Here is a 53,887-nt window from a genome sequence, read left to right as displayed (position 1 = left end):
TCCTATAGCCTGAGAATATAGGACTTCTTTTCCAGATGTCTTGATGAAGACACTGTAGTGTGGAAGTTGTTCTCTCTGCCTTTGCTATGATGGAAAAAAAAGGGATAGCAGCTAGCATCTGCAAATATTATGACATACGATTTTAACTAAAGTCCCTTTAATTGTAAAATCACATTTTTACTTCCTGTCTGCTAAACTTCTAGCCTGACAAGCCAGACTATATCATTAAAATGTAAAGTCTGGCAACGATTGGTAGACCTCGGCTCAATCCAGGGGCGGGATGAAGGCTGTCTTTCAAACTGCCTCTGCACGCAATAGGGTAGCGCTTGAGCACTACGACTAATCAGAGCAAAGAGCAGGATGACGTTAGCCTGACAAGCCAATTAAAATGTATGTCGTCATCGCGTTAAGCCCGCCCAACGACTCTCTAAACAGATAGAGCGCTGTCATTGGTGAACACAAATGGTGTTCGAGACTCAAAAAGTTCCTATGGCTCGTTTCTAGACCGACCTACGGAGCAAATATATTTGCTGCCGCTAGGGTGCGTCTAGATTTAAAACTTCTGGAATTAATTCTTATCTATTTTCATGTGAAAATAGATAAGAATCAATGGACCGGCTTAGGGTTGTGCCGATTGGCGATCCAATCGTCTATCGGCGATGTTTTGTTTTCTTGCCGATTTTACACGCACACATACTCGCTACTTTTTTTTATTGATCCAATGCGCAATCTGTTTGTTTTGTTTTAATGAAGCCGCTTCTCTGGCTGCTTCCAACAGATACTCTGTCAAATGACAGTGTTTCACCAATCAAATGCAGCCACTGGTGACGTCCAATCAGACGGAGCCAGGTAGTCATATGACCGCACACAAAATCTCTGTGGTAAACAGGGTGGCCACAACACGTTTAGCTGGTGTTGTGGCTGTGACTAGGCTGCCGACGCCAGCCCTGTGATGTCACAGCCTGTCTGACGAGGTGTTCACTGATATGCCACAAATAAATTACGTCCGCCACGAATAGATTTTTCGGCTTTCGGCAACGCAATAGCGTTCCGTTTATTGATTATAGCGCTCTTTCTCCATTATTAGCCCTCACACACACACACACACACACACAGAAGCGCGCATGCATGACAGCATGACAGCAGTGCACGGTAAAAGCGAAACTCATACGCCGCCGCCGCCGCCTTCTTATCTATTTTCATGTGAAAATAGATAAGAATTAGCTGGTCCATTTCCACCAAATAGCCCTCTCAGCTAATGCAATGAAAGTGGGTGGTGGTAGTGATTACTTGCCAATAGCTTCAGTAATTAGGAGCTTATATGTCCTCTGGGCAGTGCAGGGCAGGCCGGAAGTGACTCAGTATCGGAAAACAACGGGCTCGGGCTAGCTGGTTAGCCTACTAACTTAAATAGTAAACAAGTGTTAACATTATTGCTTTTCCTGGAGACAGCTCCAGGCTTACAAGGAATTAGCTTTGATGCTAAACCCACAATATCTCTTACAGACTGGTCAATAAACAGCTGTTAATGCTAACATTGGCTCTGTAGCAATAGCAAGAACTTATATAGCTCCCTTTTTGAAAGAAAGACCATCAACACATGCTGTAGATCTCGTAAGCCTGCTATGGACACACCAGGGACAGAGAGATCTCCTCTGGAAGTTTGGAGTCGATTTACACATGCCGCTGCTGACGTGGGAATTTAGAGGAAATGCAGGCTTGCTTCCAAACCCTCAGTCTTCATGGTCAAATCGCTGATGCACAGTTACATACACACACAAAGCTCATAGGCATCTTTTTACCCAAACATAGATTTGTCAGTCGCAGTCCATAAAACAGTTTCCCAGCAGCGTTGTGTCGTGTCAAGGTGATCTTTGGGAAAACCTCAGGCACAGCTATGCTTTTTTTACGAGAGTATCAGCCCACGGCCGGACATTATGTTCCATGATTTGCATGAGGTAGGCTTCACACAGATGTTAACACAGATGTTAACCAGCTCTATTGATTCCTTTGCTGATCATTCCTTGTTGTCTTTGGAGACATGTTAGCCGGACGCCCACTCCTAGGAGGAGTAAAGCCACAGAGCTTAACCTTTGAATTTGTAGACAGTCTATCTGATTGTGCAGTGCTGACTCAGTTTTAGATCTCTCCTGAGATATTTTTGCTGCGAAACATGGCTCACGTCTACAGGTGCTTCCTGTGATTAGCAAACTAAAAATGTTGAAGTGCCTTTTCCCCCCCTCGTTTTTCTTCTTTCTTTATCTTTGTGTATGAGTGTGTGTCTGCGCCTGTAATGCAGCATCATGTTTAGCGGCTCGCCATAAAGTGGCATTACACCGCTGATGAGTTTCAGAGACATCTGTCAGACACTCTCAGCAGGGGCTGAGGTGTTGATATTTAATGGTGTCACAACACACTGCATGATGAATGGAAAGGCCCTGTCTGTATTTTACTGTAGATACTATATACTCATTTGGTGGTGGTGGAGAATATCAACTTATTAACTTAGTCAGGGCAAGTGTTTTTAATTCTTATTGAATGTAAGATTTCTGAAAACGTTAGACTTTTGCTTTATTTTAAGGTACAAGTCAGTGACACAGGGGCAGCAAACAGACATGCCACTTCTGCAGAGCGCTGTTTCAGCCCTTTGTGAAGCTACTGTGTACACAGTCTCACACCCAGCATAACAGTTCAGTTGTTAGTCAAGATTACATCCAAATTTAATGCAAATACTGCAAAACCTCCTGGCAGTAGGCAAAAGGAAATTAAGGTTTATGTTGCATTATTGTATTGTATTTTTCCATTGCTAAGCAAATATTTAGAGTTGGGTGCATCATGTTAAACAGGTGGTGGAGCCAGCTTTTTACTCTTCACTGCTGCTCAATAACAAGTACAGGTAATACTTATAGTCAAATACTTCATGCCCTGTTTGTTTCACCTAGGCCAAGCATATTTTGACTTTGTATGCAAATATATAATGCACATAAAACCAGGTGGATGATTGAGTGTGTTAAATGGCAGAGCTGCACAGTTGACTCGTAATACACCCTATATTCTAGTTTGCATGCAGTCTGTTAACTTAAACATGCTGTTGAGAAACTTCAACATTGAAACCCTTGAGTCTTTTGACTAATCTACACACTGTGGATTTATGTACTGAATTCAGAAGGATATGCTGATGAGGTTCATAAATAAAGTTTTAAGTATACATATTCTGTACAAGGAAATCCCATTTAAAGCTAAAAATCTGCTGGCATCTCTGACGGGGCCAAAGAACGTAAAAGCCTGAATTCTTTGTGGTTGTAGACATGTACTGTAGATGGCTCCATTGGCTTGCCAATAAAAGCCTAGAGGAATCCTGTGGTATATTACACACATTATATGCATCTGAAGACAAGCATAGTCACCTGCTAAAAGCATCAGAGGGAGAATAAGCAAATAAAGACAAGACGTAGCCAGCCACTCAGGGCCTCTTAGCCTTTCATTATGGACTTAAAGCAGGTCATCTGACTGTCCAAAATAGTGTTTACAGTTGCTTCACTGTCCAGTCACAACTCGCAGTCGAGCATGAATCTCTGCTGGAGGAGCTCTTTGAAAACAGATTTGCTCTGTAGCATGTCAGTAACAAGAGTGAGGATAGGAAATGAAAGATAGAAAAGGTCAGAGGTTTTAAAGAGAAGAATATATTCATGAGTTCAGTAGAATAATAAAGGTTAAATCTTTCCATCTTATTAAATGTCAGCATTGCATGGCACACACAACCTTATTTCTATATCAACACATGGAGTCAGTCCTGGGTGTATGCTGTGGGAAGACAAAAACACTCATGCATGTCCAAGAGTTGCTATTATAAGCTTTAATGGTGCAGACACTGTGTGTGTGTGTGTGGGGGGGGGAGAGACAGAGAGTTTCTTAATCCCACTCAACTTTTAACATTTCCTACTTTGTATGGGCAGGTTGCTTGAGCGCCAGAAATAGACATAGACCTGGCAAGTATGGAGAGAAAGTGAGGCTCTGAGACAATTACACGAGGTAGAGCCCAGGCTGTTTTCCACTCAGATGAAGATGCTGATTTTCACTCCTTTTCCTTCTGTAAGTTACAAGCATACAGCGTATGGCCTCTCTGCATTTGAGGATGAAAGGGTGATCAGCGGCCTCAAAATAAGTTTTAAAAACACACAATCAAAGATTTGCGTGGCAGCTAGTGGCTTACCCTTGCTCCACTGTCTCTGTGTATGTGCCTGTTGTAACATCGGTCATTGCACTGGTGCAATGCAGTCTAAAAGGAAAGGAAAACTTGACCTGTAGTGGAAAGGGGGTCAGCTGTATTACTGGATAATTTTGGTGAAGAAATGGTGTTATCCTCTGAGAAATCCAATTTCATTAATTCCCTGAGATGTCTAAAATCTCACTTCTTTTTAATCTGCGCTGACCACAGTGGTGGACCAGACGACAGCCTGCCATCCACAGAGCTACGCTGCTGGGCTGGCTAAATATAGTTTATCTCCCCAAAGCTGAATCTTCCATACTGCAAGTAATGCATCCCCCTACTACTGCAAGCAAACACACACACACGTACATACAGACACCCTCATCCATTTCCTTCAAAACCTCCGTAATTAAATCTCTGTCATCGTTAATACGCTTCATCCTCTTAGCGATCTCTCCACAGCAGATAGACAAATTAGGGCCTTGATCATAAGTCCAGCGCATGTGAGGCCGAACCGTCCGGCGGGGAGCTGAGGCCTGGGAGACAGCTGTGCAGCTTTTGCTGACACATCTTTAAAAATTCATGGCCCAGAAAACAGGCCATGCAGACGGGGCTGTGGCGAGCAGAGGGCTTCACCGATGCCATAATTACCATTCTGTGGGAGCAGAAACATTCATAACCTCTAAACAAACTCCATGGGCAGTAAAATTTCTGCACACCCTCACAAGGGGGGAAAGCACAGGAGGTGGCATGAGAAGCTAAGAAAAACAGAAAAGTGGACTGAGTAAGTCGAGAGAAAAGTGAATCACTTTTTTTTCATTTTATGCTCAGCTGGCCTACGTTTGATTTTTTGTTGATATGTAACGATGAAACAAGATGTTTATCGTCTCAGACTGAGCACATGTTACCAAACACTCCCACACCAGAGCAACCTTCAAGAAAACCACAGAAATGCAAGCTTTTTTTTTTTTTTTTTTTACTTTTCCTTCTTTTATTAGACACCAGTGTTTGCGTTGTACAAGGATATGGTTGTATTATCCATTTTTTTCATATTATCCCTCACAGTTTATTCCAGGTGGCACATACAATTGGTTGACCTGTATTTCTCATGTATTTTTTAACATGCTCAGGCAGGATCGTTCACATTGGATGATTTGAATGAGCAGAGGAGGTGACGGTTGGGTTGGCACAAACAGCAGTGCCTACAACAAGTTTATTTTTTCTCCCTCATCTTTTTGTAACAAAATCCAGCCAAATGAAGCATATTTACATCGGTTATTCAAAATAACCCAGCTTGGCATAACATCACATATTGAAACATGTTGGAAATTTGTGCTAGACAGTCTTTAGAAATGACTGTTTGCACTTGTTTTAACATACGTTGTTGCCAAATTGTGTCAGTAATTGATCCGATCTATTTATGTAGAGTTTAACATGGTATGTCTCCTCAATTGTTTTACCATTTGTTTAGGATTTGATTCCAGTTTTCTTTTAAGCTACTCAAATCTGTGAAAATTGCCCCCAGTGGTAGCAGTGAGAAGCAATGATTCAGCCTGTGGACAGTGAGATGAATGACCTGGAAAATGACACCGTTTACCATGATAGGCTTGTTTCTTCTAGATGGCAACTTATCGCACATAGGGCAGAAGAGAAGTCAAAGCCTCTAAGATTCAGTAGTTTTATCAGATTGAGGAAAATACCAAAAATGTATTTGCATTTACCATTTGGATACCTGCTTCGTGTTTGGGTTAGTAATGTTATTTTGCGATACGCAGCATAAGCACAGGCTCACAAATCCATCTCTTCATCTGAGACTCTGCTGGGTTGAAACCTGCACTAAACATCAGCATGAACAACCAAGAAGAAACAGCAGAAGACGACGTGATGAGATGGGACACGTCGGCAGAACTAATGAAACTGTGGCAGGTTTCTTCCTGTAAGCTGTGTAGCTCATCATATGGCTGGTATGAAGGGGGGGGGGGATCAAACATGTGACCTTACTATATGACTGTAGTACTTTTATCTATAGGGGCACCCTGCAGCCATACATACTTTGGCTTGATGAATGTGACCAGTTGTCCTTAGACAGGACAGGAAATGGACCACAATACCGTCATTGTGTGTTTGCTGTGGTCTATTTTTGCTCCGTTTCATTACACTCTTTTTCCCCCCATGGACCTCACGCCAAAAATGGCAGCAGTAAAGGGATAGTTGTGTGTTTTTTGGGCAAAGAAATATATATTAATTCACTTTTTTCCCTCTTGAGTTAAATGACAATGGTATTGTTTTTTTCTCATTTGATTATTAGCAATAAAACAAATAAGCACAAGCATGATCTTGACACTGTAGAGCACATTAAGTTTGTCAGCCTGCATCCACATGGATCCTGTGAGTGGAATGTAAAAACTGATAATATGCTGCCCTTGTTGCTGATGGTAACAATATTGCTCTTACATGTTCTTCCATGCTAAATCAATAACACAATAAAACCTGATGTATCAAATTATGGTTTTAAACTCACAAGATGCACAATGATGCGTGAACGTGAACTGAGCAGGTCGAGGCAGCAAGAGCACAGTGGCGAAGGCTCGTGTTTTTTTTTGTGTGAAGTTGTGAAGTAGCTTTGAAAAAATGTACTTTCTGAGAATGACTGGAGATCGGAAAAAAATTAATTATGCTAAAAGTTTAACATTTACATCACAGATTCATCTCGATAAGAAATCTGAGCTCTGCAGTGGCTCCTCTATCAGTCAGATAGGATGGAATGAGGGCATGAAGCCAAACAGAATGGAAATAGGTAAAAATCTGTGTACCAAAAAGCACATACATATTTAAAAATCATCATGCTTACTTTGAATTTCACACCAAGTCACAACTCATTCATTCACAATACTGGGCAGGAGAGGAAAACAATATATATACTATATATATAAAGGTGCAAATAAGAAAACATCACAATAACAAAAACAAATTGGTCTAAGTATTGAGCACTTTCAGTTCCCAGTCTCAAGCCACATGTGCATTTGGACTGGAAATGATTCAGTTTAGTTTCACTTCAATAGCTTGGTCCAGCTGTAGCATGTAGCTCACTTTAAGTTAACTTTACGCAAAGTCTGGGGGTTCATTAATGTGTCACATTATCCTGTGACTGAGCCAGAAAAATCAAAACCCATATCAGAGCATGGTCAGCTTTAGAAATGTCCCTCATTTGAATTTCTTTTTTTTCTTTTTTTTTTTACACACCTGAAGGCACTGGACCTTATTCAGAGACAGGGAGTGGGTTGAAAGCATAAAGCACTAACCTATCGATGTGTTCCTCACCATGAGTCTGAGGAGCATGTGGTACGCTCCATGCACTTTCCATGCACAGGCATCCTTTGCTGCGATTCTAACGATATGGCACGGTCACATTTATTATGTTTTAAATAACATTTCTTTTTACGAAAAAAAAACAAAACAAAAAATCAAGTACATTGTTGTCCATCTGCAAGGCTTGCAAGTACCAAAAACAAAACAAAACAAACATCTGTCATGGTGGCTTCATGAGCGAGTGTTTTTTTTTTGTTTCACTTGTGCACAAAAAAAAAAAAATCACAATTTATTAAAAAAAAAAAGAGAGCACAGGACAGAGGCTCAGTTCATCCTATACTCCGATGCAAAAAAAAGCCCCAACACATTGATCAATCTAATCTACACGGTGTCTAAGAAACAAAGTCACCCATTAAAATGCCACTTAATGACACTGAGTCCTCAAGTCTGTTTCTGTCACTGCCCCTCTTTATATCAGTGTCTCGCCATCTGAGAGCCCAAGGACAGTGTGAGAACATGTATCAAAGAGACCACTGTTCCCTTGGCTTGGCACTTGGCAAGTATAACACAGTTACCAAGAGGCGACTTCTAGCAGCCCCTCTAAAGAAGCGGGTTAGGCTTTTTTTCTTCTTTTTTTTTTAAAATCTAAGAAACCTGCCTGTGATTGGATCAGACCAAACAGTCAATCAGTGTTGATACCAAATGAGGTGAGGTACCTATGTGTGTTGCGATGTTCTCATCTTTTTCCTTTTTTTTTTTGCAGCAAATGTTCATATCTTATGATATATGTAGCTAATGCTTCCTCTCTTCTCTTCGTGGCCACTGACAAAAGAATTCACATTAATCCTGAAAATCACAAACAATACAATTTTGCGCGCTTGTTTTTTTTCTTCCCTTTTCGGCAAAGGGTTAAAATGCAGCTCGGCTGAACATTCGAGGGGGGAAATGGGGTTTAAGACTGGGTTTCTAATGGCTCCTGCTTTGAACCAAAGCTCAGTCTGGCACCAGAGAATGCCAATCAAGCGCTCGGCTGAAGAAAAGCACAGAAAAATCCCTTTCATACACACGCCAGCCAGCTCTCACTCTCTCCCCGTGCCACTGCTTTTTTTTTGTTTTTTTTTCTCTTTCTTCCATTAAATCTCAGCCCTATTCAAGACACTAGGTACTAGACACCATTATCTCTCCCTTGTTCCTCGCATTTCGCCAGTCTTTCAGTGCGTTTTATTATTCCCCCCGGCCTTCCACTCCTTCTGTCTCTGTTTAACAAAGACACAGAGGGGGGTTTGGTCCAGCTGCCCCATATGTCAGTCAGATACAGTAGTCGGTATACAAAAAAACCCCACCCCATCCCCCACACAACCAACCACACACACTTTCACCTTTATTAGTCCCAGCTGAGGCTTCCCATAAAAAAGACACTTCCATGCACACACTGCTTCAGAAGCCAAGGGGTGGAGATATGGCAGGGTTTAGGAATGCATGATTATTTTACATTTTGTCTGCGCATGAGTTTGGTTTTGTGTGTGTGTGTGCCTGCATGTGCCAATGTCTACCCTGTCCCTGATGCTGCTGGTCTGGGTGGAGGACATTCTTATGATAATAAGGGATTAGCAGGAGTGTCTATGGACAGAGATGCAGTGCCGAGGTTTTCTCAGAGGAAGTATGTGCAGCCATTTATGTCAGGACAACAACCCCTCCTGCTTAGTCCCGACCAAAACATCTTCATTTGCTTCCCGTAACCCGCTAAACTTTAACTGACCGTTGTGACATCGCCCCCACAAAAGCGCTCTAACTCCCTCCGTCCTGTGGGGGGCAGTGTCCCACCCTCATGCGCAGCGTGCCACTTTTGTGCAGGTGCCAAAGCTGGACAAACTCCTCGGGCATGGCGTGGAACCACTTGTACGGCAGGATGTTGTCGTAGTAATGGTGGCTGACCGGCTGCTCGTCCAGGCCGACGGAGAACGGCCAGAAGCCGTAAGCCGTCACCTCCTCGCACAGCCCAAGGGCCAAGCTGACCAGGAAGAGCCCCGTGGAAAGGCGTCTGGCGTGCACGCTCCGGGCTTTCCAGAATTTGCCCACGGTGCGCAGGAATTCGGGGTTAGCGAACAGCATGGTGAGGTTGGAGGAGGAGTCTGCCAGGGCGTAGTACGCCCGCAGCGATGGGTCGGTGCCAGGCTTCATGGAGAACGCCGGCATGTAGATGTAGCTGGAGCCGTAGACCTTCATACTCTCCACGAAGGCTTTCCTCGACCACAAAAGGTTCTGAAACCTGAGAAACAAAGACGGAGATGGAGAGAGTGAGTTCTTCCACATGATGTTGTAATGCAACTGTTGGCATTACAGATCTGAGTCATTCATGATCTCAAGTCGTCGAGTCGTCTGCTCCCTCTTCCTTTTTTTGGTTTCCTATAGAGGAAATGAGTTTCCTGTTTATTTAGTAATACTTTTCCAGTTTACAATTTAAAGCCAGCAGAGAGGATGAGGGGAAATCTGTTTTCCTCATTTACCTCTTTGTTTGTTCTGTCTGAACTTGCTCCAGTTTCTTTCCTTCCTTGTACCCCCCACCTCCCGTCTATGTGCCATCTTGTTGCGCTTTACTAATCACTTTGAATTGTATTGTTGAAAGCTGCAATACAAATACTTGCCTTGCCTGTTGCATATGTCATTGTGAAAAGCTTGAACTGAACTCCCAAAAATCAATACTCCACAGTATCATCGCTCTGATTCCCCTCTGTAAACCATTACCTTTTTTTCCCCCATCCATCTGTGCTACAATATGCTCTTTGTAATTAGATTGATATCATTTGATTCAGTGGGATGTTATCAGTCCGGTCTGGTTACCTTTTCTCGATAATGCTGGGGTTGGCTGTGACCAGATGTGTTCTGGTTCCTACATCCTCCACATATTCCTTTGAGAGTGGTGGGAGGTTGCACCTAAAGGAACAAAACACACACAATATAACACACAATGTTGATTTATGTAAGTTGTTCAAACACAGGCACACACAGTATAAACAATTAAAGGATTTATTTAAGTCATTAAAGCTAATTAGATTTGATTATGGTAGTGAACAGAGGCAAACAAAGAGCTTCTGCTCATCCAGAATCGTCAACACATTTTCATTTATTTATAACTACGGTAACGTGTAGTGATGTCACTGTGTAATTTACAGCATGCGTTGCTGTGATGAACACATTTTTACATCATGCAACTTTCTTCTTGACTTTCTTTTTCTGCCACACACAAGTACACAAAGTGGCACAGCTTCACTCATAACACAAATTCGAACGGACAGCGACATCACATTTAAAATTCACATTTCGTGTGCGAGATAATGTGTTTATATGGAGGATATTAGGATAATTATGGCTTAATTGCTTTCCCAGCAGCTTGATCTGTAGTTTATGACTTCTGTCACATCAGAGCTGTTTACCATCTGCAGACACAGGAAGTGGGCATCAGAAAAGGACTCACACATTCTTGCCACAGTATTTCCTCCTTTTGGGTTTATCACATCTGGTTTTTGATAAGCTCTTGCTTCAGTTAATGTTCAACGGTCACAGTAACCATTTTTCTAGGTCCCACCTTGATGTTGACCAGTCACTGTTTGACTTTTACTTCGCTGTGAAAGAGTTGATGGGGCCTGAAATAGCTTAAACTGTAATTGGCCGCGTTTCCCAGATTTGTTAAGAAGACTTCTTAGCGCTGGGGGGGGAGCTCAGATCTTCTATTGGAGCGCTCTTTATGAACGACTGTGAAAGTAGAACGTGTTTCCCAAGAGTCGCTCCTTAGCTTAAGAAGATCTTTCACTAAGAAGGAAATGTAAGATCGAGCTGCTGACCCACTCTTTCGAGTCTTCTTAGCGGGACTTTTTAGCACTTTTTCTAGGACATAATCAATATCACACTATAGAGCAAGATATTTAAACAGTGCACCATCGTATGTTTTTTTAAAAACATATTAAATATGTGCCGAAAATACAAATAAAAATAAAAAATTAAATATAAGAACAAGAAATAATCAGTAAAATATGAGGAATAACATTTGCTTTCTGACACATCAGGGCACACAAATAAAATGATATCATCAATGACTATCATTATCACTATTTTTTACGCCACCACATCCATCGTCCCATATCTGCATGAACATCAAAAAACACAACCGTTCTTAAATCAAACCCTCTAGTGTTCGCTTGTTTGAATTCGTGTTTTTACGCAGTGGGCAGCTTCTTGGTGTGGTGTGGGGGCATCGCAAGTGAAGGGTCAGTGTCACGGTAGTGTGGTGCCGTGACATGGATCCTCCCTGTTGCCATTTTATACTGTGCACTAAAAAAAGGACTGTCACGCAATTAACACTCCACTTGCCTAAATATATATGTAGCCCTTATATACATATGTATAGCACTTGATCATTCAGTGATGATGAGAAAATGAAAAACGTGTTGACCACCAAATAATAATTTTCTATTGGGTGGATTTGAACCCAGACGCACAGCAATGCTTCAAACTTGCAGTGGGGATACTCTATCAAGTGAGCTATTTGCTACCATGTGTTTTCATCCTTGCATAGAGTTGTCTGGACTGTAAAACAGCCAGCCCCGTGCCACTCATTTTTTATTTTTATTTTCACTATACACATCATTCATAATCACATGGTCACGCTCAGACCGTCTTGGCGCATCTTTACGCGGCTGTTGCCGTGTCATCTACGGCCACAGTCCGTCACTGCCCGTGACCAACGCGGCAACTCAACAGCGGAGAAGTTTCTTAATCAGGCCCGCCGGACACCTGTGTTAACCCCCTATGTTTGGACAAGTGGAAATCCCGTTATTTTCAAGGTTTATTCATCGCCCGTCTGGTGCAGCTGCGCTTGTCACTGTGTGTGATTTATGCGCGTAATAGGTGGCGTGTTGATATAATAATCGATTTGCCTGCGCGATCGAATTGATTTCCAGTTTCAGTACTGTGGTGGTGGACAGCTCCCGTTAGGAGCTTCTTAAGAAGCTTCTTTGGTCGCTGATCTTAAGAAGGACAGTTAAGAACGCATCTGGGAAACACCCGTATCTTAGCGCTCCTTCTTAGCCGAACCCTTCTTAAGAGCCTTCTTAAGTCCTTAAGAAAGATCGAATCTGGGAAACGCGGCCATTGTTGGTCAGGAATTGAAATAAATGATATTAAGATATTTTCCAAGTTCTACTTAGCAAAATGTGTAGAGGCTGGTAAAATGATCTTGTTTAGACTGTGAATTCCAGACTAAATATAATATATATGACTCATCAGCGTCCTTCTCAAAGCTTATACGCTCCAATGACATGCTAAGAGTTTCTTAAGCTTTTCTCCAAAGAAATAATTATTGTCATTCTAGCAGTTGGAGGGGTGCAATGGCCCTGTGGGATTGATGTTCATATTTTGGACACATTTTCAAGTGTTTAGGGTTCTGATTATATTTGGTTTTTTATACGACAGGTCACTACCATCATACTAGAAATGAAGCAGAGATATGTGTGGTTAAAAAATGGGAATGCTTTCCTAGGCAGGTCAGTGATCATACTCGGAGGAAAGGAGTGGGAAATCTTGGATATAATAAAGAGTGAGAGAATTTAATATGAGGGGTTATGTTGCACAAACTCAGGCACTCCTAAAGCATCAAGCGCACCCAGAGAAGCCTTGGAGCTGGACACTACTTTTGATTGCCTCATGTTTCGCAAGCTTGATGCTCATCCTCGGGGGCAGAATCTACCATTTCACCTTGCTCCCCCTCCTTTCGTCATGGGGCGGGGTAAACTGACAATTATGAAAGTACGGGGGATGTTTCCACAGGCCTGAAGTATAAATGTTTGTCGATTGAACTGTAACTCGACAGATGTCAGTTTGATAAAGCGTTTGCTATTGTGTTGCAGCAAGTAAAACGCTGTGAGTCATCATCAGTTCACACAGTCTGCTGCACATGTCTCACAGCTGGGAATTACAGTGTTTCAAGGAGGTCATATCAGGGCAGGGCAATTAACCGAAAAGCTATCAACGACCCCCCCCCCCCCCCCCCCCCCCCACACACACACAACTACACAGCACTATATACTACATACTGGCAGCCCCTACGTAGGATTTTCATATGTACCACACCCACCAAAGATATCAGGTTAATGAAACAATCTTCAATCTGAATTCCTGCAGTGTCATAATTATCTTATCAGACGTTAACCAGCTTATTGGCTGTGCAGTAGCTTTCATCCCACCCTAAACTGAATCTTACCATTTGTTAGATGGAGATCTAATGGTATCAACATGAATTGTTTAGCCTATAATTTGCATGTGAGCCATGGCAATTGTAAACCAACAAGCTCTTCAATCCTAAACTGCTAGATATGAGGAGTTGTGATGTACATTAGTGTCACTAGGTGAGTAGCAGTTAATCAAACTGTTGATAGCAGAAGGTTAGGCCTATCATTAGTATGAATGCTTAAAAGCAGAAGTAAGTGGTCCGAGTCGTTTTCGCTAATGCTGCGTTTCCAGGCAGGCTTTTGATAATCGTTAATTACAGCTTCAAGTCACAACTTACGACTTTGTTAGCGTATGCAGGCAACCCACTCGTGTTTTCTCCGACCTATTTTACGGTGAAAGTCACTATAACGGCCACTCGTAACTTCCGACCTGTGAACTCTGTACCAGATCGAAACTGGTAACCACTTCACGGTCGGAAAAAATACGAGTTTCCTTGAACGCACCATAACAGTCCTCGTCCCTACGTTGCCACATTCACGGCGTCCCTTGGCTACGCACACACAGGCCTGGCATGCCGTTCTCTCTCCTTCATTGGATAAAAACTGTAGGATACGATAAATGTTTTCTTCTTCGGCTCAGATGCAGAGCAGAGTGGACTGAGAGACCGTGTTTCAGTCCAAACACTCTATGTAAGTGATTGCTGTCGGAAGATATAACTATTTTAAGGACTTATATTAACACAAATATTTCAGCCTTACTTCTGCTTTTAAGATCTGCATATTTGACTTTAAATGTTTAATGAACTTATCTCTTTATTAATTTGTCTTTATTTTTAGTTAGCATATACCTTAAACACTTCTAAGCTGGAAAGCTATGGTTTATATAAGAGCAGCTGGCATGCTGGTGCGTAATCTGTATGTTTTGCATTCAATTTACGTATGATCTCGATTAGTCGACTAATCGAAAAAAATAGTCCGGTGACTAGTTCGACTCATCATTAAAATAATTGTTTGTGGCGCAGCCCTAGCTGTTATCAGTGACTTTCACCGGTTATAACAGGTCGGAAATAAAACAACGAGTGGGTTGCCATGGAACGCTTATACAATAAGTCGTTAAGTTGTGACTTGAAGCTGGTAATTTACGTTCTTTTTTCTAAAAAAACCTGCCCTGGTTCGCTTTAAGCATATTAGCGGGGGAAAAACGAACCGGATTCACTCACTTCTGCTTTACGGATGTGTTTACCTTGGCTTGGCCCTAAGGGCTCCAGTTGTTAACATCGTTTGGTGAAAATGGATGAAGGGTGTCTAAAGTTAACCATTCATGCATGTCCAACTTTGCCCTGTTGGTGGCGCTCTGGAGCTTGTGTTGCCTTACACAGAAATATCTACCATTGAAACACACCACTTGAAACCAAGTATATGGGTGATATCCTGTTAAATTATTACAATTATTGGAGTATTATCTACATATATCAGGTCCCTCAAAATGGAAGGCTAACCTGATAATGTTAATAACCTCCCGCTAATGTAATTCTTATTACATTCATTTGGTTTAAGAGTGTATTTACAATTATTAGGAAATGTACTTTATATTAACATTATTGCGGAAGTTATTTTACATTATCAGGTTTGTATTTACAATTTTTTCAATCCACTCAAGTGAAAATTTTTATTACATTATTGGGGTTATTACATTATCAGGGATTTATTACATTATCGGGTTCTACATATATGCTGAATAGTTAAAGTTCAAGAAACTGAAGAATTATTATTTTTATTTTTTAAAAACATAATGGATTTCTGCCATCTTTGATTTGATCAAAAACCTTTAAAAGGCCTCTCTTGTCACAAATTTTGTCTAATCTTCTTGAAACGTCGCCCAGATGATAGTCAGACCATGACACACAAAAGACATTAAGGATGCGTTTACCTCGGCTTGGCCCGAGGGCTCCAGTGATACATTGTTTGTGAAAAACGGATGAACGGGTCACAGTTAACCATTCATGCATGTCCAACTTTGACCTGTTGGTGGCGCTCTGGAGCTTGTGTTGCTTACACATTAATATAACCTTGAACACACCACTTGAAACCAAGTAATGGGTGATCTCCTGTTAAATTATTACATTATTGGAGTATTATTACATTATCAGGTCCCTTGAAATGGAAGGCTAACCTGATAATGTAATAACCTCCCGTTAATGTAATACTTATTACATTATTGGTTAAGAGTGTATTACATTCTTGGGAAATGCACTTCATTACATTATTGGGAAGTTATTACATTGTCAGGTTTTATTACATTTTCAATCCACTCAAGTGAAATTTTTAATTACATTATTGGGTTATTACATTATCGGGGATTTATTACATTATTATTTATTAATACATTATTTTACAAGCATACTTTCAGCTACAGACTTAATTCAACCTTTAAAATGTTGACAAAACCTTCAGGTATATCTTCAACAGTTTTTGATTTATGAAGGTTTAAAAACTCATTATAGTTTTTGACTAATTGACACGTTTATAATGGGTGTTAATTGCATGGAATCTAAGCTGTGAAAATCCCCATGGCAACATCTGGGCAGGCTAACAGGTGTAAATCAGATCATTGGGGACATACATTTAGTTTGTGGTGTTCAGCACCTGCTTTACTGGCACAGACCTCAGTTCACACGCATCTTCTCCAGGAAGTGCTTTTTCTGTTGCCTTCTAGCTGTGCCAGTTTTTCATACTTTTATTTAAAGAAGAAAGCAGGTGTGTTTTAAACATATGCATTGGAGTTCAGACTTGCTGAAATGCGATGAGAGCAGTAAAATAATGGCTTTATCACATGGAAAGGCAGGTAGCCTTTGTATTTTTGCTTTGCTTCTAGTGGTTTAAGAGTCTCTACAGGCAAAGACAGATGTAGAGATGATGTAGGCTTTTGTTCCACAATTCTGGATCAGAGGTTTTTGCGAACATCTGTTACGCAGCCGACCTGACGTACAGTTAGATGCCATGCATTTTTCTTTACACTCAAAGTCTGATCTGAACTTTACTGTAGATCTTTCCCCCCCCCCCGACCCTCGGACCTCCACCCCCAGCTATCCATGGTGCTGAACCGGTGAAGTTGTTTACACTGTGCGCCTGTCTGTGAAACGTGCGCAGCTCAGGGTCTGGGCAGATCTGTCCCACTTGCTTTCTCCCCCACTCCGTTATGATCTACCGTCCCACAGAGTAGAAGAAATACCGGTAGGCTACACTTTTTTTCCCTTCCACGCTCCGCTCAGCGTGGCTGAATCCGGCTTGTATGCGGCTTGAGCTCAGCCCACACGGGCGCGAGTCTGCTGCAGCCCCCGCTCCTGCTGACAACAGACTGGGGGAGAAAAAAAGACATTTCTCTGCTCTGATGCTTTGGTTGAGCTTAGGCCATGAAGAAAGAAGTTTGTTAAGTTTAGTAAAAAGACCAGGTAGAGGCTAGACAGCGCTAGAAGCATGCTGGAAAAAACAACAACATTGTAGTTACTGCACTTTGCCGTAGCATTACCTGTGTATTTATTTAAGGAAACCTGGCAGCAGAGCGCAGTAACTGCTTTTTAGGGGTCAAATATAAAATATGTGGTAATATATTTTATTGCATAAATATTACTTAATGAAAACCTGTCAAATCTGTGTATTTTCACTAATCTACCTACAACACATTTGGAAGGCTAATCAAAAAACTTTAAAGCGATTTTTCTCAGTTTCACTGTTCGCGTAGTTACTGCGGTCTAGCTTAGCAGGGCAGTATGGGCAGGCTAACAGGTGTAAATCAGATCATTGGGGACATACATTTAGTTTGTGGTGTTCAGCACCTGCTTTACTGGCACAGACCTCAGTTCACACGCATCTTCTCCAGGAAGTGCTTTTTCTGTTGCCTTCTAGCTGTGCCAGTTTTTCATACTTTTATTTAAAGAAGAAAGCAGGTGTGTTTTAAACATATGCATTGGAGTTCAGACTTGCTGAAATGCGATGAGAGCAGTAAAATAATGGCTTTATCACATGGAAAGGCAGGTAGCCTTTGTATTTTTGCTTTGCTTCTAGTGGTTTAAGAGTCTCTACAGGCAAAGACAGATGTAGAGATGATGTAGGCTTTTGTTCCACAATTCTGGATCAGAGGTTTTTGCGAACATCTGTTACGCAGCCGACCTGACGTACAGTTAGATGCCATGCATTTTTCTTTACACTCAAAGTCTGATCTGAACTTTACTGTAGATCTTTTTTCCTCAACACTTTGGGGACAGTTCCTCTGTACCAATACACATGCATCTCTTTGATTACAAATGGGAAGCAACTTTATCTGAAATCCATGCCAATCCTTCCTCTACCAAAATCCCACATGTCATCTAAGTATTTTTAATGCCACAACAGATGGTTTTATTCTGCTTTATGCCTCATCTTATCATCTTAGTCTTTTCCTATTTTGCTTGCTCATTCCTAGCAACCTCGTTTCTCTCTTGTCCTCGCTGTGGCCCATTTTCCTGTCTGTCTCTCACTCTCTCTCTCTATCTTGGCTACAGTTGACACCAGCTCTCATTATCACTGATGGCTGATGGTGTGTGGCTGCTCTCATGGGCACGACTGATTCACAGTCGGAGGAGCAGTGGAGCAGTCATATTCATACCGACACTTCCAGCCACAGAGACAAAGAGTTGTTTGTTTCTCACCGCATGATGAAGTCAGCCTGGTCAATGTGTCGTCCACATTTGCTGTGTCGGAGGATGCCACCGTTGCCCACCACCGCACACTTCTTCAAGGGCAGCTGCAGAGGATTGTCCTGGGTAGAAGAAATAATGCACATGGTCCTTAACACATGAAGCCAGTCACAAACATGCAGAAAAACAAATATCTGTTCGATCTAAAGTTGAGGCAGGTGCATGAGTCACTCAGGGCAAAGCTCAGGACGTACTCATTACTTTTAGCCATTACATTGAACAATTCAACTATTTATCCTTTACTTTTAGTTCAATATTTAATAGCTAATAGTTTGAAATGTTCCTTTCATTTAGCTATTACAGCTCTATATCACATACTTTTTGCAAGCTATTTCATCTTTCACCACTTTTAATAGCTAATAATAATAATATTTGAACTGCTTATGCCTTTCTTTTAGCTATTATAAACATGTATCCATTAATTTAATTGTTCAGATTTATCTTTGTTTAGGTGCAACATGTTGCATGGCTAAATATGTGGTTATCGTATTTTTCAATGATTTCATAATCTTCCATGTATCCTGTAGTGTATGGACTATATTAGTCCATACACTACAGGATACTACACTACACTACATATCCCATTATAACTGGAGAAACCTCCTGGTTGTGAATTACTGCTTTATCATCGTCTAAATTAAATCAGTGTATAGGCCACATTAACTCTGTTACAGGGGACACTGAAATACCACACTTCATGAGGCAAGGGCCAAAAATGTCCCTGCTCTTTGCCTTGGCTGCATTTAAGTCAGTGGCATGGATTAAGCAAGCCGGCGGAAACAATTGTGCTCATTATTCCCCTCAGAGTGTACACACTTTGGAGTACACACAAAACCACACACTTCTCTTTGCCTCAGGGTCCCCTTTGGACCATGACAGGGGGGTAAGACTGAGGACAATAGCCTGTTAACAGGACATCAAGCAGGAGACGGTCACCAGCTGGGCTTCAATTTCTTGGATAAGGACTCTACCACAGTAGCACAAAGTCCAGCTGTTCCTGTAATTCCTGATAATAAACAGTTTTTTTTAACAATATGTTGACAGATTTTAAAAATGGGTTTCTTCACTATGGGTTTGGTTCTTTCAGTGTCATGAGATTCAATAGTGATCAACAGTATTTTGCTGTAATTCACAGATTCAGACGCTGACGTCTGATTTTCACGATGCTGAAATTAGATTCTTTTATTTAAAGCCTAACCTTTATCCCAGACGTATCTGTTGAGTTCACTGTCATGGGACAATAGAAAGGAGAAGCACATGAAGGGAACATCAGAAAAAGGAAAGATAATAGGACTCTAGTGCGCAGTCCAGTAAGCTGTGTGTATGGATGCTCTGTTTGAGCTGTTGAACTAACCAGCAATTAACCGTCAAAGCCCTAATTGGCACATTCCCTGGCAGATGCCCAGATACTGTAGCTACTGCCAGCTTAGTGTAATGTGGCTGGTTGTCTGTGTTCAGACCTGCAATCACAGCACTGGTGGTTGGAGAGGACAGGGTATTTATGTCTGTGAGTCTGAACAGCGTCCATCCCACCTAAATACCGGTTACCTTCCTTCTGGGAAACACAGAGCTGGCCACAGTATAGGCTTGTACAGTAAGGGCAAATGTGCTACTAAAAATAGGTCCTGCGAACGTTAGATAGAGAGTCACTAAAGCACAAAGTTGTTTTACAGTGCAGCGACATGCCACCACAACCTTGGGCGAAGTGACGCACTGGAGTCAGAGACGAGGAGAAATAACGACCAGCAACATCCATGTAACACAGAGCCGTGATGGATGGAACAGAAACACATCCAATACAGTGAGATAATTACTGAACCTGTGTGAGAACCAGGAACATTTGTCACAAAACCAATCACTCACATGAGGCAAAAGAGTTCTTGAAATAAAACAGATAACCTTAAAGGGAAACTCCGTTTTTTTGACACCTGGACCTTATTTGATGATAACACTGGCCATTCCTGACAAAATGTAGGTGAAATGAGCGAGTTACGCGGCAGATAATGTCCTATGTAGAAGCTCCATTGCTGTGGCCCCCGTTGGATCTAAATAACGTCCAAAGGTCTCCAAGCTGCACTACAAGTGTCTGTGTGAGTATATGAGCATAATTACACCTATAAATAAGGTCCAGGTGTCAAAAAAACGGAGTTCCCCTTTTACAGTAGACCCTTATCACTCAACTCAACTCAACTCAAAGTTTATTTCTATAGCACATTTAAAAACAACCTTGGTTGCCCAAAGTGCTGCACAACATACAGGTGCTAGCAGTATAAATAAAACAACAAAATCATCAAACATAGATTAACAGAGAAATAGGGCCGTAAAAACAGTTACTAAGATAAGATAAAACAATTAAAAGCTATACTAAACATTAAACATAAAAAGTCAGGGTGTCAGGGTGTCAAGGTGAGTTAAAAGCCAGAGAGAAGAGATAAGTCTTTAAAAGTGATTTAAAAATCACACCCCTGTTATCTAGCCAGCAAACAAAGAGAGTAGGCTAGGCTAATATATCTTTTTTTTTTTTTGGACTCCGGGTCCATAGCAAGACGTAACGCAACAACAGACACGCAGCACAGACAATAAAAGAGAATAGAGCTAAAACATAGAGATAGAGATTTACATCATTGATATCATAAATAGAATTACTATAAAGTTAAAAAAAAGAGACAACTGTACCAGTGTCTCCAGAACAGAGATTGATACCTGATGGAACTACAGTTGATGTGGATCAAACTTTTAATTATATGGTTTTCTGAGGCATCAAGCCGACACAGAAATCTATACATCAGGTTTCTGAGTACAGCGTTAAAGGTGTTGTAATGACATGCTCCTGTTGGGTTTTAAAATGTATGGGTGGGGGACGTAACCTCAACTGTGCATACAGTGCTTAAAATCACTTTTTAATTGATTACATTCTCTCGTTATGAAAAAAATAAAATATCATAAAATAGTGTGGTGATGTCTTGAAATTGTGAAACTGAAACCAAAAGCGAGTATTTGCCAGTGATGCTTAAAAAAACATCTCAAAAGATAAATCACCAGAACAGATATGAGATTACTTTGCTCAGTCGACCGATCAAGGACTGTGGCAGATCTATTTGGGATTAATCAATCTTCTAAACGTCGAACAGAAATGCTTAGTCAGCAGTAAAATAAAGTGGATCTTCTTGGCACACATACACATACACATACACATACACATACACATACACACACCCACTCAAATGAAAGCCACTGCTCTACATTCACACACAGGCCCCCGTCTTGCTCAGCCACTCTCACTTCATATCCTCATCTCTTTATTTATTCAGCCTCTCCTCCCCCATCCGTCATGAATGAACATGCACGGCTCACGCCTGCAAATTAGGGTCAGATATTCATCACGTTTACCGACCCCGGCGCATTAGGCCGCACAACAATAGGAATCCAATCTCGATTATTGGCGAGGTGCGACGCCCCTGGATACAAAAACCACGGCAACGAGCGCCTGCACACCTTGAGTTTCCCATTTTTGTCCCGTTTCCAGGCAAAAACACATATAAACACCCTCATCCAGATGCACGCACACACACAGACACACATAGCGCACAGGCATGGAACCATGTAAAAATAGCCCAGCAGCCCTTTATCTGGGTACAGACACACACATACATACACAGATGCACAACTACACACTCTACGTCCATTTTTGCACTCTGCTGTGGTCTCTGTGTGGAAAGGAAACGGGGAACAACTTGAGAAGGAGAAACTTGAAGCACATCCTCCTCCATTGTTTACTTAGATTAGAAAGGAAACACAACAGGACAAATCCGCGGAGCAGGAGCCTAATCTGATGTAAAAATAAGTACATCTGCATGAAACATAAATATCTTATCATGTTTCCAGCATCTTTAAGTTGTTGCTCTTGCTGCTCCTCCTCATCTTCATGCTGACTCCCCCTCACACTCAAAACACTACGGCAGTAATCCTCTCTGCCTTTGAGAGTGTCTATCCTCCCTCCCTCCCTCCCTCCCGCCACCCGTCCGCCTCCATTATGGATCAACAAGGATCCCTGCTAAAACCCACAATACCCACTACCAGTGTCGTATTGCGCTGAGTGGTAGAAAAATCGTATTCCTGCATCTGGTCTTAGTTACTTTTTCAAGAGGACAGCTGCTTCCCTGAAAGTCGTGTTGTCGGGAGGACTGCGCGGAAATCCATTGCTGTCTGTCCAGGGGGAAAACACATCCTCGCATCTCAACGTAGAATAAAAAACACCCATAATCTTTGTAGCTGTAGCTGAAAAAAAAAAACAGTATCGGCACTCTTGTTTTCCTACCTGCACAAACAGCGGGTAGGTCTCGTTGTTGACGGTGTGCGAGTGGTAGAACTCGCCGTCGTACCACAGGACCTTCCCCATTGGCGAGTTCTCCTTGGTTACCGCAAACATCCTCTGTGGATCGCAGCAGTCGGTCAACAACTTCCTGTGCAGAGAAGATGTGGGAAAATTGGAGGGAAATAAATAAGTTTCAGGGACATTTTAACACAAATTAGATTCTACAGGTCATCTGGGATGCTAGTCTGGACTCTAATGACCACTTAATGAATTGCCTGGAGACAGATGTGTATTAATAAATAGCTGGACAAAGAACCACTGTGTGAGTCAGCTACTGTACATTTTGGCATTTATGCCTGGATTTTAATGAAAATGTGAAACTGGCAAATGAAACGAGTTGAGCCATTGACTGTCTTCATCTCTCAGTGTTAATTCCTCATCCCTCCCCATCTCATGTCATTCCCCTGCAGGCCCTGCCCGCCCGCCCGCCCGCCCGCTCTTGCAAGTGTCACCTTCTCTGATTATCCTAATCGGTATCGCCTCGGGAGAACCGTCTGCACATATTCTCTTAGGGTTAATCTTTAAATAAGACTGCCACTGCCAAGCTTTAACATGCTCTGTTGATACAGTCATGGTGATCAGGCGTCTGTGCCATACCTGCTTGTGTTTACGGCTGCACGGCCTGTGGTATTACTGAGATTTATCACTGATTTCCTACAAAGTTTTGACAGATTTTTCTAATGTTTCATTACAATTATTTTCAAAAGTGGTTGCTTGGTTAGAAAAAACACAAACAAACAGGAATATATTCACTTTTTCGTTGCATCTTCTAATTTATTGGCCCTTTCTCAGCTCGCCCTCCCCCAGACACCTACTTAAGGACAGCAGGAGGCCTCGTTTTGGGAAACACTGCCTTTAAATCAATAGAGAGAAATGTGAAGCCCTGAGACCAACCTGTACAAGTCGATGCCGGTCTGGTTCTTCTGCCATGCCTCCCCCTGCCTCAGCACCTCCTCCACTATTTCTTTATCTCGTGGGAGTCTGTACCCGGGGTAAACGTAGAACCAGCAGAGCACCAGCACGCACAAAGCGGCCCACACAGACAGCTTGCCCCGGTAGCATCGCACCAACATCTTTCCCCCTCTTTCTCTTCTCCCTCTCCGTCAGCACGGCTTCAAAACCAAAACCCCCGGCGCATGCACATCGAAGCCGGTGCGGTGAAAAGTAGGCTCGGTTCAAAGCTGCTCTCTCCGTCCTCTGCAAACCCCCGTCTCATTCCGCAGACGGGGTGTAGGGAGGGAGTGAATGAATGGGGGCTGCGAGGTAGTCTGTTAACCGGTCGGTTGGCTCAAGAAAGCCGGTTTTCTGTAGTCGTCGGTGGTGTTGGTGGTTTGATGGAGAGGCGCGGGGGTGTTTATCCCCGCAGCGGCGTCTCACACTCGGTTGCGGGTTTGTGGTGCAGTGTGTGGGGCTCTGCAGGATTCCAGCGCTCCGCTCTCCGCGCATCACCACCATCATTACTACAGCCTGCGGATTGGGAGGAATCGTGCGGGCCCCCTCCCCGCCCGGCGCCCCGCTGCATCCTTTATTAGTCCGAAAGGGTTTCCCGTGCGTGTCTATATTGTGTGTCTACCCTGTGCGCCCGGTCCGGGTCCACTCTGCTCCCTCTTTTTGTCCGGTACACCCCCCTCCCCTCGGGCCTCCGCCGTCCTGGTCCCGCTGCTGCTGCTGCTGCTGCAGGCTCTGAGCCGCAAGTGAACCGGGCCAGTCCAATTCAACCTCCCTCCACCTCTCCCTCTTTCTCCTGTCAACACCCCCTCCGCCGAGACAAAGTGCTTCTTGTGCTGCTGTGAGGGGAACGTCCAGTGGGCTAAAATAGCACGGGTGAGAGCGGAAGTTGTCTTTCAAAATAAGCAGCACGCACTCGGAGCAGTAAGTAGCTCAGGGCTTATCAGTGCTGCCAAGCTTGGCAATTAAATAATTTTCCAGAGATTAAAATATTGACGTGTAAATGTTAAACCCAGGCCACTAAATGCTCTGTATAACATGAACAGTGCTCATTCGTAAACTGATGATCCTTCGAGTTTGAAATAAAGTTGCATTTATCTATTCATTACAGAATAGCTGTAAAATTATGTTCTAATCTATAAAAGAAAGGTGGTTTGTTTCAACATGAATTAAAAGCTTACTGTATGTATGTGTATGTTTTTTTAAGGGAACACAGTGGTTAGGTTCATGCTTTGGCCACATTTGACTTATAATTGGTCAATTAATTAATTGGTTAATCAACAGACAATTTGTCTTGGTAATCAAATAATGATCATCATATCATCATATAATATCATTTTTAAAGCAGAAAGAAAGAAAAACAAGGAACACATTTGTCATTTGTCTCCTCAGATTTAAGAATGATGCTTTTCTTTGTCACCAGTAATAATTAGTTCTTTAAATTTTGCATCTTGATTGGACAAAAATTCCCCAAATCAAATAATTAGTCGTAAAGAGGCGCTGTTGTTGATATTATTTGATGTAAAACAAAGAATTGAAGCATTTGCATAAACATTTTAGATGCTTCCTGTTTTTAACCTTCTTGTGACTCCTGCCACACTTTTCACTGAAATGTAGACCACAAGTTTGTGGGTTGAGAGATTTGTCTGCAACACAGCATCATGCTTCAGTGGGTGGCAGAAGTTGAAAATAGCATAATGCATACTTATGTAAATATGCCTGGTTTTGGTTAGGGTTAGGGGTTTGACATTTTTTGGTGTAACATGATTGTGTAAAGTAGAGGACACACCAATGCATCTGATGGCTTGTCTCTTATGTGCAACAGTATAGTTGGATTAACAAGTCCAAAGCCTTAATTATGATCGTTTTCTCTGTCTACTTTCACATATGTGAATATTTCCTCTCAAGTCTTAATTGGATGTTCATTTCCAATTAACTAGATAAAATCACGTTATTCTTGTGTAAATTATATTTTGAAAGTTTCACTTCCTTTTTGCTTGTATTCTTGCAGAGTTGACACTGGCTGTCTCCTGTCTCCCCCTTGGCCTCCCGCTGTGATCGGTGATGTGAGGAGCTGCTGCCCCCTGGTGGACCTTGTTTGGAAGGTAACAAAAGGTTTTAAAATGACTGAGGTGCTGCAGCCACCGTCAGTCACAGAACCACACCCCAGCTCCACACTGCCACCTCCACATGACACCTTATTATATTGGAATATCAATATATTTTCTATGTTGTTCTGATTTCCCAGCGTAGTTGTAACCACAGTAGCTCTGATCATGTGGACAAAATCAGTGTTTAGATTTTATTGAGGCTGATTTATTTCCAGTAAAAACATGTAGATGGATGCAAACATTTGGCAGTTTAATAACTTGGCTGCCTGCCTTTCTTTCTCAATGTGTCTGTGAGAGGTTTAGTGGCGTGGCTCTCATCTAGGGGCTAGATGTCTTCAGCTGGATAGAAATCACAGCAACTTAAATAGTTCTACATAATTCTGCATACACTATACAGTGTATCGTTAAAGAGGAACTATGCAGGATTTTTGTCTTAACTATGCTACATTTTACCCTTAATTAAACAGCTTTGGAGTAATTGTGATGGTTTAATAATGGCAACTTGTTACGAGGGAGAATGGAGGCTCTCTGCCTTCCACGTAGCATCTCTTGGCTGAAAAGCAACTTTGCAAGATCAGAGCCGCCGACCCGGTGTCCCAGCTTTCATCTCTACGGCACCATGACACAAACACCCCCCGTAATCCATAATCTCTTGTTTATGACAGATAAGACTATACAAATATACACGTCTTAACATTTTATATGATATGTAACGTTATCTACTGCTCTGTTGATTGATTTCTAGCCAGCTTCATTGTAAATAAATGCACATGGCCAAGAGGAGGGTTAGCAACACAGAGGAAAACTGACCGGACTTGCATAGTTCCCCTTTTAGTCCAAAAATACAGTATACTGTATAAATATAACAACAAAATAGCAGTGATTATCATCATGGACACTTGGTGTCATGCATTAATGGAGATGTAGATGCCATACTAGGCCTGTGTGTGTGTCCGTCCTCACATGCATGTAAAACAGAAACTGCAAAACGGGAAGAAAAAAACGTTAACATTTTCATTTGTTTGTACATTGAAATACAGGTATTGTAATATGTACAGTATGATATCTGCACGAAGGTGTTCCCGTATATACAACACATATTTTCTTATGTCCAGGACATTCAGATGTACATTATTTAAAGGAAACAAAGTAAGTATAGGGAGTCAAGAGCATATACAAAGACCTGCTGGCTCCCCCTAAAGACAGGATTAAATCAAATCGTCAACAGTATATAAACAGACACGTCGCTAAAATACTAATGCACTAGCACCCGTCCAACAGTTATGTCACAGCCCCCCCCCAGCCCCTTGTGTGGATATACAGGCTGATAAAAGAGACGGTAGCTGAGAAATGTGGGCCACTCAGGGCATCCACTGCACCCTATTAGGAATCTTGGAGGGCAGTGTCAAGGTTAGACCAGTGGGCAGAGGGATGCCATGGCACGCCGCTTGGCTGAGGTTCTGTGTCAGCTGCTCCCTGTGTCTTGTGTCCAAACAAAGGTGCCACTATGGAGGTCTGGTGAGACACACAAAGAGAAGAAGAGAAGAGAGGCAGAAGAACAGACTGAAAGATGGATACAAAAATCAACAGTTCTCCACCGCCTTCAGCACCAAACACCTGACCGAACACACGTTTTCTCCTCACGTTGACTTCAGAATAAAACAGTATTGCTCTCATTTAGTTTGGGTATACAGGCAAGGCAGGCCGAGCCTCTAAATTAGATGCTCTGATTGGTTGTAAGTTAAGCACCCACTTGAGCCAATAGGAATGTCGAATTGAGCGATGTGACAATAGACAATAGACAGCACAGTAGATGTGACCATAGACAGCACTTGCAAAGATGAGAATCAATCCATATACACACCGAGAGAAAGTAATGTGGCAATAAAACGGTAAGACTACTCCAAATATTAAACTAACTTCTAATGTCGGCGTAGTGATAGAGATCGGTGACTCACACACATGAATCAACAGGGACTTTGGAAAGTGCTGATTCGCACACCCAAGTGGTTGGGAGTAATGAGACAACATGAAACTTGGAAATGTATCCAGGGGCCTGAAGAATATATAAAGTAAATAATAAGAGAAGCAATAGCCTAAATATTAATAGTCCTCCACAAATGATCCTTGTTCATTCCGTGTTTCTGAGAAAGACAGAAAATCGAAGAGGTTATTTGAACTTCATGCAAAGCTAAAATAACCTCCTGCAGGTGTTAGCTTTATATTTAAAAAGCAGATCCTGAGAGTGGCATCAATCTTCTCATATTCTCTACAGAAATGTGTTAAGTGTCCCTGCAGGGGAAAATACGCCGTACCGTATATCCTGCATTTACTATTATACAAGGAGAAAGTACAGGATGTTGAACAAAAAAGAAAATGAAGACTTTCAACCACTGAGTCACTTCAAACCCTTTATATATTATATGCTTTATGCATTGTGTTGTTTACTGTGTATAGCCTAATGGACTTGATCATTATAGGTGGTGGTGTGAGCAGTACACACACAGCCCCAAAGTCAACACAGTCACCTCACAGCTGAGATGGTTGGGTCATGACTCAGATGGATTATTGAGCAACAACTGACAAAACAAACACACACTTCAAAGAACAGGTGAGAATGGACGATAACCCTCTAAGACCATCAACCTGTCCGCGAGGCCTATACCGCAGCCGCAGCCGCCGTCCTTTCTTCTTCGCCTCCATCCCTGAAGTTCAGAGTGGGTTCAAGTGCAGTGATTTACAGCTGCATGAGGAGGACTATGGGGAAACACACCGAGCCGTCACCTGAACCTATTTATGAAAGCAGAGACAGCAGAAACTGCATAACGAGCACTTCCCTGGTACCAAGGCCTCAGGATTTTTTTTTCTTTGTGTGTGCGCGTGTATGTGTGTGTGTGTGTGTGTGTGCCGAGGCATAAGGGAGTTGGGTTGCATCAGAAATAGCACACCCACCTGCTTAGGATCACTGAAAAAAAAAAAGATGACAGAACATGTGCTGTCCCCTGCGTCTTCCTCCTTTTATTGCCTTTCATTGCTCTCTGAAGTATTGTTTCTTTAGCTCCTGTTCCTACTCTTGTGTTTGTGGCAGAAAGCAACACTGGATGGTGTTTGACACTGTAGCACTGTAGCAGCAACTTTGCTCTGAATGTCAAAACAACACAGGTCTGCCACAGTGCCTTGTAAAGACTCTGGATATTCATTATTTAAACAAACAAACAAAAACACAGAGGCCTGTGTTGTAAGGTTTTTTATTTTAATGTTGTAAACTGTTTGTTGAAGGCGACCTTTAATTATGGGAGTGGGGAGGGGTGCTGAACCTGAGCCTGAGCTTAGAGTAATTTATGTTTTCTTTGGACCCTCCCTCTTGACTAACACCAACATCCTCCCTCAACATGTCAAAAATAATACGACAGTAGTAAACTGTGTCACCTCATGTCTTCATTAATAGTGAATGTTCATCACCTTAAAACTTGAAACGTGGTATTTTCAAATTAAGAGCTGTTAAATACAGAAAATGCTTGTTATTGCTACTAAATTAATGGCCTGGGCCCCTGAGTTATTATTATGATTAATATATGAGACCTCTTCTGTACTCTAAATACAGAAACAAGTGTCAATAGAAATAATACGCAGGCACATGTCATCAGGTGTATTCTGTTTCTGTAAACAGCATTGTCATCATTTACAAAGCTGGGGGGAGAAAAAACCCTCACCTGCTGTCCACCCAAATATTCAGACCACCCCCCCTAACACAACTCAAACTCCTTTGCTCATCCTCTCTTCATTTTAAATAGTTTTCGGTCACTTTTCATTTTCATGATGCAGCATAAGCAACGAGGTATTTAAGGTGGAAATCACAGGCGAATAGACACAAGGAAATCTTAACCGTGTCTTTATTTATTTATTTATTTATTTATTTTCACTTTGGTTTTTATACAGTAATCTCTGAGAAGCCCACACAACTCATAGAGGTCAAAGGCTCAACATAGACGCCCCCTTATTTCACGTAGCTATCGCCAAGATGCCTTTGCAGCTAATGCCCAGTTGACCAAAAACATCTTAGCACTTGCATCAGCTTTATTCCAGTGTAAGCCAGTGGAAAGAAGGGAAACCCGATGCTCCCAGAGGTTAAGTGATTTGCAAGAAGTGTCAGCGCTCGGGCGCAGAGATTAGCACTCGTGCTCTGAGATCTTGATAAAGTCAGGCCAAGAAGTTGTTGACCGCAGAGGTAAATACGCCATGGATGTAAATATAAACAGGGCAAAGATGTCAGCTGAGGTGAACGAGTTAGAGGCTGTTTAATGAGCGAAGGGATTCCTGAATTTACAGAACGGTATCGTCAAGTATTCGCAGAACATTAGATATTTCAGTCGAGTTAAGTGTCGTAAACTTCCTGAGTGATTTTCAAACCCTTTAATTTCCTGTTTCGATGTAATTCAGCTCAGTTCAATCTAAATAGTCTCTCTTTTATTTAACCTGTGCGATTTTTTGGGTTGCATATTTGTTTTATAGATTTTTCCTCTCCTCCTCCTCCTCCTCTGCCCACTCTTTGACTCCCAGTCTATATTTGGTCTAAATTATATTGTACTGTATAGCTTCACTGTAGCAGCTATTTAAACATGCTACTCCTCCCCCTCCTGTTCTTCCATTGAACAAAAAACAAAAGGAGCAACCTCTTTTTTATTTATTCCAGGGCACTACATAATCACAGCAGCTTTTTTTTTTTTATCATAATAACTGTAGTTAGAGTAGATCAGATGTCACACGGGCTAATTCCTATTATTCAACCTTGATAATGTCACTTTATACTTCCCCCTTTGATAAATGCTTCTGACAGCCACTACATGTCTGCCATACAGATGCAGATGTACGGCCTGTGTATCATTAACCTTTGTACTTGTCGACACGTTTGACTAAATAGAGAATTATTTTCTTGAATCTGGTCTTGTGTGTTGACAGTGTTACTGGATTCATGCTACGACGGTTAAAAGCAGCCTATAAATGAGCCCGGCCTATTCTTGAAATGTGATTCAGTGCTTTTGCTATGCATGAGGGCTTTGTGTGTGAGTGTGTGTGTGTACATAGTGCTCATTAAGTGCAATGGAGAGTGGGCCCTCTTTTCAGTCATGACTCCTCTTACATTAACTGCAACCCATTAATGTACTAACATATCTGACATGTGTAGCTTGAAGGGAACACATTTTCTTTTTGGTAGGAGTCAGATGAGAGGATTGCTGTTGCTCTAAGAGCATACATCTCCAGTTAGCTAACTTAGCTTAGCAGACCTTTAAACAGGGGAAAGCACCTCTAAGCTTCATTGGTTACAACCTTGCCCCCTAAAATGTACATTTAGATATAAAGATACAAATACACTTAAATTGAAACAAAAATGCTGGCTAGTTTATTTTTGCAGTAAAATAATGGGAAATGAACATAATTTGGAACTGGAAAAAATGTTGCTGTTGTTTGTATTAGTAAAACATACACTATGATGTTTTCCTATTTGTTTCAATATAATATTCACTCATTGTGACTATGGCCTTTATTATATTGTTTAGATGTTCATATTTAGGTACTGGCACCATGTGGTTATGTTTAGGGAAAGACTGTGGGCTGCCTTATGATGAAGAAGATAAAAGTCAGTGTTATTCAGAGACTTGAATCTATTGCAGTCATTCCTCCGACCTTAACCACAGTGTTTTATTATTGCCTGAACTGAACCGCAGCTGGGACTCTGGCCTTGGGAATCAACATCCTCCACTTCGTACACTCACCATCTGCCCCCGCCCACCCCTTGTGACTCAGAATCAGTTCATAAATGTAGTGCCTCATTCATACCAAAATATGTTGCCTCTGAATTAAATCCAGGCAGTGACTCTCACCACAACAATGGATTTAGTAAAGTAATATCGTTGATCTCTGATTCACATAATGGCTTTTAAGTTGCCAGTAAGTGGATTTAATAATTTAATATTCTTGGATGTAGCCAGGCTCGCTGTTTCCCCTGGTTTGCAGCATTTGTGCTAAGCTAACTAACTAGCTACATATTAGATCTCCAATGTTTCCGTTACATTACACCCATGAATGCGACATATTATGATATCAATGTCTCTGACCATTATTTGACTTCATGTAATATCCAATCATTCCAAGCAAAACAAATAAGAGTATTTGGAGACAACACCATTTTGGTAATGCTCATTATTAGTTATTACGCTTCTCTGGTGTTGTAGCAGGGGAGGTGAGATTTCATGCTTGGTCTTGTGCCAGCACATTCTTGGGACCAGACGTTATATCTGCTGTCCACTCGTCACACGGGCTCACATAAAAAGCTGCCCATTGTCTCCAGCAGCCGCTGTTTGACTCTCCACACCTCTGCAGTCACCCATTCACAGGTAATACATTTATTGTTTTAATGTTTTATTGTTCATATTCCACGACTGTATCTGCTTTCTAGTAGTGTTTTAAAGAATTAATGGTAATGTTGTTTTCAGTTAGATAAAAGCCAGAATGTGTATTTCAATGTTTTAGGTGAGCTGATTTAGTTTGTAATAGACAATAGGGCAATGATATACCAGTTTTGCAACAGTAACATTTATATTGAGTAAAATATTTGTAAAAATAATAACGGGTAGACTTGGTCATCAGATATTTAACATGTCATTTCTGCTACTGCTGTGTGGATCCTCTCAGTTGTCAGATATAGATGTAGCTGTTAAACAGAGCTGCAGGGCTGTCATTAGTCTTACTGCAAAAAAACTGAGATGATGCTGAATTTAGTGGAGGGCACCGTTCTTTGCTTTAATCCTCTCGTCCTGGGATGCTGAGGACTTTGTGTGCTATGCGGCGCCGCGATGGGTCAAATTACAATGTGAATCAGTGGGGTGACGTGTTTCCCTTAAACTGCACTAATACACACCTCTGTGTCTCCTGTGTGTTGTTGTGTGGTGTTGTGGAACTAAACCACAGAGAGAGGTAAGAAAAGTCCTGTTGTCCTTCATCTGTGACTGCTTTTGTCATGGTTCATGAAAGCTAAATATAAATGAGCAGAACTTCTTTTATTGTCCCATGTAAACCTCATTGTGGATGCCCATACAGTAGCATCATCACCCTCTCATTTGTCACCGTTTGCCGTTTCAGGAGCCCAACAGACCCAGCACGATGAATCCCAAAGGGGGGGAAAAGGTGAGCCAGTTATACTCCACAGTGTTAATCCTCCATGCATGGAGAGGGGACACATTGTCCTTATGCACATAGCAAAGAGCTGGCAGTGGTTATCTGTCAGATTTGTTATCAGCCTCCCTGAGAGCTTTCCCCTTGACTGCACCCTAATAATAAAGCATTATCTTTTCACATGTTGCTGCATTGAGTGCTGTCAGGTTTGACTCTCACAGGTCCTCCCATGCATATTTTACGGTACATGTGCATGGCATACTGTACGTTTTAAGTCTGGCCAACTGAGCAGTATATCTCTAAAAACTGTCAATGAACCCTTGAGGTTTTAAACCATCAGTTTCAGTTGATGCAACTCATTGCAAGATGTATTTTGAAATGTGTGCATTTAATAAATGTATATGTTGCTGTTTACAAACCTGAAAAATGTCAATAGCTGATTGATGACTGAATTTTAATTGTTAATTATTAACAAACCTTTTTTTCCCCCCACAGCCGAAGTCGAAGATTTCGGCTTCTCGCAAGCTCTCCCTAAAGGTGAGTGTAATACCTATCAGATGACCAGAATCAGAATAACTTTTATTCCCAAGAAGTTATTACATTTACTGTGCAAGGAATCTGATTCGGGCTATTTGTACAAACAAACAAACAAACAAACGAGAAAGATTATTGAATAAGTATAAATAAGTACAAGAATAACAAGTACATACAAAATAAAGATGAAACTATAGGGTCAGATAAACCCACTCAACTTGACAGCTCCATTATGTCTTCCTTTGAAACACTAATTATATAAAATTAAAATGAAATTAAACATTTATGTTTTAGTCAGATTTATTATACTATGAATGGCAGAACTTTTACCTCTCGTTTCTCCATTAGCTGGTTTAGCTAGTTTAGCTAACAGTATCTAAAACTTTTATCTGTTTCCCCACTTATCCTTCACTTTTCCCCTTTTATATATTTAAATCATTTGTCCTAACAATTCAACCATGATCCAAGAATTAGCTAACATATCAGCGATTTAGATCCATTATTTTTAGCTAACTGTCACAACTGTTGTTGCTGTTATTTTTAGCTATGCTTATTTTAAGGCCTCTCTGGTTGCTTGCTAACTGGTATTCACACCACACTCAGTCACAGCTCGTGGTGTTAAGGTGTTATAGCTGACCTGATATAAAAAACATTCCCTAACAGAACTTCATAAATATAGCCTATGTATATTTTTTTTTAGTTCACTAACTCGGACTGTGACTGTCAACTGTGGTGGTTCCTGGTTGGGAAGCACTGCCAAATATTAAACAAGATATTGTAATAGGGTATTCATGTAGTACTGAAAATACTGTAAATTGAACCAATTGATGTTTTTGCCCAATATTGATGTGGAGTTAATTGAGGCCTCAACTGATCCGTTCTCCTCTGATTTCCCTGCCTTGTCTTGATTGGTATCTGTTTTTGTCCAATCAGATACTTCTCCTCACAAGAGCCTGTGAGGATCTGGAGCGGGAGAGGCAGGATCGAGAGGATGAGAAAGTGCGCTATCTAGGAGAGAAGTTGCCTCCTTTGCAGCTGTCTGGAATGCCACTGAATGAGCTACAAGTAAGGGTCATGAACCACAAAAGACCCCCCCAACATCAGGAAATACATAAACACATTTGAGTAATATGTTTGGTATTCTCCTGTCAGAATCTGTGCAAACAGCTTCATTCAAAAATTGATGTTGTGGATGAGGAGAGATATGACTGTGAATCCAAAGTGGTCAAGCACAACAAAGATGTAAGTCTCTGAACATCCCACTCATTATTTTGTACAGTTCAGTCAATATTTTAAATTTTCTCTTTGGCTTGAAAACAGAGAGAAAAATTCTTTTAAATAGAAATCTGCTGGACTGTCATTTTTCCTGCAGTTTTAGCAAATTCAATCTTGAATGAAATTTGCTTTGATTGCGTTGTGGTTTTTATTTTTAGATCCATGAGCTGAAGCTGAAGGTACAGGATCTTGGTGGTAAGTTCAAGAAGCCTGCCCTGAGGAAGGTGAGGGTGTCAGCAGATGAGATGATGAGAGCTCTGCTGGGCTCCAAACACAAGGGCTCGATGGACCTCAGAGCTAACCTCAAGTCTGTGAAGAAGGAGGACGTCAAAACGGACAAGGTAACGTATGAAAGACTTACAAGTTGTTGTTACTAAGGAAGGATAAGTCTCCTTCTTGGCATTAATTTTGATCGTCCATTCATTTCTTTAATCCCAGGCCGCTACTTCTGAAGTGGGCGACTGGCGTAAGAATGTGGAGGCCATGTCAGGCATGGAGGGCCGTAAGAAGATGTTCGATACAGGCGGCGGAGCGCAGTGAGACTCTGAGCTAAAAGCAGGATAAGGAAGCCAGCCAGACAGATATAAAGAATAATTATCTCAGCGCTAATTGACCTCAGATTCAAGCATGTACAACCTCCCCTTCCCCAAGTTCATATGCAGCGCCTGCATTTACTTGTTGGCCGTTTCCTAAGCAATAACTCAAAGCACTTAAAGTGTAGGACGAGTAGAGACCTGATGTTTTTTATTACCATTTCTGTTTTGTTATGACATCTTTAGAAAATTAAAGTGGATCCAAATAAACAGATATTGTTTCAAGTCTCTGATGTTCCATATCTGTACCTGACTTTATCATGTTTCATTTTACTGGCACCCATTTGTTTATGTGCGGCATGCGAGAGGATGGAAAGCAGCTTAGCCGATGATGGATTAAAAAAAGGAGGATGAAAAGTCAAGGGAGGGGGAACAACAGGTGTTACCTACCTAAACTGAACTTCATAGTGTTTAAATAGATCTTGCAACCACAGCCATAAAAAGAGGAGTGAAATAATGCTTTCAAAGTAAACTCACTGAACTGAAATGGAGCGGATTGCTGATAAAATGAAGATGAAGCTCTGGGAATTTCCAATGGGCAGTGCTCTCATTACATTCAGAAGACAATCAGCCTCCAATATGATAATGCCTGCCAAGGTGGTTTTTTGGCCAGTATGAGAATTATGTTTTGCTCGTTTTAATTTCAACTTTAATTGCAGGAATAATGAGCAGAATCAAATTTACTTTGGAGTTTAATGGAACTACTACTTCATGAGTTATATTTAAAGTAGTTTGATGATAAAATCAACCCACAGGAGATGTGACTTTCCAGCAGATGGTGAATCTTCAAACACCTGGGCTGAGTATTTTTAGCCATGTTGTTGTCCTCCATAGCTCCCAGCCGTGGAAAGCAAAACTTGAGCTGGATATCTAACCCCCAAACCCCCAACCCCCCAATCCCCTTGCACTGCCATTGTTGTCCTATACACATTGCATGCATGCATGTGCTTCTCCTGTATGTGTCAGTGGGTTGACGAGAGGTTGTCACACCGCCATTGCTATTTGGAATATGACGGTTACACCAACAATAGCCTAAAGATCCCAGAATGTGTGCTTCACTTGGTTTATTGTGTTGCTTTATGGGCTGTTTATGGAAAGAGGAGTGATTAAATGGCGAGTAGACGTCACTCCAACATGTCAGAGTCCACTAACCCACACTCACAGTCCGGCTGGATAACAATGTCTGATGATTGTGTGACATATGAATGATGAAAACTCACATCCTTCTCATCTCTGTTTGTCCTATCAATCTACATGTGCCACGTTTAATACATGTGCGTCGGGCTGAGATTTGTGCTCATGTTGAAAAGCTGATATACAGCCTCTTGTCTGCCCTTGCTCTCAGTCTTGGCAGGCTGGTAATGAAAAGTCTGGGTACATGTTCTGTGGGTCTATAAATAAACGGGCACCGATGAGAGCGACCTTCACATAGAACAAATGTTCCAGATGTGATATCCAGAGTGCATTCATGTCAACACCACATGATGGTGTCTGTTAAGTACAATGCAGAGGTCATGACGCTGGTGTCTCCCAGGAAACCCGTTGAGATGACAAACACATTCAAGTGTGGCGAGATGTGCCAAAGCCACAGACACGGGTGTCGGTGGGCTGCAGCAGTCTGGTCACACTTGTGCTGTACAGTTGGTGCCACTTGATGGCAGTCCACAGTTGCTCTAATACATCTACTGTGGTAAATGTTAAAAAAAATAAAAAATAAAAAAACACAGGTAACTGAATAGGATGTAGTCAGCTTTGGAAATTCAGGACAACATAAGAAATCATAATTTGTTTCTAGTTTAAACAATTCTCAGTTCAATTTTATGGCACATATGCAATTTTAGATTTTTCAAAATGAACAATATTCTTAAAAGTGAAAAGCCTAAAATATTTTATGTGCCAATTTGAAGTTTGACAGATAATTACTCATCTTAGAAAATAACTATTTACTTATTATGATTGAGAAAGTTTTGTTTTTGTACAGAAAGTTAAAAGAAACAGGGGGGCACCACTCCTAAAGCAGCACCTGTGAAAAAGTCTGGCTGTTATTAATAGAAAAATTGTCAGTTGCACACAGATGCAGATTGTTTTTAAAAGTCTGCAGTTTACTCACTTCCCAGTCCTCGAGATGGAGAAGATCCGCTTTTGGCAGCACTGTACATGGGAGTTTCTCAACACTATCTTAAAACCATGATTTGTTATTTTGGGATGTATAAAGAAAAAAGAAAAAAGGATGACATTAAGAAACTCCCTCTAGCTATTCCCTCGTGTTCTACAACTCTTGATCCTCATTCTTTAGGAGAAAAGAAACTGCATTTCCACAGGTTGTGAGATGGAGGAACAAGTGGAGCCTGACAATAAATAATTACCACTGTGGCTCTAAGCGGTGCCAGCTCATTTCACTCATGAAATAACCCAAAAGGAAAAGAAAAATGAGTGTTAGTCGGCAAAGGAAACACTGGCACAGATTAGGGTGTTTGTGGTGTGTACGTACGTGTCCTGATGAGGATGTGTGATGGATGTCATACAGCACGAGCAGTGTGTTTATTGCTGAAGGGGGGGAGGGAATATTGAGTCGACAGTAACAGAGGGTGGCCTGGTGATTAGACACACTGCCCTGTGACTGGGAGCTGCAGACTTAATCCTTAATGTTGTGTACGCAAGCAGTCATGTGTCTTGTCAAAATGTCCTTCAGCAAGATGGTGTAGAAGTGGCAACAACACACAAAAAAAACAGCACTAATGAGCATCTACTGTAATGTGATGTACTGTTCAAACACGTCCACAGTGACTTATGCTGGGTGTTGGGCCAGAGGTTTTCTAAGTCAGACTATATTTTGATAGCACATATACTTGCAGCACATTGCAAGTCAGTGTGTTCTCTCTTTTAAACTTTTAAAATTATAATCAAAACTTCCACGCAAAGATGTCCGTTATATCTATTTTTTAGGATCATTGTCAAGTTTTCTTCCATGTGAAATAAAACAGACCAAAACAAACTAACCAAAAAAAGCAAATACCTACCAAAATATTTTTTGAAGAAAATAAATAATGTTTTTTCACAACTTGAAAAACAAACTTGATCCTAAAAAAGAAAGAAAAAATATTTCACCAGCCTTTCACTGCAGGAAAAAACTTTGAAAATTATAGTAGAAATAAAAAAAAATTATCTTGCCATTTCAGGCTTTTGTACAAACCTGAGTTAATGACCTGAAAATAGAATGTTTAGTGATGTTAAACCCTTTTGATTACAGTCACGATCCTGTCCTTTTTCAATATGAAGTGATAAATGATGCCGAACCTGATTCACAAAAGTGCAAACATGGCACACAAAAATATGAATGTTATTAAGCTTTTCTCAGGGTTCCTTTTTGTGTGCACTCCTGGAACAAAAACACACTGCCACAGTGATACTGTTTTCAACTGACAAGCGAGATTAGACCTGGTGTTTTAAAATGGGACAGCCTCAGCCAAAGCTAGCTCTGTTTACCTATACACAGGAACCAGCAGAACAAATACAATGTTTTCTGAGGAAGCAAGTGAGGACTTATTCATTTACTTCCCCACTTTCACCTTCCCCTGTTGGTTTTGGGCTACAAACTGTGAAAAGCCTTTTTTTTTTAACCTCTGGGCTCATGCAGCATTAAAAGAGCTACTGTATGTGTTCACAGCTTTCTGTGTTGATGTGACAAATAAGCAGCTCGAGGGCAAATCCTGTTTCTTTTCTGTCTATATTTGGAGGTAATGGCACCGAAAAGGAGCTTTTAGAGAGAAAAAAAAAAGCATTAGACTGTTAGATTCAAGGGTTTTAAACAGAGCACACATGCAGTATATGCAGTACAATTTGCTCCCCTCAATCAAGAAGTGTTAATTAGATTCGGTGTGAGCAGTGACTCTCTTTTCAACCTCACTGATACATTTGCAGGCAACAGACAGAAATGACTGGAAACAAAAGGATGGAGAGATGTACATTTCCAATCCACTGCTAATCCATCTGACCCGGCAGAGAGGTTGAGAGTTAACGTCACCTCACTTGAACTTGAACTAAAAGTTGCAAAATGAGTCCAACTCAGTTCTCTCAGCAGCACTAATGTTTTTTTTAAAGAAGCTATTATTTGCTGTTGCTACATAGCCAACATGAGCATCAGTCAGTTTACATGAGCCATACCATGCCTTGGTTGTCATAGTTACTTTGTCGCCATGATTACTACAATAGCTTGATTAGGTTCAGGCACCAAAACAACTTGGTTATGTTTAGGAAAAGTTCATGATTTGGGTTGAAATAAGTACTTACTCAACCTTATGCTGCTTTCACATGGGGTCCGGCAGACGGCAAACCAGATGTCAATTTAGTGGACGAGAGAATGACGGTAAAACTTGGCGCAGGCCAGCAAAGAATACCGTTAACGGTATAGTTTAACTTTTGAATTGAATTGAATACCTTTATTGTCATTCATACCAGGTATTCAGTTATTAGGGCCACGGGCAATCGCACCGGGCACTACTGTTATTGTGTGGATTTTTTCTTATTATTAGTGTGAATGCTGGAAGCATTCACACTATTGTTATTCGGTTCGGCCATTTTCTGCCTTTCTTCGTCATGTAACTAGTCCTTCATACTTTGTGCTATTTCAACAATTCAAATATCAAAATGTTCAGCCTTTTCGGGACAGGTGTGCTATGTCTTTTCTCTTTTCAACTATTCATACTTTTTGCAATATTCAACTATTTCTGATTTTTTTTTCCCCATAGAGAATGCATTGGAACAGTCTTGAAACTCTTCAAATCTTCTTACTTCTTTCAGCCTTTAAAGTGTCCACATACTTTCAGCTAGAGACTTCATTCAAATTCTGAGCTGTAGACAAACTTTTTAAGTATTCCTCTATGACTCAGCTTATTGATATCTTCAACAGTTTCTGATATTTGGCCGCTTTAAAATCATTAAGTTTTTTGACAAAATCCAGCTTTATAATGGGTGTGTGTTGGGTCTAACGAGCAGGGCTTAGAATGAGTGACATCATCGCTAGAGTGAGAGGGATCGAAAAAACATTCAGGATTTTTTCTGGATAAATTGCCAGCACGGCCACAAATTAAACTCTAGACACATGAGTTCCTCACTGGTTTGTAGCCACACTTGTCGTGTCTCATTTGATGTGTTCAAAACAGCAGACAGACTTACAGAATTGTCTCTATGAGCCTAATTGTGCAGCTAGACCCGCTCCAGTGGCTCATCCACTTCAATATAAAAGTAGGAGCTGATTTTTTTAGAAAAACAGAAATTTCCCCCTTTTCTACCTTGCGACCCTGAGAGAAGTTTTTGCCCTACAAACATTTAATGCACATCAATGTGCTCAGGAAGGTCTCCTTGCCCCAGTAGTCATGGCCACATTCTGATAAGAGGTACGGTTCTCTTTTTCTGGGCTGTTTTCGGAAGCTGCTCAGAGCACAAATCTCTCTGCTCTGCTCTGCTCTGTGTGCAGTGGCCAGCTGTTGGGGCCAGCTCGTTATCAAAGTCTATAAATAGAACAGTGCAGGTGCAGCCTGGCCGCTCGTTAAAATCGCCTGTTTGGTTTTTGGTCATTTTCTCCAAAACCACCGGCCCGATTTCAACCAAACCTTCTGCGTTGGACTCCCCTCGGACCCCCAGATGATATATCCGAGTTTGGAGAAATTTGAAGAAATTTTAATTTTTGGTCAAAAAAAAAAAAAGTAAGTCGCGCGCCTGTCGTCTTTTTAAAATCGCCTGTTTGGTTTTTGGTCATTTTCTCCAAAACCACCGGCCCGATTTCAACCAAACCTTCTGCGTTGGACTCCCCTCGGACCCCCAGATGATATATCCGAGTTTGGAGAAATTTTAATTTTTGGTCAAAAAAAAAAAACGTAAGCCGCGCGCCTGTCGTCTTTTTAAAATCGCCTGTTTGGTTTTTGGTCATTTTCTCCAAAACCACCGGCCCGATTTCAACCAAACCTTCTGCGTTGGACTCCCCTCGGACCCCCAGATGATATATCCGAGTTTGGAGAAATTTTAATTTTTGGTCAAAAAAAAAAAAACGTAAGCCGCGCGCCTGTCGTCTTATTAAAATGGCCTGTTTGGTTTTTGGTCATTTTCTCCAAAACCACCGGCCCGATTTCAACCAAACCTTCTGCGTTGGACTCCCCTCGGACCCCCAGATGATATATCCGAGTTTGGAGAAATCATTTTCTCCAAAACCACCTGCCCGATTTCAACCAAACCTTCTGTGTTGGACTCCCCTCGGACCCCCAGATGATATATCCGAGTTTGGAGAAATTTGAAGAAATTTAAATTTTTGGTCAAAAAAAAAAACCCGCCTGTCGTCTTTTTAAAATGGCCTGTTTGGTTTTTGGTCATTTTCTCCAAAACCACCGGCCCGGTTTCAACCAAACCTTCTGCGTTGGACTCCCCTCGGACCCCCAGATGATTTATCCGAGTTTGGAGAAATTTAAATTTTTGGTCAAAAAAAAAAAAAAAAAAGGGCGCGCGCCTGTCGTCTTTTTAAAATGGCCTGTTTGGTTTTTGGTCATTTTCTCCAAAACCACCGGCCCGATTTCAACCAAACCTTCTGCGTTGGACTCCCCTCGGACCCCCAGATGATATATCCGAGTTTGGAGAAATTTTAATTTTTGGTCAAAAAAAAAAAAACCGACAGGCGCGCGCCTGTCGTCTTTTTAAAATGGCCTGTTTGGTTTTTGGTCATTTTCTCCAAAACCACCGGCCCGATTTCAACCAAACCTTCTGCGTTGGACTCCCCTCGGACCCCCAGATGATATATCCGAGTTTGGAGAAATTTTAATTTTTGGTCAAAAAAAAAAAAAACCACAGGCGCGCGCCTGTCGTCTTTTTAAAATGGCCTGTTTGGTTTTTGGTCATTTTCTCCAAAACCACCGGCCCGATTTCAACCAAACCTTCTGCGTTGGACTCCCCTCGGACCCCCAGATGGTATATCCGAGTTTGGAGAAATTTTTATTTTTGGTCAAAAAAAAAAAACCGACAGGCGCGCGCGCCTGTCATCTTTTTAAAATCGCCTGTTTGGTTTTTGGTCATTTTCTCCAAAACCACCGGCCCGATTTCAACCAAACCTTCTGCGTTGGACTCCCCTCGGACCCCCAGATGATATATCCGAGTTTGGAGAAATTTGAAGAAATTTAAATTTTTGGTCAAAAAAAAAAAAAAACGTAAGCCGCGCGCGCCTGTCGTCTTTTTAAAATGGCCTGTTTGGTTTTTGGTCATTTTCTCCAAAACCACCGGCCCGATTTCAACCAAACCTTCTGCGTTGGACTCCCCTCGGACCCCCAGATGATATATCCGACTTTGGAGAAATCATTTTCTCCAAAACCACCGGCCCGATTTCAACCAAACCTTCTGCGTTGGACTCCCCTCGGACCCCCAGATGATATATCCGAGTTTGGAGAAATTTGAAGAAATTTAAATTTTTGGTCAAAAAAAAAAAAAACGTAAGCCGCGCGCCTGTCGTCTTTTTAAAATCGTCTGTTTGGTTTTTGGTCATTTTCTCCAAAACCACCGGCCCGATTTCAACCAAACCTTCTGCGTTGGACTCCCCTCGGACCCCCAGATGATATATCCGAGTTTGGAGAAATTTGAAGAAATTTAAATTTTTGGTCAAAAAAAAAAAAAACCTAAGCCGCGCGCCTGTCGTCTTTTTAAAATCGCCTGTTTGGTTTTTGGTAATTTTCTCCAAAACCACCGGCCCGATTTCAACCAAACCTTCTGCGTTGGACTCCCCTCGGACCCCCAGATGATATATCCGAGTTTGGAGAAATTTTAATTTTTGGTCAAAAAAAAAAAAACGTAAGCCGCGCGCCTGTCGTCTTTTTAAAATGGCCTGTTTGGTTTTTGGTCATTTTCTCCAAAACCACTGGCCCGATTTCAACCAAACCTTCTGCGTTGGACTCCCCTCGGACCCCCAGATGATATATCCGAGTTTGGAGAAATTTTAATTTTTGGTCAAAAAAAAAAAACGTAAGCCGCGCGCCTGTCGTCTCTTTAAAATCGCCTGTTTGGTTTTTGGTCATTTTCTCCAAAACCACCGGCCCGATTTCAACCAAACCTTCTGCGTTGGACTCCCCTCGGACCCCCAGATGATATATCCGAGTTTGGAGAAATCATTTTCTCCAAAACCACCTGCCCGATTTCAACCAAACCTTCTGTGTTGGACTCCCCTCGGACCCCCAGATGATATATCCGAGTTTGGAGAAATTTGAAGAAATTTAAATTTTTGGTCAAAAAAAACAAACCGCCTGTCGTCTTTTTAAAATGGCCTGTTTGGTTTTTGGTCATTTTCTCCAAAACCACCGGCCCGGTTTCAACCAAACCTTCTGCGTTGGACTCCCCTCGGACCCCCAGATGATTTATCCGAGTTTGGAGAAATTTAAATTTTTGGTCAAAAAAAAAAAAAAAGACAGGCGCGCGCCTGTCGTCTTTTTAAAATGGCCTGTTTGGTTTTTGGTCATTTTCTCCAAAACCACCGGCCCGATTTCAACCAAACCTTCTGCGTTGGACTCCCCTCGGACCCCCAGATGATATATCCGAGTTTGGAGAAATTTTATTTTTGGTCAAAAAAAAAAAACCGACAGGCGCGCGCCTGTCGTCTTTTTAAAATGGCCTGTTTGGTTTTTGGTCATTTTCTCCAAAACCACCGGCCCGATTTCAACCAAACCTTCTGCGTTGGACTCCCCTCGGACCCCCAGATGATATATCCGAGTTTGGAGAAATCATTTTCTCCAAAACCACCGGCCCGATTTCAACCAAACCTTCTGCGTTGGACTCCCCTCGGACCCCCAGATGATATATCCGAGTTTGGAGAAATCATTTTCTCCAAAACCACCTGCCCGATTTCAACCAAACCTTCTGTGTTGGACTCCCCTCGGACCCCCAGATGATATATCCGAGTTTGAAGAAATTTGAAGAAATTTAAATTTTTGGTCAAAAAAAAAAAACCGCCTGTCGTCTTTTTAAAATGGCCTTTTTGGTTTTTGGTCATTTTCTCCAAAACCACCGGCCCGATTTCAACCAAACCTTCTGCGTTGGACTCCCCTCGGACCCCCAGATGATATATCCGAGTTTGGAGAAATTTAAATTTTTGTAAAAAAAAAATAAAAATGACAGGCGCGCGCCTGTCGTCTTTTTAAAATGGCCTGTTTGGTTTTGGGTCATTTTCTCCAAAACCACCGGCCCGATTTCAACCAAACCTTCTGCGTTGGACTCCCCTCGGACCCCCAGATGATATATCCGAGTTTGGAGAAATTTTTATTTTTGGTCAAAAAAAAAAAACCGACAGGCGCACGCCTGTCGTCTTTTTAAAATGGCCTGTTTGGTTTTGGGTCATTTTCTCCAAAACCACCGGCCCGATTTCAACCAAACCTTCTGCGTTGGACTCCCCTTGGACCCCCAGATGATATATCCGAGTTTGGAGAAATTTGAAGAAATTTTAATTTTTGGTCAAAAAAAAAAAAAAACCGACAGGCGCGCGCCTGTCGTCTTTTTAAAATGGCCTGTTTGGTTTTTGGTCATTTTCTCCAAAACCACCAGCCCGATTTCAACCAAACCTTCTGCGTTGGACTCCCCTCGGACCCCCAGATGATATATCCGAGTTTGGAGAAATTTTTATTTTTGGTCAAAAAAAAAAAACCGACAGGCGCGCGCCTGTCGTCTTTTTAAAATGGCCTGTTTGGTTTTTGGTCATTTTCTCCAAAACCACCGGCCCGATTTCAACCAAACCTTCTGCGTTGGACTCCCCTCGGACCCCCAGATGATATATCCGAGTTTGGAGAAATTTTAATTTTTGGTCAAAAAAAAAAAAACCACAGGCGCGCGCCTGTCGTCTTTTTAAAATGGCCTGTTTGGTTTTTGGTCATTTTCTCCAAAACCACCGGCCCGATTTCAACCAAACCTTCTGCGTTGGACTCCCCTCGGACCCCCAGATGATATATCCGACTTTGGAGAAATCATTTTCTCCAAAACCACCGGCCCGATTTCAACCAAACCTTCTGCGTTGGACTCCCCTCGGACCCCCAGATGATATATCCGAGTTTGGAGAAATTTGAAGAAATTTAAATTTTTGGTCAAAAAAAAAAAAAACGTAAGCCGCGCGCCTGTCGTCTTTTTAAAATCGTCTGTTTGGTTTTTGGTCATTTTCTCCAAAACCACCGGCCCGATTTCAACCAAACCTTCTGCGTTGGACTCCCCTCGGACCCCCAGATGATATATCCGAGTTTGGATAAATTTTTATTTTTGGTCAAAAAAAAAAAACCGACAGGCGCGCGCCTGTCGTCTTTTTAAAATGGCCTGTTTGGTTTTTGGTCATTTTCTCCAAAACCACCGGCCCGATTTCAACCAAACCTTCTGCGTTGGACTCCCCTCGGACCCCCAGATGATACATCCGAGTTTGGAGAAATTTAAATTTTTGGTCAAAAAAAAAAACCCACAGGCGCGCGCCTGTCGTCTTTTTAAAATGGCCTGTTTGGTTTTTGGTCATTTTCTCCAAAACCACCGGCCCGATTTCAACCAAACCTTCTGCGTTGGACTCCCCTCGGACCCCCAGATGATATATCCGACTTTGGAGAAATCATTTTCTCCAAAACCACCGGCCCGATTTCAACCAAACCTTCTGCGTTGGACTCCCCTCGGACCCCCAGATGATATATCCGAGTTTGGAGAAATTTGAAGAAATTTAAATTTTTGGTCAAAAAAAAAAAAACCTAAGCCGCGCGCCTGTCGTCTTTTTAAAATCGCCTGTTTGGTTTTTGGTCATTTTCTCCAAAACCACCGGCCCGATTTCAACCAAACCTTCTGCGTTGGACTCCCCTCGGACCCCCAGATGATATATCCGAGTTTGGAGAAATTTTAATTTTTGGTCAAAAAAAAAAAAACGTAAGCCGCGCGCCTGTCGTCTTTTTAAAATCGCCTGTTTGGTTTTTGGTCATTTTCTCCAAAACCACCGGCCCGATTTCAACCAAACCTTCTGCGTTGGACTCCCCTCGGACCCCCAGATGATATATCCGAGTTTGGAGAAATCATTTTCTCCAAAACCACCTGCCCGATTTCAACCAAACCTTCTGTGTTGGACTCCCCTCGGACCCCCAGATGATATATCCGAGTTTGGAGAAATTTGAAGAAATTTAAATTTTTGGTCAAAAAAAAAAAAACGCCTGTCGTCTTTTTAAAATGGCCTGTTTGGTTTTTGGTCATTTTCTCCAAAACCACCGGCCCGGTTTCAACCAAACCTTCTGCGTTGGACTCCCCTCGGACCCCCAGATGATTTATCCGAGTTTGGAGAAATTTAAATTTTTGGTCAAAAAAAAAAAAAAAGACAGGCTTGTGTAACCCCCGGTTACTAGACCGATTAAATAAATAGATAAAAATTACTAGACATATTAAATAAATAATAATTGTATTTAGGCTACTACTGGATTGATATTTAAGCTACATTATTTAAATTAATAAATAATTAAATAATTAATAAATAATAATTAATTTAGGCAGTAACCATAACAACTGTCCCTATATAAAAAGCCTGTGTCAGCCCGGAATTCTCACTCTAACTGCACTTGAGGGACAACTAGAGACACAGAGACAGAGACGAGATTAACGAAAAAATAATCGATAGAGAGAAAGGAAAAAAGAGAAGAACAACACCAATCCTGGAGCAGTATAGCCTACATCCTGCTGCTAAAATTCAAAGAAATAGCCTACTTGGCCAGGAGCTTGTGTGTGTGTGTGAGCCTGATCACCCCTCCTCATCATCATCCTATCATCATCATCATCATCCTCCTCATCATCATCCCATCCCATCATCATCCTCCTTATCATCATCCCCCCTCATCTTCAACCCCCTCATCGTTACCCTCATCCTCCTCATCACCCCCTTCTTTATCGACAACTTCCACTACCTGATTCTTCAGTTCAGATGGTCGGACAATACAGTCTGAACTGAAGTGGCGAGCCAAACCCCACTGAACCTGGACTGTCAGAGAAGTTGATTTATTTTTTTATTTTATTTGTGATATTATTATTTTTTGTGTGCTATTCATTAGCCTACTGTTACTGTTGTAACTATTTTTATTTATCTTTGTTTATTGTTTTGATTGAGAGAGGGATAAGTTAAGGAAACCACCTGTCAGTAAGATCCGCAATAAAATAGGATTTAAAAATACAGAATTAGAAATAAATTAGACAATTAAAATAATAACTAAATTAGCACTAAACTAAGAATTAGACATCAAATTATACTTACCTGACAGGTGGATTAGTAAGGGAAAAGAGGGAGTAATTTGTGTATTTCAATTTTGTCTTATGTGTTATTGTTGTTGTTATATGTGATTCTGAAAGAAAGAGATAAGAGAAAGAAAAAGAAAGAAAAGACGAAGAGAATCGATTCACGTTGGAATAAATTTGATTACTTACTTTTTTAAACATATGACAGTGACCTCTTGTTTTCTTTTCTACTCACACCCATTTCTCCAGAGCGAATCTAATCTTCTGAGTACTGGCCCACATCTAAGTTTTCATTTTATTTACTTTACATTAATAACTGGTTCTTCCTTTTACCAGGTATTACACGCGCGCCTGTCGTCTTTTTAAAATGGCCTGTTTGGTTTTTGGTCATTTTCTCCAAAACCACCGGCCCGATTTCAACCAAACCTTCTGCGTTGGACTCCCCTCGGACCCCCAGATGATATATCCGAGTTTGGAGAAATTTTTATTTTTGGTCAAAAAAAAAAGAACCGACAGGCGCGCGCCTGTCGTCTTTTTAAAATGGCCTGTTTGGTTTTTGGTCATTTTCTCCAAAACCACCGGCCCGATTTCAACCAAACCTTCTGCGTTGGACTCCCCTCGGACCCCCAGATGATATATCCGAGTTTGGAGAAATCATTTTCTCCAAAACCACCTGCCCGATTTCAACCAAACCTTCTGTGTTGGACTCCCCTCGGACCCCCAGATGATATATCCGAGTTTGAAGAAATTTGAAGAAATTTAAATTTTTGGTCAAAAAAAAAAAAACCGCCTGTCGTCTTTTTAAAATGGCCTGTTTGGTTTTTGGTCATTTTCTCCAAAACCACCGGCCCGGTTTCAACCAAACCTTCTGCGTTGGACTCCCCTCGGACCCGCAGATGATATATCCGAGTTTGGAGAAATTTGAAGAAATTTAAATTTTTGGTCAAAAAAAAAACCGACAGGCGCGCGCCTGTCGTCTTTTTAAAATGGCCTGTTTGGTTTTTGGTCATTTTCTCCAAAACCACCGGCCCGATTTCAACCAAACCTTCTGCGTTGGACTCCCCTCGGACCCCCAGATGATATATCCGAGTTTGGAGAAATTTAAATTTTTGTAAAAAAAAAAAAAAAATGACAGGCGCGCGCCTGTCGTCTTTTTAAAATGGCCTGTTTGGTTTTTGGTCATTTTCTCCAAAACCACCGGCCCGATTTCAACCAAACCTTCTGCGTTGGACTCCCCTCGGACCCCCAGATGATATATCCGAGTTTGGATAAATTTTTATTTTTGGTCAAAAAAAAAAAAACCGACAGGCGCACGCCTGTCGTCTTTTTAAAATGGCCTGTTTGGTTTTTGGTCATTTTCTCCAAAACCACCAGCCCGATTTCAACCAAACCTTCTGCGTTGGACTCCCCTCGGACCCCCAGATGATATATCCGAGTTTGGAGAAATTTGAAGAAATTTAAATTTTTGGTCAAAAAAAAAAAACCGACAGGCGCGCGCCTGTCGTCTTTTTAAAATGGCCTGTTTGGTTTTTGGTCATTTTCTCCAAAACCACCGGCCCGATTTCAACCAAACCTTCTGCGTTGGACTCCCCTCGGACCCCCAGATGATATATCCGAGTTTGGAGAAATTTAAATTTTTGTAAAAAAAAAAAAAAATGACAGGCGCGCGCCTGTCGTCTTTTTAAAATGGCCTGTTTGGTTTTTGGTCATTTTCTCCAAAACCACCGGCCCGATTTCAACCAAACCTTCTGCGTTGGACTCCCCTCGGACCCCCAGATGATATATCCGAGTTTGGATAAATTTTTATTTTTGGTCAAAAAAAAAAAACCGACAGGCGCGCGCCTGTCGTCTTTTTAAAATGGCCTGTTTGGTTTTTGGTCATTTTCTCCAAAACCACCGGCCCGATTTCAACCAAACCTTCTGCGTTGGACTCCCCTCGGACCCCCAGATGATATATCCGAGTTTGGAGAAATTTGAAGAAATTTTAATTTTTGGTCAAAAAAAAAAAACCGACAGGCGCGCGCCTGTCGTCTTTTTAAAATGGCCTGTTTGGTTTTTGGTCATTTTCTCCAAAACCACCGGCTCGATTTCAACCAAACCTTCTGCGTTGGACTCCCCTCGGACCCCCAGATGATATATCCGAGTTTGGATAAATTTAAATTTTTGGTCAAAAAAAAAAAAACCGACAGGCGCGCGCCTGTCGTCTTTTTAAAATGGCCTGTTTGGTTTTTGGTCATTTTCTCCAAAACCACCGGCCCGATTTCAACCAAACCTTCTGCGTTGGACTCCCCTCGGACCCCCAGATGATATATCCGAGTTTGGATACATTTTTATTTTTGGTCAAAAAAAAAAAACCGACAGGCGCGCGCCTGTCGTCTTTTTAAAATGGCCTTTTTGGTTTTTGGTCATTTTCTCCAAAACCACCGGCCCGATTTCAACCAAACCTTCTGCGTTGGACTCCCCTCGGACCCCCAGATGATATATCCGAGTTTGGAGAAATTTGAAGAAATTTTAATTTTTGGTCAAAAAAAAAAAACCGACAGGCGCGCGCCTGTCGTCTTTTTAAAATGGTCTGTTTGGTTTTTGGTCATTTTCTCCAAAACCACCGGCCCGATTTCAACCAAACCTTCTGCGTTGGACTCCCCTCGGACCCCCAGATGATATATCCGAGTTTGGAGAAATTTGAAGAAATTAAAATTTTTGGTAAAAAAAAAAAAACCGACAGGCGCGCGCCTGTCGTCTTTTTAAAATGGCCTGTTTGGTTTTTTGTCATTTTCTCCAAAACCACCTGCTCGATTTCAACCAAACCTTCTGCGTTGGACTCCCCTCAGACCCCCAGATGATATATCCGAGTTTGGAGAAATTAAAATTTTTAGTCAAAAAAAAAAAACCGACAGGCGCGCGCCTGTCGTCTTTTTAAAATGGCCTGTTTGGTTTTTGGTCATTTTCTCCAAAACCACCGGCCCGATTTCAGCCAAACCTTCTGCGTTGGACTCCCCTCGGACCCCCAGATGATATATCCGAGTTTGGAGAAATTTTAATTTTTGGTCAAAAAAAAAAAAACGTAAGCCGCGCGCCTGTAGTCTTTTTAAAATGGCCTGTTTGGTTTTTGGTCATTTTCTCCAAAACCACCGGCCCGATTTCAACCAAACCTTCTGCGTTGGACTCCCCTCGGACCCCCAGATGATATATCCGAGTTTGGAGAAATTTAAATTTTTGGTCAAAAAAAAAAACCGACAGGCGCGCGCCTGTCGTCTTTTTAAAATGGCCTGTTTGGTTTTTGGTCATTTTCTCCAAAACCACCGGCCCGATTTCAACCAAACCTTCTGCGTTGGACTCCCCTCGGACCCCCAGATGATATATCCGAGTTTGGAGAAATTTGAAGAAATTTTAATTTTTTAGTCAAAAAAAAAAACCGACAGGCGCGCGCCTGTCGTCTTTTTAAAATGGCCTGTTTGGTTTTTGGTCATTTTCTCCAAAACCACCGGCTCGATTTCAACCAAACCTTCTGCGTTGGACTCCCCTCGGACCCCCAGATGATATATCCGAGTTTGGATAAATTTAAATTTTTGGTCAAAAAAAAAAAACCGACAGGCGCGCGCCTGTCGTCTTTTTAAAATGGCCTGTTTGGTTTTTGGTCATTTTCTCCAAAACCACCGGCCCGATTTCAACCAAACCTTCTGCGTTGGACTCCCCTCGGACCCCCAGATGATATATCCGAGTTTGGATACATTTTTATTTTTGGTCAAAAAAAAAAAACCGACAGGCGCGCGCCTGTCGTCTTTTTAAAATGGCCTTTTTGGTTTTTGGTCATTTTCTCCAAAACCACCGGCCCGATTTCAACCAAACCTTCTGCGTTGGACTCCCCTCGGACCCCCAGATGATATATCCGAGTTTGGAGAAATTTGAAGAAATTTTTGGTCAAAAAAAAAAAACCGACAGGCGCGCGCCTGTCGTCTTTTTAAAATGGTCTGTTTGGTTTTTGGTCATTTTCTCCAAAACCACCGGCCCGATTTCAACCAAACCTTCTGCGTTGGACTCCCCTCGGACCCCCAGATGATATATCCGAGTTTGGAGAAAATTAAAATTTTTAGTCAAAAAAAAAACGACAGGCGCGCGCCTGTCGTCTTTTAAAAATGGCCTGTTTGGTTTTTGGTCATTTTCTCCAAAACCACCGGCCCGATTTCAACCAAACCTTCTGCGTTGGACTCCCCTCGGACCCCCAGATGATATATCCGAGTTTGGAGAAATTTGAAGAAATTTTAATTTTTGGTCAAAAAAAAAAAAAACGTCAGCCGCGCGCCTGTAGTCTTTTTAAAATGGCCTGTTTGGTTTTTGGTCATTTTCTCCAAAACCACCGGCCCGATTTCAACCAACCTTCTGCGTTGGACTCCCTCGGACCCCCAGATGATATATCCGAGTTTGGAGAAATTTGAAGAAATTAAAATTTTTGGTCAAAAAAAAAAAACCGACAGGCGCGCGCCTGTCGTCTTTTTAAGATGGCCTGTTTGGTTTTTGGTCATTTTCTCCAAAACCACCGGCCCGATTTCAACCAAACCTTCTGCGTTGGACTCCCCTCGGACCCCCAGATGATATATCCGAGTTTGGAGAAATTAAAATTTTTGGTAAAAAAAAAAAAACCGACAGGCGCGCGCCTGTCGTCTTTTTAAAATGGCCTGTTTGGTTTTTTGTCATTTTCTCCAAAACCACCTGCTCGATTTCAACCAAACCTTCTGCGTTGGACTCCCCTCAGACCCCCAGATGATATATCCGAGTTTGGAGAAATTAAAATTTTTAGTCAAAAAAAAAAAAACCGACAGGCGCGCGCCTGTCGTCTTTTAAAAATGGCCTGTTTGGTTTTTGGTCATTTTCTCCAAAACCACCGGCCCGATTTCAACCAAACCTTCTGCGTTGGACTCCCCTCGGACCCCCAGATGATATATCCGAGTTTGGAGAAATTTGAAGAAATTTTAATTTTTGGTCAAAAAAAAAAAAACGTCAGCCGCGCGCCTGTAGTCTTTTTAAAATGGCCTGTTTGGTTTTTGGTCATTTTCTCCAAAACCACCGGCCCGATTTCAACCAAACCTTCTGCGTTGGACTCCCCTCGGACCCCCAGATGATATATCCGAGTTTGGAGAAATTAAAATTTTTGGTCAAAAAAAAAAACCGACAGGCGCGCGCCTGTCGTCTTTTTAAAATGGCCTGTTTGGTTTTTGGTCATTTTCTCCAAAACCACCGGCCCGATTTCAACCAAACCTTCTGCGTTGGACTCCCCTCGGACCCCCAGATGATATATCCGAGTTTGGAGAAATTTTAATTTTTGGTCAAAAAAAAAAAAACGACAGGCGCGCGCCTGTCGTCTTTTTAAAATGGCCTGTTTGGTTTTTGGTCATTTTCTCCAAAACCACCGGCCCGATTTCAACCAAACCTTCTGCGTTGGACTCCCCTCGGACCCCCAGATGATATATCCGAGTTTGGAGAAATTTTAATTTTTGGTCAAAAAAAAAAAATGTAACACCCCCCCCCTGTCGTCTTTTTAAAATGGCCTGTTTGGTCTTTGGTCATTTTCTCCAAAACCACCGGGCCGATTTCAACCAAACCTTCTGCGTTGGACTCCCCTCGGACCCCCAGATGATATATCCGAGTTTGGAGATATTTTAATTTTTGGTCAAAAAAAAAAAATGTAACACCCCCCCCTGTCGTCTTTTTAAAATGGCCTGTTTGGTTTTTGGTCATTTTCTCCAAAACCACCGGCCCGATTTCAACCAAACCTTCTGCGTTGGACTCCCCTCGGACCCCCAGATGATATATCCGAGTTTGGAGATAATTTGAAGATAATTTTAATTTTTGGTCAAAAAAAAAAAAAACATAACACCCCCCCCTGTCGTCTTTTTAAAATGGCCTGTTTGGTTTTTGGTCATTTTCTCCAAAACCACTGGCCCGATTTCAACCAAACCTTCTGCGTTGGACTCCCCTCGGACCCCCAGATGATATATCCGAGTTTGGAGAAATTTTAATTTTTGGTCAAAAAAAAAAAAAAAATAACACCCCCCCCTGTCGTCTTTTTAAAATGGCCTGTTTGGTTTTTGGTCATTTTCTCCAAAACCACCGGCCCCGATTTCAACCAAACCTTCTGCGTTGGACTCCCCT

General features: G+C 41.7%; 2 protein-coding genes across 3 annotated transcripts; one reads left to right on the top strand and one right to left on the bottom strand.

Moving 5' to 3' along the window:
• Nucleotides 1-8,288: 8,288 nt before the first annotated feature.
• st8sia1 (ST8 alpha-N-acetyl-neuraminide alpha-2,8-sialyltransferase 1) lies at nt 8,289-24,640 on the bottom strand. Its single transcript, XM_085769137.1, has 5 exons — nt 23,749-24,640; nt 22,798-22,942; nt 18,432-18,541; nt 10,361-10,453; nt 8,289-9,788 (listed from the first exon to the last, which is right to left on the bottom strand). Exons 1-5 carry the CDS (start codon nt 23,925-23,927, stop codon nt 9,308-9,310), a joined length of 1,008 nt encoding a protein of 335 aa, XP_085625263.1. The 5' UTR covers nt 23,928-24,640; the 3' UTR covers nt 8,289-9,307.
• Nucleotides 24,641-32,267: 7,627 nt separating this feature from the next.
• Nucleotides 32,268-35,716, top strand: LOC146962591 (troponin I, slow skeletal muscle-like). Of its 2 annotated transcripts, none has more exons than XM_085768747.1 (7): nt 32,268-32,308; nt 33,054-33,098; nt 33,582-33,623; nt 34,554-34,685; nt 34,773-34,862; nt 35,054-35,236; nt 35,334-35,716. In XM_085768747.1, the coding sequence occupies exons 2-7, from the start codon at nt 33,075-33,077 to the stop codon at nt 35,433-35,435; spliced, it is 573 nt and encodes a 190-aa protein (XP_085624873.1). In that variant the 5' UTR covers nt 32,268-32,308; nt 33,054-33,074; the 3' UTR covers nt 35,436-35,716. The 2 variants fall into 2 exon arrangements, with proteins under 2 accessions (XP_085624873.1, XP_085624874.1); XM_085768748.1 differs by having other exon boundaries at nt 32,268-32,888.
• The last annotated feature ends 18,171 nt before the right edge of the window (nt 35,717-53,887 follow it).

Source organism: Trachurus japonicus, chromosome 23, assembly GCF_045865225.1.
Source record: "Trachurus japonicus isolate A0001 chromosome 23, Traja_1.0".
In the NCBI taxonomy this organism is placed as follows: domain Eukaryota; kingdom Metazoa; phylum Chordata; class Actinopteri; order Carangiformes; family Carangidae; genus Trachurus; species Trachurus japonicus.
This window is presented reverse-complemented; position numbering and strand designations above follow the sequence as displayed.

Coding starts and splice junctions, on each gene's coding strand:
- LOC146962591 (XM_085768747.1), top strand. CDS start 33,075: ATGAATCCCAAAGGGGGGGAAAAG. Junction 33,099..33,581: donor ATCCCAAAGGGGGGGAAAAG/GTGAGCCAGTTA, acceptor TTCCCCCCACAG/CCGAAGTCGAAGATTTCGGC. Junction 35,237..35,333: donor AGGACGTCAAAACGGACAAG/GTAACGTATGAA, acceptor CTTTAATCCCAG/GCCGCTACTTCTGAAGTGGG.
- st8sia1 (XM_085769137.1), bottom strand. CDS start 23,927: ATGTTGGTGCGATGCTACCGGGGCAAGCTGTCTGTGTGGGCCGCTTTG. Junction 18,542..22,797: donor CCTACCCGCTGTTTGTGCAG/GTAGGAAAACAA, acceptor TCTTCTACCCAG/GACAATCCTCTGCAGCTGCC. Junction 10,454..18,431: donor CAGGCTGACTTCATCATGCG/GTGAGAAACAAA, acceptor TTGTTCCTTTAG/GTGCAACCTCCCACCACTCT.